This window comes from Python bivittatus, unplaced genomic scaffold, assembly GCF_059951505.1.
Source record: "Python bivittatus isolate LINGU-HERP-01145 unplaced genomic scaffold, Pbiv_v1 ctg000680_np1212, whole genome shotgun sequence".
NCBI lineage: Eukaryota > Metazoa > Chordata > Lepidosauria > Squamata > Pythonidae > Python > Python bivittatus.
The window spans coordinates 6,605,935-6,666,882 of record NW_028277095.1 but is presented as its reverse complement, the minus strand read 5'-3'; the positions used below and the strand labels follow the sequence as shown (position 1 = coordinate 6,666,882).

Genomic DNA, 60,948 nt, shown 5'->3' with positions numbered 1-60,948 from the left:
TTTCTTTTCCTTGTATAATCTATTATTAAACCTCTTGTATAAGCCTTCATTGTATCCCAAAGATTATGTAATGATGTATCCTCTTTTTTATTTTCATTAAAAAAGAAGGTAAGTTCTTTCTCTATTTTTTGTTTGAAATCTTTTTCTTTTAATATCCTATTATTTAAAGTCCATCTAAGTCTCTTCTGTTGTCCTTTCCAGATAACTACCATTGGATTGTGGTCAGCCCAAGTACTTGTTTGTATTTCAATTTCTCGAATGTTAGCAAATAAGTCCGCTGACATCCATATCATGTCAATTCTAGACCAAGATGTATGTCTGTCTGAATAAAAAGTATATTGTTTATTTGCCGGATTTCTTTCTCTCCATGCATCTTTCAAGTCTATTTCTTCTATCATTCGAAGGAAGGATTTTGGCAATGTCTTCCTAGTTCTCTTTGTCAATTTCTGTGTTTTATAGTCCAATTGATCATTCATTATTCCATTAAAATCTCCCATCATACAGATGTTAACATAGTCCAATTCAGCTATTTTCACATGTAATTTCCTATAAAATTCTTCTTGATTGTCATTGGGAGCATAAATTGCAATTAAAAGAATTTTAACATTATTATCTATTATTTCAACCATCAAGATCCTTCCATCATCATCCGCATAGATTTGTTCTGCTGGCATTGTATCTCTAATATATAGGACCACTCCTCTTTTTTTACATTGTGTCAAGGAAGTAAATAATTTACCCAGTTTTTTTTGCTGCAACAAATATTCGTGTTGTTTTTTGATATGTACTTCTTGCAGACAAATTATATCAAACTTTAACTTCTCTAATTTATGAAATACTTTCCTTCTTTTAGTAGCCAGATTAAGTCCATTTATATTGATCGTAATCAATTTTCTTTCCTCCATGTTAGGCTTTATACGAGGGTTTAATTGCTCTAGTAGATCTTACTTCTCGTTGTTCTCTGGGAACGCCATCTCCCCCACTTTCTTCTTTTTCTTTTCCAGTTGCTGCTGCACCTTCTTCTTGAAACTCAATTAACGATTCTTCCTTTTGTGTGTCTTCTTCTTTTCCTTTAAAGAATTCTGAATAGAATAGCTCTGCTTTTTGAACTGTATCAACTCTTTGTCTTTGTTCCTGCCAAGTGAACTGAAGACCTTCTGGAATCAACCATCTGTAGTTTACTCCTCTTCTAAGTAGCTCTTTAGTCAGGAATGAATATTGCCTTCTTATGTCTCTTACTTTTCTTGGCACCTGCTTCAGGACTACGATTTCTTTATCTTTGTACTTTAGTGTTTTCTCTCTTGCCACCTAGAGTATCTGTGCCTTAATAGTTTTTTTAGTAAATCTTATGTGTACTTCTCTTGGTAGTTTATTTCTCATTGCATATCTCGTATAGACACGAAAGATTTCATCCATCCCATCTGACATCTTCTCTGTGGTTATCTCCAATGCTTCTGCCAGTATTTCTGTCATTATTTCCGCAAGGTTTTCACCTTTTCCTTCCTCTATGTTTTGAAATCTCAAATAGTATTCTGATTTATCAATTTCCCATCCTAGCAAGTCACTCCTGGCTTTTTCGACTTCACTCAGTCGAGTATCGATATCTCCAATTTTCTTATCTCTTTGTATTTCTTCATCTTCGATTTTCTTGAATCTCTCCTCATATTTTATCATCATCTGTTGTATACTTTCCTCTGTCTTTTCAATTCTATGCTCAATATTCTCCGTCCTCTTTCCAATCTTCTGAATTTCTTGCATAATTGCCTGTAATGTCACTTCCTTCTCTTTTTCATATTGTATCATTGTCTGAATTGAACGTTGTCTCCCAGGAGGTGAAGAGGAAGCTACTGACGCTGATGGGTTTGGGGCTGTTATTTTCTTGCTCATCTTGATGCTTAAAGCTGCAGAAAAAAGAAAAGAGGGAGAGAACAAGGCAAGAACCACAGATACTATTCCACAAAATGAGAATGAAAAACAATAGAAAGGAAGTAAAAAAAACAACCTGGAAATAAAAGGGAATGAAAAAGGAAAAACCTTCAGGCACTTGTCCGCCTTAATCCAATAGTATGCAGTTAAAAAAAATTAAAGGAAGAGGAAAAGAAAGCTAAATTTCTTTTCTTTTAAAAAAAAAAAAAAAGAAAACCAGCTGAAGAGAAGGTAGAGAGGAAGAAAGGAGCAAAAAAAAAAAAAAAGAAAAAAAAAAAGAAAGAAAACCAAGGCTCTAGCAAGAAGTACGCTACTGCCACTAAATGTCCAAGGCTCTTGTGACTAAATCAGGCTTTCCACCTTAAACATTTTCAGAATCCACTCTCCGCTGTCTTGTTTATAGTTATTCAGGTGGCACCTATATAAACAGTTTGTCATGCACTTCGCTATCTTTTTAAGAGTCCTTGAGTATGAGTAAAACAAGTCACAGTAGAAAAAACAAAATATATATATATATCCAAGCCTCTAGGTGGCAGTGCTACTTTCTTTCATTAGCTTTCGCTTCGCTTTTCCTCTTTCCCAGACGGGGAGAGAGGAGAGAAAAAGAAAGAGAAAAGAAGAGAAAAAGAAATATGCTTCTTAAAACACTAAAAAAAAATCTTAGTCCTAATGCTTGAAATCAGAGATTATTGAGTATCAAACAGAAAAGCCAGTCCAGTTGAGTTTAAAAATGAAATAAACCACGCTCTGCCAGATTCAAGTCCATAAAAAGGGAAAGTTAAATAACTAAAAAAAATTTTCCCAAAGGCTTAATCTCGCCGCTTAGTCCCACTTTTCTTCACTTTTAAAAATTCACTTTGGATTACTTAGGGTGTTCTCTAAGCAAAATTGAATAATAAAGGTCCATCTCACCCGGTTGACACACTTTCTTCTTCCGTTTGGAGCTGTCCCGGCTTTTGCAGTCTCAATGGCTGCCGCTCCGTCGCTGGTTTCAGGGACTTCTCCTGGATCAACCAGAGATTTTGCGATATCCCTGGGATCAACAGGACGTGCCCTATCTAGTCGCCGTCTCTACGGGACGGCTTAGGTCCTTCGGGACCGTCCAGCATCGGAGATATCAGCTGCGATCTTGGGAGCTCCAGATCGCACACCGTACCGCCGCGACGCCAGCTCCGCCTCTCCCCCCATCTAGTTAGATTTCCAGACCCTTACGGTTGTTCCTGACCGGTCAATGCCATTTTAGTTCTCCGAATGTTGCTCAACTACATCATCCCTTAAGCGCATCAGTTTTATAGTTCTTAAGTTTGGGCTTCTGAGGTTTTCAGCTGCTGTCTCAGAATTTGTTTGCTTGTGGTTTCTGAATTGGTCAATGACTGTAATAAAGTCTACTCACTCAACTCACATTGTGATCGTTCAGTGAAATGGTGCCATCTTGCAGGACCCAGGAGATGTGCCTTCTTGCCCCCGTGCCTGCCCTGTGGGTCAGCCTCCCCCTGAGATCAGTATGACCCCAACCCAATTAGCCTTCCGGAAAACTCTGGCTTTTCCCGCAGGCGTGGGGCCCAGTTGTTAGCAGAGCCCCATATAGGTGGATCTGTGATTGGGGGTAGCGTGTGAAATGCCTTGGCTCATCCATTTCATATTTATTATGTTTCTCACTACTTGTATTTATGTTGTTTTTATTGTTTTGTACTGTGAGAGTCATTTGCTTAAGATGGGTGGCCATATACATTTCCAAAATCAAATCACATCAAACCCATTCGTTCCTAATCAAACTCCAGGCCTGCTTCCAGCTGTCGGCATCAAACCTTACAGCAATAAATGGCTTATCATCAATGGGTTCTGTTCCACAGAGTTCAGCAAGGGGTTCTACTAGGCTGAGGTTGAGCCCACGCCACGTTGGTTGCAGCGTGACTGTTTAGCAGGACGACAGACAAGTTACTGCTTGTGTCAAAGGAGAGGAAGGTGGGAGGGAAAGTCCATTAGAGATCATCGGAGTGGAAGCACAGGCAGGGAAGCCAGACCATCAGAGAGGGGCTGAGGGTTGAGGTCATAGACAAGACTGGATGGCTGTATCCACCCTATCTCCCAGGGCGGCTGATAGGAAGAGGAATGTAGGGTTCAGCCCAAGAACAGCAACGAAGCAATCCAGTACAGTTCAGTTTCTTTATTAGCTGGCACCTAACAGACAAAATCTCGCCAGACTAAACCTACACTAAAGCAACTAGTGGATATACCCCGTGAGACTCTAGGAGGGGCCAGCCTCATCCTCTTCGTCTTCCCGCACTCTTTCGGTGGGCTGAGGAGGCACTTGCCCTGGAATGTCTCTCCCCCCTCCTGACAACCTTGAACTTCCATTCCAGAATCTTCCCCGCTCATGCCATCCATTACAAGGAAGGAGCGTTAAGCATGGCACCTTGAGTCCTACAGAGAGAGAGAGAGAGAGAGAGAAAGGAAGGAAGGAAGGAAGGAAGGAAGGAAGGAAGGAAGGAAGGAAGGAAGGAAGGAAGGAAGGAAGGAAGGAAGGAAAGTGTGCTGGGAAATGTAGGGTTGAAGGTAAAGCATAGCTGACTTTGCAACAGTTCTGTCTCCCAGGAAAAATAATTTGATGTTGAAAAAGTCACTCGCAGCTTTTTAACAGTACTTTCTCAATCTGGTAAAAAGGTTATTTTTGAAGTGTATTTCAGAGGAAAGGAGAATTGAAAATAATTTATCCTGAATGGGTCCTGGTTTTTTTATACATATCTAGTGACAAGAGGAGAGCCAATTTGCTGCAGTGGTTAAGGCATCAGGCTAGAAACCAGGAGATCATGAGTTCTAGTTTCAATTTAGGCACAATTTGAGTTGGCTGACCTTGGGCCAGTCCCTCCCTCTCAGTCCTGGGTAGAAGGAGGCAGGAGCAAACGACTTCTAAAAATGCTGCCTAGAAAACTGTAGGGACTGGTCCATGTAGGTCACCAGAAGTCAACACTTGACTCAAAGGCACCCCGATCCCCCCAAAAACGCTGACAAAATAGCTACAGGGTGTGTGTGAATGTCCTTAGCAACCACATAGCTAGATTTTTCTCCATGACAATCTGTCCCCAACCTGGTCCTTCAGGTCTTCCATTAATGCACCCATCACCACCATAACTGAGTCCATCCACCTTGCTGCTGGTCATCCTCTTCTTCTCTTTCCTTCCGCCTTTCCTAGCATCACAGCCTTCTCCAGAGACCTGGCTCTTCACATATAGTGTACCTAGACAGAGATGCTCCTGAAATCACTAGAAGTTGAGCAAAACTCAACAGAGTCTGGATCCATGATTGAAATCTGCAAATGTCCTGAAATAGTTGCTGTTCTGTTGTAGGACCAGCCCTACCACTGGGTAAAATAAGGACAAATCATGGATGCTGAGAAAGTTAAGGCTGTGTGCAATAGCTTGTGTTTACTAAGCTCTTCTACTGCCTTCAAGCAGGTTGGGAGATCACACTGGAAGATGCTGTCCCATCACCAATGTTGGAACAACTTTGCCCGCTAGTCAAGTTAGAATGGGAGACATGGTGGCACTGCCACCTTGTTCTTGGAACTAGGCAACAATATGCCTTATGCCAGCTCTCTCTCCCTCCTTCTCTCATGCTTATCTGAATTCTAATCATGCTGGAAATAATAACTCTATTCCTTTTAAGATGTCATGTTTTGTCCCCTGTGCAATGGCACTGTTACATTTGAAATGTTGTTTCTGAAATATTTGGGGGTGGGGGTGGCAGGAGAAGAAAGAATAAACCTACTGGTTTAAAAATATGCCTTCATGTTCCTCTGCAACATAAAAGGTTTGCTACAGGAAGGAATATTATCATTAAAGTTGTGTCTCGTGACATTTGATGCAGAACCTGTTCAGTTTTGCAGAGAGAAATGACATTATTGGAGAATTCTGTCTCGTCTTGTCCACACAACAGTCTGCTAACCAGCTTATTGCTGTGACGGTTTAATTTACGCTGTCTTGGGAAGCTTCTTGTAGCAAAGGTTGCTTGAAAGGTTGATCTAGGTGTGAAAAACATCTACAACAGGAAATGGAATTTCAATATACATCTTTAATAAGTGATAGACCAAAGGCAAGGAATAATTTTCTAATAATAATTCAGAATACTAAATAAATAATTTAAAATAATAATAATAATAATAATAATAATAATAATAATAATAATAATTATTATTATTATTATTTTCTAATCATAGGGAGACCTTTGAACAAATAAACCATGCTAAATTTTGAGGAAATACATCAGAGAACAGTAAACCTTTATTTCAGAACTAAGATAATTGCAGATTGCTTTTCCAACCTTTTTCGCATATGATTTTGCCACCATCTAGATGAAATTTCGAGCTTTTCAGGGCATGAAATGATTTGCTGAGGTCCAGGAACTAGCTCTGAATATTTATCAAAGTGACAGAATGCAAAGAACAAATCAGGCTCTACTGTAGATTTAATCTGTGAGGAGATTTTCCCCATTGCATACATCCTGTCAATCCTGTTTTAGCTTTGGTAGTCCTTGAGAGCAATTTGCATAACTCCAGTTTGCAAAAAAGCCCATAATTCTGGCCACAGAGAAAAAAAAAATCCTGCCTTGGGAAATTGAAGGAAAAACAGATTTCAGATTAAGGAGATGGAAAGAATGCAGAGAAGAGTGACAGAGATGGTGAGGGGCCTGGAGGCTAAGTCCTACAAAAAACTGTGTATGTTTTACCTGAAGAAGAGAAGGCTAAGGTAGTCTTCCAATACAGGGCCGATGATGTAGACTGATTCTCCAGAGCTCCCAAGGACAAGAACCAGTGTGTGGAAGCTTTACAAAGCGAGATCCCAGCTCAAAAAGAGGATTTTCCTGACTGTGAGAACTATCAAGCAGTGGAACAGTTTGACTCTTGGAGTTATGGATGCTCCATCACTGGCAGTCTTCAAGAAAAAACTGGACAGCCACTTGTCTGTTGTGGTCTGAGGATTCCTACCCTGAGGTTGGACTAGAAGACCTTCAAGTTCCCTTTGAACCCTGGAATTCTGTGTTGTTGTCAAGTTGAAGGTGGAATTTGGAAAAAAAAAATACAACCATCTATGTTATGTGGTGATATAGAGCATTTAAATCATATTAAACATATAGACTTGTGTTACGTGGCATGGCTTTAGTAATGGAATGCACTCTCAGCGTTTGTGGTACATGTTGATAACATCAGGATGGATGCTATAGTACATGTGAAAAGTAACTGAAAGGTCAATTTAATAGCTTATCAAAGCATTCCAGAGGAAAGGGTACTTGGGTAATTGTTTTACCCATTTTATCTTTCTGTTATCTGTTTCCTGTGTTATTGCTAATACATATATAATGTGGAAAATGGGCTTGCTTGGGGCTCTGCTGGCAGGAAGCCCAGTGACTCGCTATAGGTATTTCCAACAAAGTATACTGTGTTGTTTGTATCTCCAAATGCTTTGGTTTCTCTTTAGGTGAGTGTTTTCCTCATAACAGTTAGCTGTATTGGCGGGATCCAGAGGAGAAATGGAATCTTCCAAAGTTCTCCAGAACATTCTGTTCCCAGAAAACTAGGTTTTGCACATACAATAAAAATAGCACTTCTTGCACATTTATGCTTATTTTGCATTCTTTTCTTCATGAAGTTCATGAAGGTGAAAAACTTCAACATTTGAAGTTCATAGGAAAAAAAAAAAAGGATGGGAGAACTCCATTTGCCAGCTAAAACTTTGCTAGGAAGTGTGTTGAGTTTTCCAGAAGAACAACAAGGGTATGGTAGATGTGGAAGACAGGGTGGTGCAGGGAAATCTCATCAGCTTGCTTTCTGAGAAGTGGGTGTTTTTTTTATTAGCTATTGCCACCTTGGTAACCATTCAGGGACAAAAGTCATGACCAGTCTTCAGGAACTGATACTTTTCATCAAAAGAAAGAAAGAAGCGTTAGATCTTCTCAACGCAAACTTCATTCCTTTTCTACCAGTGTAAGAAGGCTTGTACAAAGGAGTGAAGCTTATTGTCATATGTCAACATGATGCTTTCAACACTTATTCCCCATTGACATCCCCTATGGGTGCCTATACCATAATATGCTTGAGAAACTAAATGTAAGCCATAGGTCCCAAGCTATTGTCCACCTCTCAGTTTGTAACTGTTCTCTCCTTTCCTTATGCCCATGTTTCGCAAGTCCAAAATCTAGGTTTAAGGAAAGAATGTCTCTATATCTGTGGAATAGATTAAGGATGCTAGAGAATTAACAGAATATATTTAGACTTTGGGTGGGGGAAGAAGCTCTCAGAGTCTAAGAAACAATGCACACTTTGTTTGATGAGTCCCCTTCTATTACTGAAACTATCTATTTGCTATTTCCAATTTTGCTCATTGTTGCACCATCAATGTTGGGTTGGTGATTCTAAATCCACAAGACTATTCCATGTAGCAGCAAGGATCTTCTTACCTACCTCTTAAAAGTTATGATGAGCTTCTCTTCGAGATGTTGTGCACAGGATTACTGTGATGGAATGGTATGGTGAAGGCTGCACTCAGGGAGATAAGCATTTCCTTAGCCCGCAGAATGAGTGTGGGAAGGTGAAGAGGATGAGGCTGGCACCACCCTAAGGAATTTGCAGTTTGCTTGCTGGCTTGGGAAGTTTAGATTCAGTCTGGTGAGATTCTGTCTTGTAGGTAGAAGCTAATAAATGCAGTAGAATTGTAACTCTCGTGGAGTTCTTTGGGCTGAACCTGACAATTACAGGCTGAATCCCACATCTTTGTCAGTACAACTGGCCTTTTCCACTCTAACTGGTTTGCAAGGAAGCCAAGATCTACAACCAGAAGGGAACATCACCTACAAAATATTCAGAAACTTGAAACATTTTCTTATGAAAGCCCATGGTATGAATGTCATTGATGTAAGGTTTACCCCGTTCAGCTCCGAAGAAAACTCTCGTGACACGAGGGTTCAGCAAAAAGTTTACTAAAGCATAACATAGGTAGGTACAGATAAAGCCAGGGTTGGCTTGGCATAGCTTACATGGTATTTTATAGTTTCCCCATTCCCGCGTTTTGCCCGTTGCTTAGTTACAGATTACCCGCAGTAATCCCCCCTCGCCCAAATGGCAGATTCAGTCCGGTTCTTTTGTCTTCTTGATTGCTGTCTATTGGTTGTGTGGTTATTGTCTTTGTTGGGTTTTCCTGTTGTGCGTAAAGCCGGGAGTTCTCAATCGTGCACTGATCGCTGCACTTCTGAGTCGCTGAGCTTCCCTTTGTCTGCAGCGCTCGAGGGAAGCTGGCGCTGATATAAAGTATCCGCTTGCGGTTTGAGTTAAGCACTGCCACCTGTCAGCAATCAGCTCGCGGTTTTAATTTCCCCTTTCCACTGCTAGCGCCCAGGCAGTGAAATTGACTAGGCAAAACTGAGCAGCTGCGCAGCGGCATTCACCGTGCTGCGCCGGCTGAATCTGACAATTGAGATGTCAAATCCTCTCTTGATTTTATTTTAATTTATTATTGTTTTCTTTTGTTCCTTTCACTATTGTTTTATTGGTAATTTCCCCTTTATTCTGTTTTATTTTTAGGCAAACATTTTAAAATGCCAGGACATTTTGAGCCAATCAGGTTTACTGATGTCAGTCCCTAACATTGATCATATATTTAACATGGGACGGAAGGATCATCAATCCTGTAGTACTTGTAGGTGCATGTTTCTGGGTCTTCCTTAGTGATACATCCTTGCATGACGCTGATGCCACCATACCTAAGGAATAAACATAACACTATTTTAGAAAGGAGAAGTTCAAAAAAAGTAGAATTGCAACATGTTTTGTGACAGCAACATCAAAAATTGGATGTTTGAAAACATGGGAGAATTGTTCGGAAATAAACTGAAAAACGGAAATGATCAGATAAATATTTTTCCCCCTAATCTAAAGGAGGTTGGCTGTCAGTTGATTTACTGTTGGTATCTGATGCCACCAAGAAGAAATTCTAACCAGTAATTTATAAAAAAAGATACCCGGGGGTTGAAGAGAAGGACATGCAGCTGACTGTATGCATCGATAGTGATCATGTATAGATGTTTAAATCAAATAACCAATCGAATAATTTAAAGGTTGACCACCGCCCCAAATATATAATTATAATTTTGTAATTCTAAAATGTTAAAAATAAGGCAACTGATGACGTCTAATTTCTTAGCAACAGCAAGAACAGGAAAATACCTCAGTTACATAGAAACAGGAGAAGCTGGCAAGCAGCTCAGTAAACTTAGTGGGACAGATGAAGCAAAGATCACAGAATCCTTAATTTGGGGATGAGTAACATCCCTGTACTAAATGTTAGAAAGCCTATGGTCAATGAATATCCCAACCGTTTTGGTAGAAATCCATATACACTTATGCTTCATGGCCTTGCTATGTCTAAGAAGTTGGCTTCTGAGGACCTCACTTCCATGGACATTCTTATTTGCTTCACTTCCTTGCTCTGCTCTCCAAATTTGGAAAGAGCAGGGCCCAGGACCAAATCAGCCACAATCCTTACAAAAAGACAAGAAATCCACCAGCATTTCCAATATTTTATCTACCTGGAGCAGCAGACCATCTCTTTCCACCCACAGGAGCATTGCATGCAATTCTCTGAATTCCACGTTGACCCCACGGGATGAACACTTCTATCAGAAAAGTCAGTGCACTCCATCACTTTTTTCCCTATGGGAGCAAATTTTGGTCAGTAGTGTCAGTATGTCAGTTCTGAAATGGGGGTGATATGAGGGAAACCTGGAACTTAGTTCAGGGCAAAGAGCAGGAAGTAGGCTCACCAGAGACTAGGGATGAAATTCCAGATGTGTACTACCCATCAAACTGGTGAGAGGAGATTTAGCCATGGAAAACCTAAGCTATGGTCACTGCATGTGTTGCTGATTTGCTTCTGGTCCAGTTCAAAGTGCTGGTTATTACCATTCAAGCTCCACATAGCTTGGTTTCCACATGTTGGGACCATCTCTCTCAACAAGATTTGGCTGCTCCAATCATTCTTGTAGGGATAGTTTCTAGGAATCCGGCACCCCATGTGAAGTGAAGGAGATGGGGGTCCAGTGACAGGTCTTTTGGGTCACTATCCCCTCACTTCAGAATGCCTTGCCTCCTAAAGTAATACCCAAGCCCTAGAGAATTCTGAATCTTCTTCTGCAAGGGGTCTAGGAGCTAATGGGATGGGGGCGGCCAGGTAATTAATTAGCTAGTGGCTTTGGCTTCCAATGTGCTGTGAATTTTGCATTTTTGTTGTATGTAAATCACCTTGAATCTATAGAAGTACACAATGTCTAAAATGTTGCAATAAACAAACAAATGTACAGATTGCCAGCTTGGGGAAGGTTATGATACAAAGTGATGAAAAGCCTTTGGATTAGATGAACTGGCTGAAAAAATTCATCTTAAAGCAGAAAATACGGAATTTTCTTGCCTCATCCTTCTTTATTGGTAAACCATCTGGATTTCCTGCAAGCTATCACAGCACTAGGACCAATGTTTCCTAAGAGCAGATGTTGGTTTGTGTTAAGTGGAGATGTTCAGGACTAAATTTAGACCTTTGCTTGAAAAGGATGCATTGCATCCCTGAGTCGTATCTCCTTTTCTAAAAGATATGTCTGGAACGGAGTTCTATCAAATCAAATCGTGGATCCTTCAGCCCTGATCACAGCCTCCAGATGTCTCCTCATCATAAGAGAAAGACAAGGGCCAATTTCATGACGGCTTCCACTTCACTCAGAAATGGGCTGAAGAGTCTCCATCTTCACTTCCGAGGAATCTGATAAACAATTTCTCATTGTATAATGCTTTTTTGTACATTATTTTCACAACTATAGTATATGCATGCTTATATAAAGAATATTGTTTTGTTTCATGGGCAAATTGCCCTGCAAAATTTTTAAAAAGTGTAAATTTCAAAAAGTAGTAAATTTAAGTTCAAGAAGGAAAAAAATAAATATTCATTTCAAAATGAAAAGTAATTACCCCTTCATCCCTATTTTTTCCAACATCTACACCAGGGGTGTCCAACCTTTTGGCTTCTCTGGGCCATATTGGAAGAAGAACTGTCTTGGGCCACACATTAAATACACAAACACTAACAAAAGCTGATGAGCAAAAAAAAGTTCTGTGCATAATTTTCATGATATCCGCCACCACAGATAAGCAAAAAGTCCTCACATAATAATCCTAATTATGCGGTGCCCCATTTGGAGAGCCTTTTAAAATCATCGAGCAGATCCCAAGTTTGCGATCAGGAATATAGAAAATGAACATATCTAAGTAATAAAACTTCACTGATTTTTTTTTTGATATTTTTTATTATAAAAGTAAAAGAAAAGAGGGCAACATAAAACGAGTGGGATATTTGACATTGTATTTGAGAAACTAATGCATCAGTATCTGGTTCAATGGAAGGAGTTGCAATTCTCAGTGAGTTCCCAAAGTGCTCATCAGGTATTTTGGTTCTAATTTCACTCTTAGTGTGCTTCATTCTTGAAAATAGTTGCTCACAAAGGTAGGTGCTACCAAAAAACGATGAAATGAATAAGGCATGATTGTGAAGTGAGGGATATTTGTTTCTGGGAAGATAGGACCTATAAAAGTCCAGTAAAGAGACATGATCAAATGTTTCTTTAAGCTGAATGTCAGATTGCAGCTCTATGCATTCCATCTGAAAATTGGCAGGTAACATATTTATGTCAACTGAAAATGGAGTCGCAAATATATCAAAATATTGATTATTTTCCCGGAAATCTTGAAATCTGTTTTCAAATTCTTGTATCAAATCGAAAAACAAGGCTGCATATTTTTCGCTGTTCACAGGACTGTGTTTAGCCAATGTGTCGAAATGCATAAAATTGTTTGCCTTAATTTGAGCTTGCCATAATTTCAGTTTCATTTGGAACGCTGTTATGGTTTGAAACATTGTATTGATAAGTTGGTTTTCACCTTGAAGACACATGTTTAACTCATTTAAATGAGTGGTTAAATCCACTAAAAATGCTAAATCTGTAAGCCAGTTTTCGTTGTCAAGTTCTGGCCCAAATTTTGTTTTGATACCTAAACAACTTGATAATATGTCGTAAATCATAAAATCTTTCCAACACTTGGCCTTGACTTAGCCACCTTACTTCCAAAAAGTAAATGATGTCGCCATAGTCAGCATCAACCCTTTTAAGAAATTCCTGGAACTGGCGATGATTTAATCCCTTGGCCCTTATGAAATGCATAGTCTTGATGACGATTTGCATGATGTTATCCATTTTTAAAGCATTTGCACGTAAATTTTATTGATGTACTATCCAATAATACTTCGTCAAACGTGAGTTTTGGGTAGCAATTGCACCATCTTCTATTAATTTTACAAGTCCCTCTCTTTTACCTACTATTGCTGGGGCACCATCAGTAACTATACCAGATAAGTTGACAATGGACAAAGAAAATTGCTTTAACATATTTTTTACTGCTTCGTATAAATCTCTTGATTTAGTCGTGTCTTTTAATGGCACTAAAGAAGCCATTTCTTCAGTGACATTATATTCGCCATCAGTACCTCCAATAAAAATAGCAAGTTGAGCCGTATTTGTGGCATCAGTGCTCCCATCCATCGCCAAAGCATAAAATTTAAAATTAGCAGTTCTACTCTCCAAACTTCTTTTGATAGATTTTTCAATTTCTTTAATTCCCCTGGCTATAGTTTGGTGAGACAAACTGATTTTAGAAATATCCCCCTTTTTTTCAGGGCAAATGATATCTGCCATGCTTTCCATACATTGCTTAATAAACTCACCATCAGTAAATGGTTTTGATTTTTTGCTATTAAATACGCTACCACATAACTAGCTTTTACAATAGAGACCGTCTGAGTTGTAACTTAAAAAAAAAAAATTGTTCAGAAGATAGACTTTTTTTCAGTTCCACCATTTTGTCCTTACAACACAATCCTTGATACGCACTGAATTTGGCAGCATGTTTTTGCATATAATGCTTTTTCAAATTATAGTCTTTGAAAACTTGAACAAATTCCCTACAAATTAAGCAGAGGGCCTTACTGTTTGCCTCGACAAAAAAGTAGTCATCTGTCCACTTTTCGTTGAACAATCTTCCTTCATCTGTAATTTTTCTTTTTTGGGGTTCTGTTTTCTTTTGAGATGTTGTAGAAGCCATGCTGGGATTAACAAAATAATAATAGATAAGGGAGTATATTTACTTTTATTATGAAAATTAATTGACAGAAAAATAGAAAGCAAAGTTTGGGTCCTTCCACATCTCGGCTGCTGATACAGCGTGAGGTGGAGGCCCAATTGTACAGGTAAAGCACAGCAGGCGATGCGTGAGGCGCAGCCGAGGTGTAGAAGTACCCTTAATAATCAAATAAGAATGCTTACCTGTCTTCTAAATAACTTTAAATGCCTATCGTTTTCAATGGTAGGTTGAAATATTATTGATAATCATTGCGTTTCACTCGCCAAGTCACCACGAGCACATGTAACGTCTGATAGTGTCAATTCGCCTGTCTGCGCTTGGAAGATAACACACTGGAAGCTGAACACTGCCGTAAAACTGAAGCCACGCGTGCGTACAAATAGCGAGAGTATATGTACATTTATTTTACGTGACATTGTGACATGACGTCATCTACAAAGTTCACGCTCAAGAACCACGCAATCAAGTTACAAAAAAAATTGCAAAAAAATCTCATAATGTTTTAAGTAAGTTTACGATTTTGTGTTGGGCCGCATTCATAGCCATCCTGGGCCGCATGCGGCCCGAGGGCCGTGGGTTGGACACCCCTGATCTACACTGTGCCCCTGCCATTGGCCTTAACAATCATCCTGTCTCTTTAGGAAAGTGAGAAAAGGAATTCAGTGAGATATAGTTGGTTTTATACCATGAGATTGCTGTTGCAGTCAAGCTTTAGTGACAATGACAAAGAAATAGGTTCCCATAGAAATACATATCTAAAGGAGCTTTCTCATTCTGCATACGTAACAGCAAACCATTGTAAACAAAGGTGAGGACTACACACTTATATCATTTGTTCTTTCTGTCTCTCTTAAGAAAATTATTTTGACTTTTGTTGGGTTTAAGGAGACCTTCCCCAGCCTAGCACCTCCATATCTGTGAACTATCATGGTCTTTGCTGTGAATTCTGGGAGTTGAAGTCCACTCCTCTATTACAAACTCACTTTCAGGGAAGGTGTGGTATGATCTGAATGGACAATGAAAAGATATAGGGCCCAGCAACCTTGCTTTTCTAGAAAAAACATTTCAAGAATTTCCCAAGCATCATATAATTCATTTCTCTGATTAATAGGTTGTTCAATAACATTACCATTAACAATTTTGGGGTGAAGTAATTGTCGACCGCAAGATCCATAACACAAGCTGAAGATAGTACAGAACACCGTCAGGCTGAGGAGGAGTTTCTGAAAAGATGGAAAAATTAATCAGTATTGGCAAGAATCATTCATGTTTTCATATCATCATATTTTTATCCTCCCCATCCCATGAACAGCTTATAGAAATTAAGAATCAGCAACACAAATACAGTGTGATCAAAATAGCCCTAAGATGTACCTTTAAAACACTCTCAGCACACTACCACACTGAAGAACTATGTCCGCATTCTATAAACATCTTGCTTGAATGCCTTGGAGGATAGAAAGCATGGCTTCTGTAACAAGCCACAATTACATCCAAATGGCAAATTGTGTGTCATGATGTCATGGCACAAAGCAACCATTATCATGACATCTGGTGCAAGTATGGAATTTCTGTTGTTTGCATCATAATGTTATGGCACAGGTGTCATTGGCATTCCCCATCCCACCCCGTGCCATAACGTTATGATGCAAACAACAGAACTTCCATACTTGCACCAGATGTTTGCACTCTGATGAAGATTCAGGAGATGATTGGGAAAACAACCACCTCCAAATTCCTCAATTATTTGGGAAAAGAACTACCCATAAGAATTATTAAAAGAAATATCCTCCCCGATGAACTGAAAGATAAAATGGCTCTAAATTGAAACTGATCTGGTTCCTGACATTTTGTAGCCTTCTCCTTTCCCTTTCCATAAAATAAGGTGACTCTGTGAGATCTTTGCTTCCAGGGGAGTTGCCTGCCTAGAGCCTGAGAACGGCCTTCACTTGGCATTGGAAAGATCCCAACAGGGTCACCAGTTAATGTTGTTGACAGGGGGTCTCAAAACCACAGTCCTTCCCCTCATGGCTGCCCATCTCCACTCCCTATGAAGAGTCAACAGCAGAAAGGGAGAAGTTGAGCAGGAGAGCCCCCAACCTCTCAATGGCAGGACCAGGACATCACCTGGGTGTGGAGAAGCTCCCCATGCAAACTTCCTATGTTCTGAATGGTTAAGAAAGTGACCTCAACCCTGGATTATTTGGGCCTTCCCAATCTTGGGAAACAGAAGAAATGAGGATGATATCCAAGAAGCTGGAAGTCCCATTCCAAGGAATTCCTTAGTCTGCAAACCAGCAACAAATACTTCAAAGATTCCTAGACAATAAACCTTTTCCCTACCCAACATTTGCACAATCAGTCACTGAGAATTCCTGGCAAATGAGTAACAGCCCTGAGCTCCCAACTGGAACAGCCAACCGCTTCTATGAAGTTGCCAAAAACTCCATGGATCCTCTGACCAGGAGTCAAGACCCATTTAAAGACCTCTTTCCTCTTCAGGGAAGCTTGCCAGGCCTTTCTTGTGGCTTCTTCCCCACCAAATGAGATACTTTTCTTCTCCTAGGATTTGTTTTCAGACTTCAATGTTTAATAGGAGTGTTTGTGCTTTTTATGAAACACAAAACATTTCAGTGCTGTGGGATTTCCTTTAGTTTCTTCTACCACAACCTTTTCTGGTGTTTCTGTGCTTCCCTTTAGCATAACTTCATTTTAAAACTATTAAGATCCTTTATTATAGTGCGTGGAAAGCTTTGGCTGACACGGAGGCATAATTTTGTAAATAAAAACATCTACATTTGCAATGCAAAGGGCTTCACATGTATCGAAGACATCTAAGAATGAACTGAATTTTTAAAAAGCCCAGGTAATAGGATAAAGGGAGATCCTTCTTTCTGGCTAGGACAAAGACATTTCTAAGTAGACATATGCCCTCTTCAGGGGGAATTGAAGTGCTCACATTTGATTCTGCTGGCAGAAAACCCCCCCCTCTCACATTATTATTTAAGTTCTCACAGATCAAAGTTGGGTGTTTTAAAAAGTTTAGTTCAAGATTAACTGGACTGATCAAAGCCAGCAGCAGAACTGACATTTTTCTTGGTTAATTTTCCTGACAGGAAACAGAAGGAAACTTTATGTAAATTGACTAAATTAAAGCATAAAATATAGTTCTTCATCAACAGTTTTATCAAAAAATGAATGGTAAGCAATTGCATAAATAGATCAGAAAGATGCCTTATTGTAGACCCATTGCAACAGCTGAAAAGGAGAGCTGGGTGGTTCAAGGGAATGAGAAATGGTTGTTTTAAGTCAAACTAGGGTGTTTAAACAAAGTGTGGTAAACTGATAATGACCCAGGGTAAACACTGTCATCTTCTCAAAGGGAGTTTGATCCGGGATATTGTAAAATTTCTTTTATTTGTTTCTGCTCCAAGGAGTGCTGTTCTAGGTTACAAGAAAGAACGCAGAGGCCAAGCCTTTTACAGCACTCAGAGACATGGGATATTCAGGAGGAACAGAGAGTATTTATTCCAAATATTTCTCCTACAGGAAAGATTATTCCCATAATCTTGGGAAGAAGTTTTGAGCTGGAAAAAGATGCCAGGTAGAAATTTGGACCAAGAAAATCACTCCTGCTTTAGGGCAGATTAAAAACACAACAAACAAACTACAAACCATTCTACCCTAAAACAACATTAGCTCAATTCACTCAATGTCTGTTTGCAAAAGCTTTTGCATTCTTCCAATGTCAGCCTTACCAGGTAGATCAGACAGGAAACATGTCTAGATGAGCTAATTCTACTTTATTGTAAGGCTACATGAACAGAATCTTGCAAGTCTGAAAGTACAGTTCTCTCCCCATCTTCTTTACACCCTGAGAAATTAGGGAGGTCCTCTTCTGGGCCTCTTGCCCTGCCCACTATCCAGCTATGGGCTATGCTGTCTCTTATCTGACTGTTCCCTAGGCAACATCTCTGGGCCCAGTTTCCCAAGGTCATTCCTGCATACAATTACATCACCCTCCCCTTCAGACTCTTCCCCCCCTTCTGTATTCCCAGGGAAAATTGACTGTGGGCTATGAGAATGAAATGTAGCTGTGTCACTCCCCTTTTCTGCTGGTAACTCTCTGAGATCACATGAGGAGTCCCATAAATCAGCATCTTAAATATTTCTGCAACAGAACCTTCTCAGATACTCCGTTGGTTTCCAGATGATGTGAGGAAGACAAATTAATTTTAATATTTCATATGTGCAAGAGGGCCTTTCAAGATTTGGAAGTGAACTGACTTCCTCTATCTGAGATCACATGATTGACCAATTCTCTAGCTCTAAAGACGTGGTCCAAAAAGAGTTGGGCTGTTTCCTGGGCCATTGGGAGGCCCTTGCAAGGAATAAAATGAGCCAATTTGGTAAATAAATCCACTACTACTAGTATGCTAGTATAACCCCACACTGAGGGAAGATCAGTGATAAAACCTAGAGAAACAGTGTCCCAGGGTACAACAGGATCTTTAGCAATTGCAATAACCCAGCCAGCTTTCCAGGATTGGTTTTGCTCTATGATAGACATGACAAGAGGAAACATAATTCTTTATGTCAGCATGGACACAAGGCCACCAAAACTCTCTGAAAAGTCTATATTGGGTTTTAAATATCCCCACCCCCACCCCATGTCCTGCTGTTTTGTTGTCATGGCACAGCTGTAGTACCCCCTCCCTTAGGGGAAGAAGAACATAGAAATGATCATTGTGCAACAGCTGCCCTCCCTCCACTGTGAAAGGTGTAACAATACCATGGTGGGCTCCCTGGGAGCCATCTATCTAGGCCTTGGCATACACATCCTGCTGTTGCTATGCCCTAATCTGATCAAATATATCAGCAGCCTGTCTTCCTGCTCCCAGCTTTTTGTGTTGATCTGATTTACAGTGCAACTCAAAGTTGCATGGCTGGAGCATTGTTGCAGGGTGTGTGTGTGTGTGTTTGTGCCATGATAGAATAGACTGTACCTTTGCTGGATCCATCTGTATGCTTTCTGTGGAGATTCTGTAGCCCAAATAATCTAATTGAGGCAGGTCAAATGCACACTTTTCTCGTTTGGCAAAGAGCTTGTTGTCCTGTAATTTTTGCAATACATTTTTGACATGGTTGACCTGCAAGGAGAGATCTTCAGAACAAACTAATATGTCATCTAAGTACACCACCACATACTTGTCTAAAATGTCTGAAAATATGTCATTCATGAATCTAGAAAAAACAGCTCCACAGTTAACCAGGCCAAAAGGCATCACTGTGTATTCAAACTTGCCATATCTTGTATTGAAGGCTGTTAAATACTTATGCTCTTCTTTCATTCTGATTACGTTGTAAGCACTTCTTAAGTCTTGTAAAGATGCATGCCTTTTGTAGCTGGTCTAGTAGTTGTGAGATAAGTGGGAGTGGATAATGGTCTCTAATTGTCACTCTGTTCCAGTCTTTGTAGTCATGAATGGTATGCATGAGGGCTCCATCCTTTCCCTTCAGAGTGGCTCCTGCTTCTCCCTCTTGTTTTTTGGGGGACAAAAAACATGGGTGCCGATGCTGGTGAGTTGGAAGGGTAAATGAATCCTTTTTTGATGTTGACATCCAAATATTCCTTGAGAATGGCTAACTCGTAGATATTGGTAGGTAGATATGGGATACTGTCTCTTTGTTGGAATTTGGGTTCCTGGCTTCAAATTGGTGGTGCAATCACATGCTTGGGGGGAAGGGAACATGGCTGCCTCTTCCTCCCCAAACACATCTGCAAAGTCTGCACATTTTTCTGGCAGTGCCGACCCTCCCTTGTTCTGCATTGGGGGGGAGGGGTAATCTTGCACTGCTTGTAAGTGATGTTGCTGGCATTTATGGGAGGGGAATGAGAGTGTCTGGATCATGCAGCTGAAGCCATTCTATTCCCAAGAAGATTGGCACTTGCAAGGAGGCAGTTACATAGAGTGTTATGAACTCTGTGTGATCTTTGATTGTCAACTACAAAGGAGCCATGCGCTGCAGAATCAGCCCTGCTCTTAGTGGCTGTCCATCAATCGTCTGAACTATCACTGGGCTTTCTAGAGCTTGAGTAGGCAACTTTAGTTTCTCTACTGTTTCAATATCTGTGAAATGAGTGGTTGCCCCCGAGTCTACAAGAGCAGAAAGTTCCACCTTCTGCCTGGAATCTAAAGTAACAATAACAGGAGTAATTAAGCATGCTTGCCTGTTGTTGGCTGACTGAGCTCTCCTCAAATGGTGGAGGGCCCCCTTTTGGACCTCCTGGAGTGGGGCCAGAAAATTTCCCTGGTATGCTGCTTTGAAGCAAGCTGGGCACTTGCTGGCTGTGTGCTTTGTTGATTTACAAGTTCCGCATCTCATTGCTGTGTCAGATGCTGGCACTTTTACCAGGCATGATCTGGCCAGGTGTTCAGGGGCCCACAGTGGAAAGACAGTCCCTGTTCCTTTCTTCTTTGCTTCTCTCCTGATGATAGAGCTCTCTTGCCTGCTCTGATTTGCATGGGTTCTCCCGTCCTGAATTCCAAGGAGGCTCTTGGGAGGGGTGGAATGGGGGAAGACAGATTGTAGAATGTCTTCTCCTTCACATTCCTTTCCCTGCCTCAACCCTTCCATTTGGGCATCTATTATTACACAACACTGATACAGCTCTTCCAGGGTATTAGAGATGCCTGGCCTCACGAGCTCATCTCTTAGATCCTCAGCCAGCCCTTCTCTGAACTGGTCAATCAGGGCTAAGTCATTCCACCCTACATTGTCAGCAAGCAATTTAAAGTCTGAAATATACACCCTTATTCTCCTTTGCCCCTTCTTGAGCTTCTGGATCTCTCAACTAGCAGTGACTCTCTGTATGGGACACTCTGTAAGTGTCCTTTGAGTTTACGCATGAAGTCCTGATAGTTGTCCAGCACTAGATCATTCCCTCAATGAATGGTATTGCCCACAGTTGCTGCTTTGTTCAGCAAACTCAGCACAAAAGTTACTTTGGTGCGATCAGTGGGAAACTCCACTGGCTTGCCTGCCATAAACATTTCACTTTGAGCGGTAAATATCCGGAATTGATCCTGACCCCCTCTGAACTTCTCCGGCAAGCTCCCATGGGAATGCAGGAGCATTGGCTGAACCGCCATCTGTTGTGCTGCCATAGGTTGGGGCAAATTCTGTCCAGCTGTTGCATTAGTTGTATTATGGCATTCTGCAAATTGGTCATCTGTACATCCGCTTGCTGCTGGTGTTGCAACAACGCTGCTGCCAGATGCTTGGCGGATAGCACAGTTCTTTGAGGATCAGAGGCCATTCCTAAAATTCCTCTCTTTGGAAGAGAGTAAGAGACTTGCAAGATTGTGTCAGCTGTAAGGTTTACCCCATTTGACTCAGGGAAACTCTCGTGACACGTGTGTTCAACAAAGAAGTTTACTCAAGCATAATGTGTGTAATTACAGACAAAGCCAGGACTGGCTTGGCACATCTTACAGTACAATTTATAGTCCCCCCATTCCCGCGCTTAGCTACATTGCTTGGTTACAAATTACCCACAGTAATCCCCCCCTTCACCGAAATGGCAGATTCAGTTCAGTTCTTTTGTTTCTTGATTGCTTTACCCTGCTAGCATGGTTGTAGTCTTCGTTGGGTCTTTCTGTTGTGCACAAAGCCGGGAGTTCTCAATCACATGCTGATTGCTATGCCCTGAGCTGCTGCTCACTCCTTTGTCTACAGAGCTCGAGGCTAATTGGCATTGACACAAAATATCCACTTGCGGTTTTAGTCAAGCAGTCCCAGCTGGCCCATTAATCAGTTCGCGGTTTCCCACTTCCCCTTTTTCTTTTGTTAGCGCTTGGGTGGTGAAACCGACTCAGTGCGGCTAGGCAAGTCCCTAGCCGTGCCGTGCTGGCTGAATCTGACATCAGCCTTACCAGGTAGACCTGACAGGAAACCCGACCAGATGGGCTAATTCTACTGTATTGTAAAACTACATTCTACATGAACAGAATCTTGCAAGTCTGAAAGTACAATTCTCTCCCCGTCTCCTTTACAGCCTGAGAAACTAGGGAGGGTCTCTTCTGAGCCTCTTGCCCTACCTACCATCTAGTTGCAGGCATGCTGTCTCTTATCTGACCATTCCCTAGACAATGTCTCTGGGTCCAGTCTCCCATATCTTTCTGACATACCATTACATTCAAGTTCTGGACTGGCTTCAACATCACTGGATGGAATCAGATGAAGCATAAATAGGTCAGCATCAGAGTATTAATAAGTATTAATAGTGCCTTTATCTTCCTAACCTCAGCAGTTGCACAGCAGTCAGCTGAAATGAAAAATAAATCTCCTTACCATATTCACTTGTTTTCACTGCAGCGTTGAGTATTAACTGATAGTAACTGTGAGCTCTTTGTTTCCGTCTGTGTACTTATAAGTGGGACGAGAGAATGACCTTGATGGCCAGAACACTGATGTGAAGAAATCCTGTTCTAATGATTACTTGAGATTTGTCCTGGACCAGGTGCTGCCAAACCTATGACCTTTCAGAGCTAACAGGCTGAGATCCTCCAGAGAGATGTCCCCTCCTTGGTTCTCCCTGGGACTCAGGAATTGCAGGCCATTTCCTCAGTAATGACTTCTAGTATCTTCAAGGGTCATCCAATCATCATTTTGTCAAAACAACAAGGAGGCAGGGCTTTCCGTCACTTTGAGTGATGCTAAGAAGACATTCTAGAACACTAGTGGGGAAATAGCCCAGAGATGTTAGTTTTTTCAGAAGGAAGAGTCATGAAGTACTTGGAAGACCATCAAGCTACTTCATCTGATTAAAGGTCCAAGATCCAAGGCTAGAAACCTGGAGACGGTGAGTTCTAGTCCCACTTTAGGCATGAAAAGCTGGCTGGGTGACTTCGGGCCAGTCACTCTCTCTCAGCCCAACTCACCTCACAGGGTTGTTGTTGTGGGGAAAATAGGAGGAAGAAGGAGTATTAGGTATATTCACCACCTTGAGTTACTTATAAAAAATAATAAAGGTGGGTTAAAAAGGTCTTTTAAAAAATGATAGAAATACATGCATCTATGAGATTCAGAGTGATATAGTTGGTGAAGGTGCTGGACTAGGATTAAGGAGACTCGGGTTGTAGCCACCCTGCTGAGTGCTGGAAGTCCCCTGTAGGACTCTGGGTGAGTCTTTCCTTCTCAGCCCCAGTTCCAGAATTGAAGGTGCTGGATTGAAAGTGGGAGACCTAGGGGGACTAAAAGGGGACTAAGAGTGGGGAAACTCTTGGGTTTCTTGGACTCCCCAAGAAAGCTTGGTTTCATCCTTCTTGTAGTGGAGATAGAACAAATTTGTAAGCACATTCATGTGTATGGTTTGGCCACCTCCTTCAGTCATTGCTTTCTGATTAAGCATTATTACTATGGTGAATCTGGTGGAAGCTGAAGTTGAGAGCAGTGTTTCTCAACCTTGGCGACTTGAAGATGTGTGGACTTCAACTCCCAGAATTCCCCAGCCAGCCTGGGGAATCCCCAGGATTTGAAGTCCACACATCTTCAAGTCGCCAAGGCTGAGAAATGCTGGTTTAGAGATGACTGGTGTGGGTCTTCCGGGCTGTGTGGCCGTGTTCTGGAAGAACTTCCAGAACACGGCCACACAGCCCGGAAGACCCACACCAGTCATCGTATGCCGGCCGTGAAAGCCTTCGACAATACGCTGATTTAGAGACTTTAGTGTGTTGTTCAACTATATCTCCCAAATTTGGAACTTGTCTGCTTCCAAAGCATTTTGGACACCTCATGCCTAGAAAATTGCCAAAAAAGGTGCTTATACAAACCTGGAAGGACACACACGTCCTCGAGTCTAAAGTCTAACTGAACAAAAGCAGTCAGGTTTCAGCTTTTAACTCTTTATTGACGGAAAGGAATGATCTGACAACACAGTATATGGTCAGAGTTTAATTTGTTGCTTATATATTGAACTTGTAGGAATTTATATAAATATAATTTACTATTTTTGTGCTTTAGACAAGGAAAACATGTTTTTCCTTCTTTCTTTCCCTCTATTTTTATTTTACCCAGTTTACATATTTGTGCTTTCTAGCTAGTTTGTTCTCTGTCAGTGTTTATATGTACAGTAGTTTGAATTGTTAGAATTATGTTCACAACTTTAGTATTTTCCCCTGTGTTTATATGAAATGTTTAATAAAATTAATAAAATTGTTTGAAAAAAACGCACGCAAACATAACTGAGCATCCTACTGCCAGTTCTTACTTTAGCAATATGTATACTGTAAAAGAAGCATCAGCTAATTCTGGCAAGAGTGATTTTCTTCACACTTTCTAAAATGCCTTCTTTCCTGAATAATCTACTACTCACACCATATGTCTGCTACCTGACTGGCTGTCTTCACACAACTTGCTTATCCAGGTCGGTGGATAAGGCCACATTTAACTGAGTTAGTGTTAGTACAAACTACAGTAGCTGTGGATGATTATAACAAAATATAGTTACTATTTATTGAAATATTTATGTAGAATTTTCACTGAACAAATATCTGTGAACAGAACTCCTGGTTTTGTTGCTGGTTTCTAGTTTTCTTTTCTTTTTTGGATATTGCTTATTTTTTCATTTCTTTTTTATTGTGTTCAGTTTATGATTCAGTTTATGATTCAAGGTATTGTGCAAATCCAGAAAATGGATTAATTCAGAAACCAGGCTAAGCACGTTGCATGAATATAGAATAGTTAAGCTATTCTGGAATCCTCTTCTTCTAAAGTCAAGTTGTGATTGATGGTGTGCCATCAAGTTGGTGTCAACTTTTAATGTCCACATAGATAGATTTTCTCCAGGATGATCTGTCTTCAGCCTGGTCCTTCAGGTCTTCCAATGGTGCACCCATCACCCCTGGAGTGTTCTGATTCTATGTGCACGAGGTGTATTATCATATCATCCGGAATGAGGTTCCCCCTGAGATCTGGATGGAGACCCCCTGCTGGTATTTCAGAGAGCCTTGAAGACCTGGATCTTCACCTAGGCCCTTGGCAAGAGCGATGGAAGCCCTTTTCTGGGTAATGTGGGTTTGCTTTGGTTATTGACCAGTTTGTGCCATCTTTAATTTTTGTTCTTTATTTTTATCATTGCAATATTTTATTGTTCTGTGTTTTTATTTGCAAACTGTCTGGAGTCACTGGGAGTTGGGTGATGTAATTTTTTTAAAAATTAATTAATTAATTAACCAAAGCGATTGTTTAAACCCTCCGGCTTAGCTGCCATTCTGCTTACTTGTGGGGCTGATATTTCTCACCAGAAGGAAAGCACAATAGCAGAAATGGGTCTGGCTTTGGTCTCTGAAGTCTGGTATCTGTGATGCCTTGCACCCTTCCTGTTACCATGAAGGCTACCCAGGATCAGGAAAGGAAAGGGTAGATGGAGATGACCAAGGAAGCTGGGTCTCATGAGGATTCACACAGCACCAAAGATGTACAAAACATACCAAGATTAACTCCCCAAATTTGGAAAGATGGTTCGACGTGTTTGACTGACTCTCTTCCATTTTCATTTTCAACCATTCTGTGAGGTGGTGGAGATGGTGAGTTTTGAAATATCACATTTTCAGTTTCTACTGTGCTTTGGTTCTGTTCTGGTCCCTGACCGTAATAAGGTTCATTGTTGTTGAAAGATGGTTAGGCCCATCCTCCCCTGCTTTACAATTTTACACCCCCTGTTTGGCATTCTTTAAAATTCTCCGTGAATCTGCTAACACAGTGGCAGAGGCACAGCATTTGGAAGAAGCTCTAAATAGGTGTTGTTGGGGAAAAATCTGCAGGAAGGGAACTTCTGTTCCATCCCATTTGGAACTTACAAGTGTCCTCTCCCTTCTTAAGGTGATGTTCATTTTATCTACACAAGCAGGACACTGTAACGGGAAGAAGGAATAAGCTTGAGGAACTGGAGGAACATCCGCTGCTAAGACAAGGGTCAGATAAAAGAAACCTGAGCCCGGAGAAGAAGTATAATCCAAGTAAGCATCTCAGACATGACCCTCCCTAGTTCTCACAAAGATAAAGGCAGGGAGGGGGAGGCACATTCAGACTAGTAAGATTTTGTTAGTGTAACCTTATAATAAAGGTATTAGTGTGCATGATTTTGATTCCTAGTCTGGTGTACCTTGAAGGGCTAACAAGGTACTCTGTGGTAGCCCGCGCTTTCTGGAATATTCTGCTCCCGGAGGTGAGATTGGCCCCCTCACTCCTGGCCTTCCAGAGGGCTTTGAAGACCTGGTTCTGCCACTTGGCCTGGAGTGGGGAAGGAATACTTCAAGCGTGGGGATGGCTAGCCCCATAGAGATCTGCTGTCTTCAGCCCCAGATCCTTCATCTTCTTGGACTCTCCTTCTCTTTTTGAGTAATGTTTTTAAATTTTTATGTTTTATGTATTTATATGTATTTATGGTTTTAATGTTTTGTGTGAACTGCCCAGAGTCCCCCATTGGGGGGAGATGGGCGGGGAGAAATTTAATAAATAAACAAATAAACAAACAAATAAATAAATAAAAGACACTAGAGTACTTCAGTCTCCAAACATTTTTTGCAAAGCCAAGTCAAGCAGACATGGACATGTTCAGTAATATCCCGTGGGCAAAACCCAGATGCAGCCTCCTGTCTTCCCATCACCAGATTTGCATTAATCTTGTCTACAGTCCCTGACTAATTCAGTCATAAACCATCCTTAGCAGTTCCGGGGTTAAAAGACTATTTCCCCCCTTAAGCTGAAGCAATTTCAACATGTATAAAATTTGATATTCCTGGAAATGTTTGTCTTGTGGTTACATGAAATGAGGCAAGGCCCAAAGTCTGCTCATCTGGAACTGCAGCCAATTTTAACAAACAAAACATAGTTCTGTGTTCTGAACTGAATTTTGCTGAAAAACGCAGTTTGGTTCTTTTATTGAAGATCCCTTCTCTGGCAACCAAAGTTTATGTAACATCAGTAGTCTCTTCCAGGAAGATCCACAGGATCTATTTCCCCAAGATGTACTGGTTAACCTCAACTGAAGACTGTAGCATAGGGCTTGGTGAAACCAAGTTGATAGAACTTGTCTGGGTGAAATTGATGTAATGGATTAATACACTTCAGGCTGTGGCTGAATGAAACAAAGATTGATCCTGACTGACCATCAGTAAGAATAAAAGCAGGAAAGGAACATGGGAGGTAAAAATCCAACTTTGGAGTCCTTGGGGTTCTCTGAGCTTTGGTTCTTTTCTTGCAAGCGTTTCATTACACAGCTAAGTAACATCTTCAGTGCTAGAATGGGATGGGGTTTGCTCTCTGTTTATATACTGAGTATATTCACAAAGTATATATCAAAAATTTATCAAAAAGTGCCTGACCACTCAACCTACTACAACACAACCAACACAAGCTATGAAAAGGATCACACTGCCATACATCAGAAATGTCTCAGAAACCACCAACAGACTATGACAACCACATGGCATCTCTGTAGCACACAAACCAACAAAATCACTCCAAAATATCTTAAGTAAACCAAAAGACCCAGTAGCACAAGAATAAAAAACAGGAGTCATCTACAACATACAGTGTAAGGACTGTAACAAACACGATGTAGGACAGACAGGCAGAAGACTGGCAGCGCGCATCCACGAGCACCAACTAGCAGTCAGAAGACATGATGAAAACTCCTTAAACTCACAACACGTGGACAGACTTAACCATAGTTTTAACTGGGAAATTGTCAGCATTTTAGACCAAGCTAAATCCAAAAATGGAAGAGAATTCTTGGAAGCTTGGTATTCAGACAAGGCAGCAATTAACATAAAGATAAACAGCATCTACATACTATTCAGAAGAAACAAAAGACCAGAAGATTGCCTCACCAGCAATCATCACCCAAATAAACAAAGGTTACCACCAGGCATGCACTCAAGCAGTGAACAATACCCTAATAAGGAACTACCAGAGGAACAAAACAAAAAAACCCCACCCCCACCAGCATTGGCTAGGCAGGCCACAGCACATAAACAGAGCAAACCCATTCCATTCTAGCACTGAAGATGTTACCTAGCTAGGTAATGAAACGTTTGCAAGAAAAGAACCAAGCTCAGAAAACCCCAAGGACTCCACATTTCAACTCTGAGCTCCACATATTTGCCTCTATAAGTCCAACTTTGCCAACCTGGTCTTGACATAGAAGCTAAGCAGCATAAGGCTTGGAGGGGATATTATGAGGAAATCCGAGATTGTAGGAATCCCTGAAAAAACACAACAGGAATTCATTTCTGTATTGTCAAGAAAAGCTTGGGAGTTGGGGTTTCAGTCTGGGAAGATTCTTGCTAGAGGTTGTAGCTAATAAACATTGCTGGACTGAATTTACATGGTCTTTTGGAGTTCCTTGGGCTAGGCCTGACATCAATCTTCCCAGACTGAAACCCCAGCTCCCAAGCAATGCCAGCCACAACACTATGAATTCCTCAGGGAGGTGCCAGCCTCATCCTCTTATCTCTCCCCCGCGACTCAGGAGATGAAAGAAAATGTTTTTCTCCCCGAGTCTGGCCTTCATGATTCCATTCCATCACAGCCTCTCTAGTAACAACAACCGTCTGGTTACCCTGCTCTGTATCCTGTACCTTAGAACCAACATCTTGTGACACCTAGATTTGGACCGGCTGATGACCAACGCCTCCTGTTTTGACCCTGGACTGTATTTGACGACTCTCCTTCTGTTTTGTTGAATCCTGTTTTAAGGCAACCATTATAGACTTTGGGACTTGCTGGGAAAGTGTTGTTTACAAGTGCTGTTTAAAGTAAAAAGCAAGCAGACTCCTCTGTGTGTGTGTGTGTGTGTGTGTGCTAACCAGGATCAGGACAGCTTGTACTGCGGAATAACTCCTCACCCCTGGAAATCTGATTAGCTTCCACATAGTTGGCTTTCTCTAGGTCAGTGTTTCTCAACCTTGGCAACCTGAAGATGTGTGGGCTTCAACTCCCAGAATTCCCCAGCCAGCCATGCTGGCTGGGGAATTCTGGGAGTTGAAGCCCACACATCTTCAAGCTGCCAAGGTTGAGAAACACTGGTTTAGGTCATCCAAACAGAATTATTCTGGAGAGCTTTGGGGATTTGGAGTGTTACCCCTCATTTTAAGGACTCGGTTTCATAGACCCTTGCAAAGGCAGAGAATGGAAAAGTTAGTAACAACCATTTCAACAACATCAGTCATCCCTGGACTTTTTTGCCCATCTCTTTGTGCAGCCTCTCTGAGGACATGGACATAGAGCAAAGAGATCACTTTTGGCCTTGCCGTGACTGGACAGTCAGATTGCTAAAGTTGTTGGACAAGTCTTGAAACACGTAACAACTGCCAGCTATCCTGGGCACATCTGCATGGGAGGCTGTTGAAAGAATAGCACTCTACAAAGCCACTAGTTTTCCAAAATGCAGTTGCAGCATTATCACTGCTGTAAACATACTGCTGGTCTTCTTCTTCTTCTCCTTCCTTCCACCTTTCCCAGTATTAGACCCTTCTCCAGAGAGCTGAGTCTTTGCATAATGTGTTCGAAGTAGGATCAGTCAAGACCTCGGGAGACTGGGCGAAGAGACACTGCCTAGGGAATGGCAGTTGGATCGGATGAGGGACAGCACAGCCCACATGATGTACCTGCCCCGTGTCAAGATGGCAGTGCTTGTTTAAAATGCTGGCCGCATTATCGTATTCTTCAGATCTGTGTTGTACAATTGTGCTGTGCTGACGTCATCTTTATTTGGGCTGCTCACCGTGCCAACGCAGTTATCATCACTGGATCAGCACAACTGAATTGTGTTCTTGTCTCTACAGGAAAAGAATATTGAAGGTTTCTTATGGAGGTTTGTTCTGTAATCTGAATAGATTGATGAACCAAACTCTAGTCCTCAAGTTTATCTGTTGTTCCAATCTCCTATGTTAATTGTTTTATTGGGTTTTTTAATATATTTTTTTATTGCTGACGGTTGTAATTTGGTCGCAATGGGTGATTTGCTGGAAGCATCCCTGATCATTCAGAAAAATTCAAATAAACATTGCCTTAAAGAAAATAATATTTTATAGAATTCCCCTCAATCGCCAGTGTTAAGGTTTCAGTATAAAATGTAATATTTTCTTCATCCCTTTCTACTTCAACTGTGATCCCAAAGCTGTTTTAGCGGCATTTGTCACATTTTCGAGAAACAGCAGGAATAAAGCAGGTAAGAAATCTGTTTTTATCTCTTTCCCCAAAATGATATTCTTTGATTTATCATTTTCATACTTAAATCTAACTAAGCTGTGGAGTGCTTTGTTGTTGTTGTTCAGTCGTTAAGTCGTGTCCGACTCTTCGTGACCCCATGAACCATATTGCGCCAGGCCTTCCGGTCCTTCACTGCCTCCCTGAGTTGGCTCAGTTTCATGCTCATTGCTTCAGTGATGCTATCTAACCATCTCATCCTCTGCCGTCCTCTTCTCCTTTTGCCTTCAATCTTTCCCAGCATCAGGGTCTTCTCCAAAGAGATCTCTCTTCGCATTAGGTGACCAAAGTATCTGAGCTTAAGCTTCATTATCGATCCTTCCAATGAGCAATCAGGGTTGATTTCCTTTAAGACTGACTGGTTTGACCTCCGAGCAGTCCAGGGGACTCTCAAGAGTCTTCTCCAGCACCACAGTTCAAAGGCATCAATTCTTCGGCGCTCAGCCTTCTTTATGGTCCAGCTCTCACAGCCATACATTACTACTGGAAAAACCATAGCTTTGACTATGTGGATCTTTGTCGGAAAGGTGATGTCTCTGCTTTTTAATATGCTATCTAGGCTTGCCATAGCTTTCCTCCCAAGGAGCAAGCGTCTTTTAATTTCATGGCTGCAGTCTCCGTCTGCGGTGATCTTGGAGCCCAAATAAATGAAGTCTGTTACTGCTTCCATTTCTACCCCTTCTATTTGCCAGGAATTGATGGGTCCAGATGCCATGATCTTAGTTTTTTTAATGTTGAGTTTCAAGCCAGCTTTCGCACTCTCCTCTTTCACCCTCATCAAGAGGCTCTTTAGTTCTTCTTCACTTTCTGCCATTAGGGTGGTATCGTCTGCATATACGAGGTTGTTGATGATTCTCCCTGCAATCTTAATTCCGGCTTGTGATTCTTCCAGCCTGGCATTTCTCATGATGTACTCTGCATATAGGTTAAATAAGCAGGGTGACAGTATACAGCCTTGTCGTACACCTTTCCCTATTTTGAACCAATCGGTTGTTCCATGACCGGTTCTAACTGTTGCTTCTTGGCCCGCATACAGATTTCTCAGGAGACAGGTAAGATGGTCTGGTACCCCTATCTCTTTAAGAATTTGCCACAGTTTGTTGTGAACCACACAATCAAAGGCTTTTGCATAGTCAATGAAGCAGAAGTAGATGTTTTTCTGGAACTCTCATGCTTTCTCCATGATCCAGCGAATGTTGGCGATTTGATCTCTAGTTCTTCTGCCTCTTTGAAACCCAGCTTGTACATCCGGTAGTTCTCGGTTCACATACTGCTGAAGCCGAGCTTGTAGGATTTTGAGCATAACCTTGCTAGCATGTGAAATGAGTGCAATTGTGCGATAGTTTGAGTATTCTTTGGCATTGCCCTTCTTTGGAATTGGAATGTAAACTGACCTTTTCCAATCCCGTGGCCACTGTTGCGTTTTCCAAACTTGCTGGCATCTTGAGTGCAGCACTTTAACAGCATCATCTTTTAGTATTTTAAATAACTCAGCTGGAATACTGTCATCTCCACTAGCTTTGTTGTTAGCAATGCTTCCTAAGGCCCACTTGACTTCACTCTCTAGGATGTCTGGCTCAAGGTCAGTGACCACACCAGCATGGACACCGGGGACATTAAGATCTTTCTTGTATAGTTCTTCTGTGTATTCTTGCCACCTCTTCTTAATCTCTTCTGCTTCTGTTAGGTCCCTGCCTTTTTTGTCCTTTATCATGCCCATCTTTGCACTAAACGTTCCTTTGATATCTCCAATTTTCTTGTAGAGATCTCTAGTCTTCCCCATTCTATTGTTTTCCTCGATTTCTTTGCATTGTTCATTTAAGAAGGCCTTTTTATCTCTCCTTGCTATTCTCTGGAAATCTCCATTCAGTTGCTTATATCTTTCCCTTTCACCCTTGCTTTTCGCATTCCTTCTTTCCACAGCTATTTGTAAAGCCTCATCAGACAGCCATTTTGCTTTCTTGCATTTCTTTTTCCTTGGGATGATTTTAGTTGCTGCCTCCTGTACAATGTTACGGACCTCCGTCCATAGTTCTTCAGGCACTCTGTCTACCAAATCTAATCCTCTAAATCTATTCATCACCTTCACTGTGTACTCACAAGGAATATGATCTAAGTCATACCTGAGTGGTCTAGTGGTTTTCCCTACATTCTTCAATTTAAGCCTAAACTTTGCAGTAAGAAGCTCATGATCTGAGCCACAGTCAGCTCCTGGTCTTGTTTTTGCTGTCTGTATAGAGCTTCTCCATCTTTGGCTGCAAAGTATATAATCAATCTGGTTTCGGTATTGACCATCTGGTGATGTCCATGTGTAGAGTCGTCTCTTGTGTTGTTGGAAAAGAGTGTTTGCTATGACTAGCTTGTTCTCTTGACAGAACTCTATTAGCCTTTGCCCTGCTTCATTTTGTGCTCCAAGGCCAAACTTGCCTATTATTCTGATTACTCCTTGACTTTCTAATTTAGCATTCCAATCCCCTATGATGAAAAGGACATCTTTTTTTGGTGCTAGTTCTAGAAGGTGTTGTAGGTCTTCATAGAAGCGGTCAACTTCAGCTTCTTCGGCATCAGTGGTTGGGGCATAGACTTGGATGACTGTGATATTGAATGGTTTGCCTTGGATACGCACTGAGATCATTCTGTCGTTTTTGAGGTTGTACCCCATTACTGCCTTCCCACTCTCTTATTGACTTTGAGCGCAACTCCATTTCTTCTAAGGGTTTCTTGCCCACAGTAGTAGATATAATGGTCACCTGAATTAAATTCACCCATTCCCGTCCATTTCAATTCGCTGATTCCCAAGATGTCAATGTTCAATCTTGTCATCTCATGTTTGACCACATCCAGCTTGCCTTGGCTCATAGATCTTACATTCCAGGTACCTATACAATATTGTTCTTTACAGCATCGGACCTTCTTTTCGCTTCCAGATACATCCACAGCTGAACGTCCTTTCGGCTTTGGCCCAGCCGCTTCACTCTTTCTGGAGCTACTTGGAATTGCCCTCTGCTCTTCCCCAGTAGCATATTGGACACCTTCCGACCTGAGGGTCTCATCTTCCGGCGTCATATCTTTTAGCCTTTTAACATTGTCCATGGGGTTTTCTTGGCAAGGATCCTGGAGTGGGTTGCCATTTCCTTCTCCAGTGGACCACATTTTGTCAGAACTCTCTGTCATGACCTGTCCGTCTTGGGTGGCCCTGCACAGTATAGCTCATGGCTTCACTGAGTTACGCAAGCCCCTTCGCCACGACAAGGCAGTGATCCATGAAGGGGGTGGAGTGCTTAGCACAAACCAATAAAGATCATTTGGCAAATATCAAATCCATAGGCTGCTGTAATTTTCTTTTATTATTGTCTGTATGAAAAAAGGGAGTATCTTTGGTTTTAGCCCTTAGAAAACTGCCTTATGCTTTGTTAATCCAGTGATTTCTCTCAAGCAGCGTTATTGGCATTGACACTGATCAACAACAGTGGTTGTATATATAATGAATAATGTATTTTTTTGTCCAGTGTATGAGTTGCTGCCTCCATTGTCCCAGCAACTTTAGACAATAAGTAACATATTAAAATAATAAAATGAGTAGCAAATAGGGTCATGTTGGGGACTGTGTTGCTTTGCCTATGGGTATTATTATTATTGCTGTTTTCCCATTGTTTTTATTGTGAGCCTCCTAGACTTATTGTATAAAAGCTAGGTAACCATAAAAATCAATCAATCAATCAATCAATCAATCAATCAATCAGCAGTCAAGAAGAAAAACCTATACAAACTGCTTTTACTATGGCGGGGATGAAAATGCCAAGAACATCACGGGTAATATCTAAGAAATTAGACATTCTATTAATATCTATTCTAAGAAACTAAGATGAAACAATGCAGGTAACGGAGCTAACCAGGTGGGCCAATCAGAAACAGGGACATAAACAACTCTGATCAAGAGAGGTCAGGCAGGCTGCCCCACGTGGAAAGCTGGCAAACCCCATTCTCTGGGGTCAGATTCTTGATGATGTTACCTAGTTTGGTAATGAAACGTTTGCAAGAAGAAAACCAAACTCAGGCACGCCAAGATCCCAGTATTTCAACCCTGAGCTGCATATGTACTCAATGGTTTTCCCCGTGACACTCTCTGGAAGTGAAAGTTAGACTTTGAAGAAGCGCGGGCATTGCCATTTTTGAACTTTGGTATTGGAGAAAAGTCCTGAGAATACCATAAAGAGCTAAGAAAACAAACAAATGGATCATCAAGCAAATCAACCCAGAGTTTTTTCTCGAGCCAAAATGATCAGGCTCAAATTATCCTACTATGGACACATGATGCGAAGACCCAGCTCTCTGGGGAAGGCTCTAATGCTACATGGTCACTAAGCCACTGACTTGTTGGGACACAATCATGATCCACAATTCAGTCATTGGGCCTCCTGAAAAAATAAATCAGAGACATTTTGGCACTTTTCTAAACAAGAACAGGGTTGGGAGCATTAGATAGGGATTAAGATGTTGGACTTGTACAGGGGAGACCCAGCTTCCAACATGCAATCAGGACACCGTCATCCAGCATGTGGTAGGTAATACATGCAGGATAGAGATTGATAGTGGGACAGCAGACATTATGCTGGTCACGTTTTCTGCCCAAAAAGGAAAGTAGGGAGGACTAGAGAAAGTCTGCTTGATTTCTAGCTGCCACAATCTACTAACGTGAATAGCTTGACTCTGTTGCAGTCACGCAACATCCTTGACCTGGGTAGTGAATGAATCCTTTTCGTGATTTTGTTCAACATCCTATGAGCAAAACGTTATGGTTAATACTAATCATGCCAAAAAGAGAGATGAATGTGGCATCTGGTTTGCACTGAGCTGATTTTTTAATATCTGCTTTTGGAAAGCTAGCAGTGTGTATCTTGGGCAGTATCTGTTTATTAAACTTTGTTCAAAAGCCATTCTTTGACTTCAAACAACATTTTCTCACTCCCTTGAACTGCCCATCTCTCGCCTTTCAGCGATTGCAATGGGTCTGCAATAATGCATCTTTGAGATCTATTTGTGCCATTGCTTACAATCAGTTGCCTCCGAAGATGCCAGCCATGATTTTCAGTGAAACATCAGGAAATCTGTCGTCTAAGCCACGGTCTCTAAACCCTGAAGCTCAACACTGCCCAACAGATACCAGCTGGTTTTGTCCATGTGAGTTATTGAGTGTCCCTAATTTTAATACCTCAAGGGGAAACTGGTCTTGGTAGAAGTGTCAGCCCTCTCAGGTAGACCAGACAGGAGGGACAAGAAGAAGAGCGAATTCTCCTTTCTTGTAGCAGAATCTGGCAAGTCTGAAAGTACAGATCTCCCACCATCACTTTTTACAGCCTGATCAGTTAGGGTGGGTCCCTTCTGAATCTCTTTCTCTGCCTGTTACGCAACTGCAGGCTCCCCCCCCCCCCCCGCCCTTTACCTGATCATTCCCTAGACAGTATCTCTTCCCCCGTCTCCCAAGGTCATTCCCACATACCATGACAAGAAGCCAAAGGACTTCATTAATTTGGATTACGCTAATTGACCCTCTTGGACTCCTTCCCTCTTAAGCCATGCTGTTCTCTCATTGCCAGAACCGAAGTTTGCATTGTCCTTGAAAAAACATATTCCTGTTGAATCACAAGACAAAACTTGCATCCCAGGAAGAAAGATAGGCCCAATGGCTGGAAGGCTGATGCCAGGAGGGAACCAAATTGACCTTTAGGTGAAACAACCCCAAGAACAAAACTCTTACCTGCTTTGAGGCCAAGATAAGAGTCTGCAGACAGAAATTTCAGAAGTTACTCCTCACGCTCACTCTTAAAGCTGAGTCACACGGACTGTCCCACTGGAGTCTCCTTTGCTAGGAATGATGCAGAAAGGGCCTTGAGTTACCTTGGACTGGTTTATGGCTTAAAAAAAAATGCAAGCACCAAGATTTAAACAGAGGTAGTCACTATTAGAAAAAAATCTACAGGGATTATGTTTGCGAGAACCTCCTCCTCCTCCTTGTGCCTCTACTCACTTGATTACCTATGTCTCATCAGTACTCCTTCATTTTAAGTTCTTTATTGGGAAGGAACGCGTATAGGGAGACCTATTTAGTTTCTTCTTTCTTTTCATTGTTTGTTATCTTGTTAGTAAACAGCAAAATTGTAGCATATGTGGCACAAGTTTGCTGAATTGATTTAAAACCACTATCAATTAAATGCACTAGACCGGTTATCAAAATGGCTGTGGCGTCAAATTGAAACTACAATTTTTTAAAAATCCATTTATATTTTATTAAATTAATCAATTTTTAAAAATTTATGAAGTTATATTAATATGGGCTGTGCATATTTTGAGAATGATTTGGATATGATGCTTTCGAACATGTGGCACCTCTCTAAAGGAGATGCATCTAACCCTAATTTAACTCACACCCTGAAAAAAGGACCAGCTCCTTTAATGAGTCAGCTCCTTAAACCAGCCACATCTTCAGTGAGACTTATCAAACCAGCTATCTCTTTTTTCAGGCACAAAAGCATGAAAAAGGATGCATCTACTTTAAACAGGTGCCACGCTCTGGCATGTTCTAAAGCACCTCCTGTGAAGAATGTCTGAAGTGTTAGTAGATACATATATATATATATATATATATATATATAGAGAGAGAGAGAGAGAGAGAGAGAGAGAGAGAGAGAGAGAGAGAGAGAAAGAGATGGATGATAGATATTATTTAATATAACTTGGTCAGATTTAATGCAGTAGGAAAAGATTTAAATATGTGCTGAGTTAATAAACTGTTGTTAAATTAGATCTAATCATGTTTTGGTCCTGTTCTTTGTTGCATTGGCTAACCTTAAGTTAGTTTAGAATTTCTGTCCCCATTAGAACCATTAAATATAGAAGGCATCAGAATGCATTTCAGCTAGAATTACATAGATTTATCTATTCTAAGTTCCAATACAACTGTCCTTTTAGTTCACATCACAGTTCCAGTACAATTGCCCCAAAATATCCACAGTCAATCACCGTGCTTTCTCAGTGGGTTTAATAGGGAGAGATCAGCATTTTAAGAAATGTGTCTTACAGTCCTCCTATTTTAAGGGAGATGTATGGTTAACTACTGTAGCTTAAGCTGAAAGATTTTTAAAAATCTTTTCATATATATGTGTGTGTTTTCATATATATGTGTGTGTGTTACTTAATAAAAAAGCAGTGATATTTAAAAATACCAAAAATTTCAATAGTTTTTTAGATTACATTCTTTTCAACAACAAATAATATTTTAGAAATGACCTCATTGCATTTATGTTGTTGGAGATGCAGTGAAATTAACACTTTATTTAAACATGTTCCATTTTTGTAAAAAGCAAAGACATGCATTAACTTTGACATTTAATATTTTCAGAGGTTTTCTTTATCACGTGGCAGTTGAGCTTTGGACAAATAAAATGGAGTTACAATCAAATGGAGTTTGATGGAGAAATAAAATGGAGTTACAATCACTTCTGGTTCAGCATCAGAAACAGATCTGGCTCCAACTATTCAGTGATTTGCAGAATTTATTAATATAGATCAGCTATGGATGATTGTAATGAATCATGGCTTCGATTTATTGATACACGTATCTCTGTAAATATATGTATAGTATGTTTTCATTTCTTTTTTTCAGTTTTTCCCCACCTCTTGCAATTTTATTTTTTCTCCATGCATTAGTGTATGGTTGGAGGAAGCCACAATTCCCATCTGGCTTACTCACAGTTTAAAAACTAGAAAAACTGATGCTCACATCTGTCTGGCTATACAAGTCCTTTGCCCTGAAAGGCCTTGTCTTAATTCTTAATGTTTAAATCTATTTCACAAATAATGCATTGGAGAAATTAGGTGGATGATTTCCCTACTTTTCTCTGGCAAAAGAAGACAGTTTGAAACAGTTTGTCAAAAAATAACATCCTCTAAATGATGTCAGGAGTAGCCCCTCTACTGAAAAAGCCACTAGGAGGAAATAATTCTTGGGAATCAGTGGACAGGTGAGTAACCAGAGAAATGCAGACCCTGAGGAGAGACATGGACCATGAAAAGAAGGATGGTATATTCACAAACAAGTTGCTTGGGGAACCTATCTGATATTCACCCCTCCCTCCCTCCCTCCCTCCCTCCCTTCCTTCTCATACACACATACAGACACACAGTCTCCCATTTCTTCTTCTACACTTTGTGGTTTTTGTGACCTACAATAACCACAGAGGGCTGGGTTCAGAGAAAAGGACAATTCATGTCCACTGTTTGCCTTCCCAGAATCATCTAGTTAACCATCATGAGCCCAAAAGGCTGGACTAGCTAGACTTTGATCTGATCCAACCAGATTCTCTTTTGGCCTTTCCAGGGCCCTTTTCAGTCCTTTGCTTCCATCCAACACCTGGACATAGAAAAGAATCCATGAGATCAAACCCTGGCAAAATTCCATTTAAACATCTTATAGAGACATCAAGGACCTAGCAAACCAGTGATGGCTCTCTCTGAACCTGGGTCTCCCTAGTCTTAGCCCAACATTTTAACCACTGCACTCTGCTGTTCTTCATGAGATGTCTCTTTAGCAAATGCAATCATCCTTGTCGACTAACCCTCCTTCTAGGTAAAAATATGAATACATAGGAACTGAAGAACTTTGTTGTGTCATCTCCAGTTCCAGTATTACCATGTTCAGAGCATCTCTTTTGAGTTTCTGAAGGTGGTGCCATTAAAAACCAATATCAAGTTGTTATTACATAAAAAGAAAAGACCAGAAAAAGAATAAGATGCTTGTGTGAGAGATTTATTCAGGTTCCTTCACATGTAAGAGATTTATTCAGGTTCCTTTATGTAAAGAGATGAGAGTCCAAGCTTAGGGACCGTGGCTGGTGTGGGTCTTCCGGGCTGTGTGGCCGTGTTCTTGAAGTTTTGTTTCCTAACGTTTCGCCAGCACCTGTGACCGGCATCTTCAGAGTGCAGGAGCACAGACAGGAGCAGTTCTCTGTCCCCCCCTCCCCCCCCTCAGATCTCTATAAATACCCACAGAAGGGTCACATCACCCTGGGCACAGAGAGAACTGCTCCTGTCTGTGCTCCTGCACTCTGAAGATGCCGGTCACAGGTGCTGGCGAAACGTTAGGAAACAAAACTTCAAGAACACGGCCACACAGCCCGGAAGACCCACACCAGCCATCGTATGCCGGCCGTGAAAGCCTTCGACAATACATTAGGGACAGTGCTTTGATGGATCATCAAGTTGATAGAGTTCATATTCACATGTTTTTTGATTTACCACCGCTGTGCATCCTACTCTTACTGCAATACCACCGTATCTTAAAACAAACAAACAGACAATGAATGAGGATGTAGAGAAGGAAGAAGAAAAGGTTATGGCCAGTCCTTTGCATGGAGAAATCTCAAGGTTGAGACACCCAGAGAACTAATTTGGATGCCCCTGTGTTTGGCCGCAAAAAGCATCATGAGCTTGTTGCAGACGTGCAAATATGCCCAGCGGGATGGACAAAGCAACAGCGCGGGGGTTCCCCAGGACTGAGCAGGCAGGAGAAAGGAAGGGAAGCAGGGGACAAATCCTGCTCCTTCCCAACCCCAGTTCCTCCATTCCCTACTTCACCCAACAATCCTGGCTCTCCACAGAATGCTTCTTCCTCAACATTGGAAAGATAAACGTGGCTGAACTTCTCACGCGTTCCTCAGCAAGAGAGGAACAGATCACATATTGACCTAGATTAACTATGGATGATTAACATGACATACAGTTATCATTCACTGAAATACTTATGTAGAAGGTTTCATATACATATACAGAAACTCAATAAATGCTTCTGGCTTAACTGAAGAGAAAGCACGTGCAAATTAATGGATCGAGTGGCTGCCTGGAACCTTTTCCTGCCTGTGCCAGCACTGCATCCCATCTCCGTGGCACCCACATCTCAAACAATGAGCTGCACTCCAGGTGGATCCAACAAGATGGCTTCTCCCATCATATCGATCGACGCAGGTATTTGGCCTCACTGCTTTACCTAAGAGAAAAGGCTCCAGTTGAACCTGCAGCTGCACCCAAATACCAAGCCATACTGAGAAACCAGCTCCTACAGTTGGAGGCTGCTAGGAGAAATCTACTGTTGGACAAATGTGACAAAGATATAAATATCTGCACTGGCTGCATACCATTTAATTTTACTTATTTATTAATTAGTAAGGACCTGTGATTACCAAAGGACTTCCGTATTAATGCAGAAGGTATTTTCTCACCCAGTGAGGACACTTTTGATGGAATCCTGAAATTAAGCAAGCAACATTTGTCCTGGCATTCCGAGACCTTTGCAAGCCATTAAAATAATTATTTGCTCAGATGAATAAGGAGAGTGGTTACCATCTTTAAGCTCGACTTTAAAGGGATCCAGCATGTAGGCTCCTTGACATGTAGCCAGCATGAAAGAGAGGACCATCAGGCTGAAGAAAACTCTCTGAGAAAGGAGCATTAAAAAAAAAAATGACCCGAGAACTTAGTAGTTGTTTGAGAAACGAACTGTTCAACCTGTTTCTACCATTCACTTTGATCATATGCTGAAGTTCTTCATGAATGTATTGTCGAAGGCTTTCACGGCCGGCATACGATGGCTGGTGTGGGTCTTCCGGGCTGTATGGCCGTGGTCCTGAAGTCTTGTTTCCCAACATTTCGCCAGCACCTGTGACCGGCATCTTCAGAGTGCAGGAGCACAGACAGGAGCAGTTCTCTCTGTGCCCAGGGTGAAGTGACCCTTCTGTGGGTATTTATAGAGATCTGGGTGTGTGTGTGTGGGGGGGGGGTTGGGTTGCTGAGTGGCTGCTAGTTTTGGAGTCAGCATCTGTGTGTATTTTCCTGGGGATTAGGCGGGGTTTTTTTCTTCTACTGAATTGTTAACGAGGGGCTGCTGGGGGTGATTAGCAAGTTCATTGTGTGAACTGTTCACATGTCCTGGTGGTTGAGCTGAGTTCGTTGACCTTTTGCAGGCTGTATTTTTCAGGATTCTTCATGAATGTTGAGAAAAAGTTCTCTAGATGAAGTTTACAATCTTGTGAATGTGTGCTTTTGGATCTCATTTGCCCAATGGGGTCAACCTGGCGCATCCCCCCCACCTTTCTGTGCCATGAGCACACAATTACTTAGATTTTGGATTTGGGGGGGGGGGACCTTCAAGGCAATGTTAACTCCTGGGGACTACCTGGACAAGTCTCTGCTGTTTTCCTGTCAAGATCTTGCTTCCTAGGGCTGACAGAGCATGACTGGCCCAAAGTCACCCAGCTGCCTTTGTGCCTAAAGCAGGACTAGAAGTCACTGTCTCCGGGTCTCTAGTCTGATGCCTTAACCATGACACAAAACTTGCTCTCATGAACTCTACATCAAGGCAACGTTATCTGGAGAATTCTTTCAAACCTGTATCATAAAAAATTAATAGTTTCAAAAAATGATTTTTATAGACCTCTGTGTAACAAATTACCCGAGGGAAGAAGAATAAGAATAATGAGCACAACCATTAAAAGCAAGTGATGGCAGCAAATTTGAAAGGCAGGATTATATGGCTAGAAGTGTTATTTGCTTTGCTCCTATACTCTCTGCCAAAAAGCTAATAAAGTATCATTCATGCCCTAGAAATAAGAGATACAGCAGATCTTAATTTTGTAATAAATCATAGACAAGATTTTAATTTGTTGAACTCTGAAAAGGAAAAACCAAACATTGCTTTAGACTCAGTTTGCAAAGCCAGATAGAAGGAGAAACTGCAGTCCCACTTTAAAGGCCTAGATCACTTGCAAACCTATTCTCCTAAGGAAACAAAACCAGGAACACTGGCCTGACAACACTTCAGAGAGAGAATAAACCTGAAGCACCAGTCTGAACGTTTCAGAGACAATGAGGCATTCCACCATCGGAAAAAGGAACTCTAAATCATAATGTAAGTAATAAAAGTTACAGAGAAGGTCTCCAAGCCTTACTTCACTAGGAAAGATCTCTTGTGTTGGAAGTAAAGTATAGGAAATCAACTTAACAGTTAAGGATGCATTGAATGTGTCAGATTTGCAATCCAGGCTGCTTTAGGTAAACTGTGTGATACAGAAAGGGTGTGAAGTCAAGTTTAAAAACCATCACTGATATGTGACCCAAAATGAAGAATTACTTATGAATGACACCCCCCAGGAAAATGGACTGTTTGAATCACATTGTGCAGGAAAAAGGCAGAATAGCAAAACAAGACAGTCAAAAAGGGGATTTAAGCTTACGAGACAAAAGAAGGGGCATAAGATTCGAGAATTTAGCCAAAGGCTTGAAGAATCCTGCAAAGCCCTGCAGGGCTCAGTCAAGTGGTGCTCCTGCCGTTCAAGAGCAAAAGACATCCGAGTCAGAGTTCTTGAGAAGGAAGAAAGATCCTACTCTCTAGGACTGGTTCACAGGAACATCTGTGGCCAATGCAAACATCTGCACAATGTCTGGAAACAGATAATTATGGAATCTTCTTGCTGCTCTGGGCCAATAACCACCTGGAGGAAGTCATCTCGGTGTTCCTGGAATGGGGGTATCTTGTCTCAGCAAAGACCAAGAGTGGTAGCAAAGCAGCTGTTTGCACCCTTAACAGAAAGGTCTCTTACCAGAGACAGATAGGAGAGGACGCAGCCCCCCTCAAGCAGCGCCAGAGCGCAGAGAGCCAGCGTGCAGGGCCAACACAGGCTGAAGGCACCCAAGGATGATTCTGGCTTGTGAGATGCTGGGAAATACTGTAGTATGACCCCTTCATGGATCACTGCCTTGTCGTGGCGAAGGGGCTTGCGTAACTCAGTGAAGCCATGAGCTATACAGTGCAGGGCCACCCAAGACGGACAGGTCATGACAGAGAGTTCTGACAAAATGTGGTCCACTGGAGAAGGAAACGGCAACCCACTCCAGGATCCTTGCCAAGAAAACCCCATGGACAATGTTAAAAGGCTAAAAGATATGACGCCGGAAGATGAGCCCCTCAGGTCGGAAGGTATCCAATATGCTACTGGGGAAGAGCGGAGGGCATTTCCAAGTAGCTCCAGAAAGAGTGAAGCGGCTGGGCCAAAGCCGAAAGGACGTTCAGCTGTGGATGTATCTGGAAGCGAAAAGAAGGTCCGATGCTGTAAAGAACAATATTGTATAGGTACCTGGAACATAAGAGCTATGAACCAAGGCAAGCTGGATGTGGTCAAACATGAGATGACAAGATTGAACGTCGACATCTTGGGAATCAGCGAATTGAAATGGATGGGAATGGGTGAATTTAATTCAGGTGACCATTATATCTACTACTGTGGGCAAGAAACCCTTAGAAGAAATGGAGTTGCGCTCAAAGTCATTAAGAGAGTGGGAAAGGCAGTAATGGGGTACAACCTCAAAAATGACAGAATGATCTCAGTGCGTATCCAAGGCAAACCATTCAATATCACAGTCATCCAAGTCTATGCCCCAACCACTGATGCCGAAGAAGCTGAAGTTGACCGCTTCTATGAAGACCTACAACACCTTCTAGAACTAGCACCAAAAAAAGATGTCCTTTTCATCATAGGGGATTGGAATGCTAAAGTAGGAAGTCAAGGAGTAATCGGAATAACAGGCAGGTTTGGCCTTGGAGTACAAAATGAAGCAGGGCAAAGACTAATAGAGTTCTGTCAAGAGAACAAGCTAGTCATAGCAAACACTCTTTTCCAACAACACAAGAGACGACTCTACACATGGACATCACCAGATGGTCAATACCGAAACCAGATTGATTACATACTTTGCAGCCAAAGATGGAGAAGCTCTATACAGACAACAAAAACAAGACCAGGAGCTGACTGTGGCTCAGATCATGAGCTTCTTACTGCAAAGTTTAGGCTTAAATTGAAGAATGTAGGGAAAACCACTAGACCACTCAGGTATGACTTAGATCATATTCCTTGTGAGTACACAGTGAAGGTGATGAATAGATTTAGAGGATTAGATTTGGTAGACAGAGTGCCTGAAGAACTATGGACGGAGGTCCGTAACATTGTACAGGAGGCAGCAACTAAAATCATCCCAAGGAAAAAGAAATGCAAGAAAGCAAAATGGCTGTCTGATGAGGCTTTACAAATAGCTGTGGAAAGAAGGAATGCGAAAAGCAAGGGTGAAAGGGAAAGATATAAGCAACTGAATGCAGATTTCCAGAGAATAGCAAGGAGAGATAAGAAGGCCTTCTTAAATGAACAATGCAAAGAAATCGAGGAAAACAATAGAATGGGGAAGACTAGAGATCTCTTCAAGAAAATTGGAGATAAGATGGGCATGATAAAGGACAAAAAAGGCAGGGACCTAACAGAAGCAGAAGAGATTAAGAAGAGGTGGCAAGAATACACAGAAGAACTATACAAGAAAGATCTTAATGTCCCTGATGTCCATGCTGGTGTGGTCACTGACCTTGAGCCAGACATCCTAGAGAGTGAAGTCAAGTGGGCCTTAGGAAGCATTACTAACAACAAAGCTAGTGGAGATGACAGTATTCCAGCTGAGTTATTTAAAATACTAAAAGATGATGCTGTTAAAGTGCTGCACTCAATATGCCAGCAAGTTTGGAAAACGCAACAGTGGCCACGGGATTGGAAAAGGTCAGTTTACATTCCAATTCCAAAGAAGGGCAATGCCAAAGAATACTCAAACTATCGCACAATTGCACTCATTTCACATGCTAGCAAGGTTATGCTCAAAATCCTACAAGCTCGGCTTCAGCAGTACGTGAACCGAGAACTACCGGATGTACAAGCTGGGTTTCAAAGAGGCAGAGGAACTAGAGATCAAATCGCCAACATTCGCTGGATCATGGAGAAAGTACAAGAGTTCCAGAAAAACATCTACTTCTGCTTCATTGACTATGCAAAAGCCTTTGATTGTGAGGTTCACAACAAACTGTGGCAAATTCTTAAAGAGATAGGGGTACCAGACCACCTTACCTGTCTCCTGAGAAATCTGTATGCGGGCCAAGAAGCAACAGTCAGAACCGGTCATGGAACAACCGATTGGTTCAAAATAGGGAAAGGTTTACGACAAGGCTGTATACTGTCACCCTGCTTATTTAACCTATATGCAGAGTACATCATGAGAAATGTCAGGCTGGAAGAATCACAAGCCGGAATTAAGGTTGCAGGGAGAATCATCAACAACCTCAGATATGCGGACGATACCACCCTCATGGCAGAAAGTGAAGAAGAACTAAAGAGCCTCTTGATGAGGGTGAAAGAGGAGAGTGCGAAAGCTGGCTTGAAACTCAACATTAAAAAAACTAAGGTCATGGCATCTGGACCCATCAATTCCTGGCAAATAGAAGGGGTAGAAATGGAAGCAGTAACAGACTTCATTTATTTGGGCTCCAAGATCACCGCAGACAGAGACTGCAGCCATGAAATTAAAAGACGCTTGCTCCTTGGGAGGAAAGCTATGGCAAGCCTAGATAGCATATTAAAAAGCAGAGACGTCACCTTGCTGACAAAGATCCGCATAGTCAAAGCTATGGTTTTTCCAGTAGTAATGTATGGCTGTGAGAGCTGGACCATAAAGAAGGCTGAGCGCCGAAGAATTGATGCCTTTGAACTGTGGTGCTGGAGAAGACTCTTGAGAGTCCCCTGGACTGCTCGGAGGTCAAACCAGTCAGTCTTAAAGGAAATCAACCCTGATTGCTCATTGGAAGGATCGATAATGAAGCTCAAGCTCAGATACTTTGGTCACCTAATGCGAAGAGAGATCTCTTTGGAGAAGACCCTGATGCTGGGAAAGATTGAAGGCAAAAGGAGAAGAGGACGGCAGAGGATGAGATGGTTAGATAGCATCACTGAAGCAATGAGCATGAAACTGAGCAAACTCAGGGAGTCGGTGAAGGACAGGAAGGCCTGGCGCAATATGGTTCATGGGGTCACGAAGAGTCGGACACGACTTAACGACTAAACAACAACAACAACAACAACAACAACAACTGTAGTATGAGGAAGTCCCACTTCCAAGAGTAGGATAGCCAATTGCCAGAGGGTCTACGATCTTGAGGACTCCAGATGGGCAGGGCCAATCTGGGTGAAGGTGGGGAGAAGGCTGCAATTCTGACTGCTTGAACCTGTCACATTCTGCTGGAGATTTTGTATCTGGGCATAGTTTGGGTTTCTTCTTACCATGTTGCTCTGAGGTTGATGAAATACTTTATCACCTCTACAAAACACACACCAGCTATTTATCAAGCAAATATTTTGCCTCGGGCTGTGGCTATTCTGGCACAACTTTCACCCAGAAATGGAAAAAAGCGCATAAGAGGTGGTCTGTGTACATGGCCATCTTTTGTATAAATGGTATAAATCAGACAGCATTTCTTTCTGACCTCAGAGAGAAGTGCGACTCTTTGCCGTTCCTCCCTACAAGAGTTTCCTGGATATTCCCCAAAGCCAAGATGGTAAGTAAAATTTGTTGCTCTCCCTTTGCAACAAGAGCTTGATCAGACTTGGACCTAACAAGGGGATGGCTGGAGGAATGAGATGGACACTTTGGGACAATTTCTCTCTCTCAACTGAACCACCTTATAGGGTTGTGGCTGTGGGGAAAATAATAGGAGGATCATTCTGTACATTATTTAGATAAATGAAGGTAGAAATACATAAATACATGAAGATCAAATGCCATCAGAGGTTCTTTGGAACCCCAGAAGGGGGATAGTACAAAAGGAACTAGTAGCAAAAGCAATGAATAGCATGTTGGGGTGTGTGGGATGAGTGCAAAATCCCGACTTTGTTGGTGTGACTTTTGGGCAAGGGCTCAAGCGGATATTGTTTATTTTGTAGCTATTTAGTAGGAGATCTGAATACTGAAAAGATAGTAAACTTAACCTTGAGGACTTTTTCCAAAGTTCGTGAACAAGACCAGCACATTATCAAAGAGAACATTAGAAAGACTTTGAACAGCCAGTTTCTCAGACAACTAGTACGTTCTCTGGTGGCTTATTTTTTCTTATATTCCTTTCTCAGAGAGTCTTCTTCAGCTTGATCATCTTCTCTTTCATACTGGCTACATGTCAAGGAGCTTGCATGTTGGATCCCTTTAAAGTCAAGTTTGAAGATGGTAACCAAGCTCCTTATTCATCTGAGCAAATAATTATTTTCTGGCTTGCAAAAGTCTCGGAATGCCAGGACAAATGTTGCTTGCTTAATTTCTACAACCCAGGTTTCCATCAAAAGCCTCCTATCTAGGCCAGAAAAGACCTTCTGTATTAATACAGAAGTCCTTGATAATCAGGTGTCCTTACAAATCTAATAATTAAGAAAATTAAATTTGTATTGTATGCAGCAAGTGCAGATAATTAATAACCTTGTCACGTTTGTCCAACAGTAGATTTCTCATAGCAGCTTTCAAATTAGGAAGTGCTTTCTCAGTACAGTTTGGTGATTTGGGTGCAGCTGCAGGTTCAACTGGAGTCTTTTCTCTTAGGTAAAGTGGTGAAGCCAAACACATGCGTTGATCCCTTTGATCGGACAAGGCATCTCCTTGGGTCCACCTGGAATACAGCTCATTGTTTGAGATGCGAGTGCCACAGAGACGGGATGTCGTGCTGCACCAGGTAAGAAAAGGTTCCAGGCAGGCACTGGTTATGTTAATTTGCACATGTTTTCTCTTAAGTTAAGCCAGATATGTTTATTGAGAAAGCACATATTCATGGACCCAGATACCTAGATAAACCTTCTATGAAGGTTTTTCAGTAGATGGTAATTATATTTCATGATAATCATCCATGGCTAATGTATGTTAGCATGTGATCTATTTCTCTCTGGCGTGGGAACTTTTGAGAGGTTCAGCCATATGTTTATCTTTCCAAGTATGAGGAAGAAGCATTATGTGGAGACCCAGGATTGTTGGGTGAAATAGGGAATAGAGGATCTGCGGTTGGGAGGGAGCAGGATTTGTCCCCTGCTTTCCTTCCTTTCTCTTGCCTGCTCAGTACTGAGGAATACATGTGTTGTGGTTTTGTCCCTCCTGCTGGGCATATTTGCATGTCTGCAACAAGCTCATTATGCTTATACAATGAAACATAGGGGCATCCAAAATCAATTCTCTGGGCATGTCAATCTTGAGATTTCTCCATGCATAGGAGGATTTCCAAGACCTGGGTTTTGGAATCAAGCAAAGCCTTGGGTGAATCAACCTTTGTCCCTGGATGTTTCAATAGTTCTGTTCAAGTTCCAGAGTGGCAGATGATATTAGGGGTCTTTAGAAGATCTCAAGTCCAATTAAGGTGAACTTTGACCACAACCTCTTCTTCTTCCTCCTTCTCCCCCTCCCCCCCCCTTTTTTTCCTTTAAAGACCTGCTGGTATTGAAGGAAGAGCAGGATGCAAAGGAGTGGTAAATCCAGAAACATGTGAATATGAATTCTATCAGCTTGATGACCCATCAAAGCCTTGTCCCTAAGCTTGGATTCTCATCTCTTCACATAGAAGAACCTGAATAAATCTCTCTCATAAGCATCTTAGTCTTTTTCTGGTCTTTTCTTTTTATGAAATAACAACTTGATATTGCTTTTTAATGGCACCATCTTCAGAAACTCAAAAGACATGCTCTGAACATGGCAATACTGGAGATCACACAACAAGGTTCTTCAGTTCATATGTATTCATGTTTTTATCTAGAAGGAGGGTTACTAGACAAGGATGATTGCATTTGCTAAAGAGACATCTCATGAAGAACAGCAGAGTGCAGTGGTATAAATGTTCGGCTAAGACTAGGGAGACCCAGGTTCAGAGAGAGCCATCGCTGGTTTGGTAGGTCCTTGGTGTCTCTATAAGATGTTCAAATGGTTTGGAATTTGTAAAGGTTGGATCTCATGGGTTCTTTTGTATATGTGGGTCTTGGATGGAAGCAAAAGCCTGAGGTGGGGTCTCTGGAAGGGCCATAAGAGAATCAGGTTGGATCAGACCAAAGTCCAGCCTGTCCAGCCTTTTGGGCTCATGACAGTTAGCAAGGTTGTTCTGGGAAGGCAAACAGCAGACACGAATGTGTTTTCTGTTTTATGAATCCAGCCCTCTGTGTTTGTTTAGGGCAGAAAAGCCACAAAATGTAGAAGAAATGCGAGGCTCTGTATATGTGTACTTGAACATGTATGTGTATGTGTATGAGAGGGAGGGAGGGAAGGAAGGAGGGGTAACTGAACTCCTATGTCATAGAGAAAGAATGTACAACTGAAAATGTTAAATGTCAACGTTAATACATGTAACTGCTCTTTACCAAAATGGAACAATATATGTAAATAAAGCGTTAATTTCACTGCATCTCCAACAACATAAATGCCATGAGGTCATGTCTAAACTATTCTTTCTTGTTGACAAGAATATAATCTAGGATTTCCGGTGGTGGATCATGGCAGCTTAACCGATTCCTCTGGTTGGGATTCAACGCAGTAGCTGTGGGGCTTAGGGCAGGATCCCCGTAGCCTGCAGAATTCTCCGGATGTACAGGAGTATCCATGAAATCAACCCAGATGCTCTCCGGACAGCCGTTTCTTGCGAGGAGACCCCGGAGCAGACGTCTTTGTGATCGACTTGTGGTGAGTGGCTTGGAGACGGGCCTTCTCCACCTTGTTCGAGGCTGTGGCGTAGCCGAAATTTAGGACACTAAAGCCGACCTCCCTGTTTCTAAAACACATTTGAAACGTTCTATTACTCTTTCAGATGAAGAGAGGTTTTTTTCAGCAACAGATAAGAGTATCTTCTAGGTGCTTTTCATAGTTTCAACACTTACTTAATTAAAAAAAACTGGTTTGGACTTTGGGATCTATATATTGAGCAAAGATTCAAAGGGCTGAATTATTGGGTGTTTTTATGAAACAAGTGAATTCTCTTTTGGGACTTTAAAAAGTTAATCTTGTTGAATCTGTACTAGTGAGATTGAAGCTTGAGATTGCTGGTTCAAGATGTCTGTGGGAAAGCTGCTTTTTTAAAAAACTTTGCTATGATGTTGATTGGAGGAGCTTTGTAAACAAGGGTACTCTGAGACCTTGCTTTTTACCCATTTTTTTCCCCCTTGTCTCCAAGGCTTGTTATGGCCGCAGTTCAGCAAACAGAATTGAAAGAGACACTTACACATTTACTGGAAGATTTCACTACCAGAATTTTACAATTGATAAAAACTAAATTTGAAGCCTTTGAGAAAAAATTAGACAGATTTGATAGTGATATTGATTTGGAAACAAAATTGGATATTGAAAATAAGAATATTGACAATGTTACGCGGTGTGAAGTAAGGCCATCTTCAGAACTGGAAACTGGAATGAGAGACGTGGCTTTGGATGGACAGCGGGATGATTTAGTTTATTTTGAGCCTGGAGATCATGAGTTCTCTATAAAGCCCACATTTACAACAGAAATCTTTTTCAACAATATCCAGACCATAAAGCAGAAGAGTGTTTTGGAGATTTTTCTCTTTTAGATGCGCAGGAAGGATTTATTAAACCTTTGAAGGCATCTTTGATAGGAAAAAAGGACAAAGTGACCAGAAATTGCTACCTGAGATTTCACTTGAAGCAAACATTAAACGCCAAGCTCCCTGGAAAGAAAAAAAAGGCATTTGAAGTGGACTGATGGGATCAAGGTTAAAATGTAGAAGTTATGACTTTGGATTGGTAATACTGGAATTTATTCTTGGATTGGGGTGGTATGATAATGTTTATGGATTTTACTATTATAGAAAATAAATAGACGTAGGTGTTTAATAACAATAGATTAATTGATACTTCAAATGTTGGTAAGAGCCTTGGGATAATACGTGTGTATACATTTCTTTAACTTTGTTTCTATGTAGATCTTACTTTTGGGATTTTTGCTTGCAACTGAAAGAAATGAAATTTTGACTTTGAGATTTGATATTTAGAATCGTTTTTGTTATAGAAATATGGTTCTGTACTGATACTACTAGAGTGAGAGGTTAATGTATTTTCTTACTTATAACTGTACTGAAGAAAGTCAGAAGTTGTTCTTTTCTTATTTTCCATTTCTTTTTCCTCTCCCCCCTTTTCTTCTTTTCTTTCTTCACCACATTTCTTTATCTATTTCTTTCTTTTCTACTTTTCTTTTGATGTCTTTGTATATTTTATTCTTCTTTGAAACTTAATAAAATTCTTATTAAAAAGACAAACATATAATCTAAAAATCTATTAAAACGTCTTTTTTATTGTTAAGTAAACATAAGAAAATAAGAAAATAGATGGTAGATAGATAGATGATAGATAGATGTGAGAAACCTTTCCACCTAACCTACGCTAGTTAACCATACATCTGCACTAAAACAGGAAAACCGGAAGGGGCATTCCTTAGGCCAAAGGTGCCTCCTGTTCATTCCACTGAGAAAGCAGTATGATTGACTGTGGATATTTTTCAGCAATTGTACTGGAAATGCATTTCCAACACATTTAATTGATTGTGTTTTCAAATCAATTCAGCAATCTTGTGCTACATGTGCTACAATTTTGCTGTTTACTAACAAAATAACAAACAATGGAAAGAAAGAAGAAACTAAATAGGTTTCTCTATACGCATTCCTTCCCTATAAAGAACTCAACATGAATGAGAAGAGGGCTGTAAAGCTATAAGGACTTTAGACAAAACCCATTCCACAGTGTGTGCAATTGAGGAAGAACCTCAAGAATGCTGCAGCTTCTTGGTGTACTTTCAATGTGACGCCACGGCCTTTTTGATAACACGTCCAGTGCATTTAATTGATTCTGGTTTTAAATCAATTCAGCAATCTTGTGCCATGTGTGCTACAGTTTTGCTGTTTACGAACAAGTTAACAAACAATGGAAAGGAAGAAGAAACTAAATAGGTCTCCCTATACACATTCCTTCCCTATAAAGAACTGAACATGAAGGAGTATTGATAAGAAATATGTAATCAAGTGAGTTGAGGCACAAGGAATAGGAGGAGGCTCTTGCAAACATAACCCTGGTAGATCTATTTTGTAATAGTGACTACCTCTGTTGTAAATCTAGGTGCTTGCATTTTATTTTTTAGCCATAAATAAATTCAGAGTAACTCAAGGCCCTTTCTGCATCATTCCTAGCAAAGGAGACTCCAGTGGGACGGTGCGTGTGACTCAGCTTTAAGAGTGAGCGTGAGGAGAAACTTCTGAAATTTCTGTCTGCAGACTCTTATCTTGGCCTCAAAGCAGGTAAGAGTTTTGTTCTTGGGGTTGTTTCACCTAAAGGTCAATTTGGTTCCCTCCTGGCATCAGCCTTCCAGCCATTGGGCCTATCTTTCTTCCTGGGATGCAAGTTTTGTCTTGTGATTGAACAGGGATATGTTTTTTCAAGGACAATGCAAACTTCGGTTCTGGCAATGAGAGAACAGCATGGCTTAAGAGGGAAGGAGTCCAAGAGGAGCAATCAGCGTAATCAAAGACATTTTATTTCTTTATTTCTTTATTTAATTTTTTTAATTACAAAAAGAGGAGAAACAAGGCACATAAAAAGTGCTTAACAAAAAAAATGAAAGAAATACAACCAAAAGAAAAGCAAGTGTTAATCTCATTATAACAATAAGCAATTAGAATTCTCCATATGCTTATCTAATGCAAATATTATTCAAGCGCAGATATATTTCTAATGGATTTATAGGACTATCATTGTTTTAACCTACTGTATTTTGTATAAACGAGTCCCATATTTCATGATACTTGTCCATGTAAGAGTTGCCGCATTCATCGCTGAATAGAGACTCCGTGAGACGCAGGCTGGTACGAAAGCAATTTACTCAGGTGTAATGCATGTGGTTACAGACAAAGCCAGGGTTGGGTTGGCACAAGTTACATAGCATTTGATAGTCTCCCCGTTTCCCGCGCTTTGCGAGTCCCGCCTGCTGACCGCCCCTGCCCGCCTTTGCCCATCCTTGGCTCACCCCTCGCCCTCGGCTCTCCCCGCCCCAGGCTGATGGCAGGTTCAGCCAAGGTCCTTTGGTTTTGGCTGCCTTGCTTGCATGGCAGGTCCTGTGAGGCTGACTCCCAATTGCTCTTGACGGGCGGTTGAGCGCGGCTTGAGCTGCAGAGTTCTTTCTCCTCACTGTTGGCTGCTTGACCGCAGTGGTTGGGGGAAGTCCCGTTTGTTACAAGGTAGGTGATTCCTGCCGCGGGTTGATTACCGCCACCTGTCGGCAGTTTACTTGCAGTTAGCGCTTCCTCTTTCGATCGCCTGCGCCTCAGGCAAGGAAACTGATTAGGCGCGTTTGAAATTAGCTAGGTGGAATGGCGGCTAGCTTGCATGGCATGTGCCGTGCCAGGCTGAACCTGACAGTCCGTACAAAGCCTATGTCTCTCGGGAATCCGCTCGTAAGCAGCGACTGCAATCAGGTCTTCAATCCACAGAATAAATGGGGCCGTACATTTCCTTTTCCAATCCTGCAATATCAGTCTTTCAGCCATAGTAAGTGCACGGGGAATCCATTTCCATTGTCCAGATGTCAAGTTCCATGCACCAGCCATATAGTGCAAAAGAATATTATCCTCTGAAAATGTTATTGTCGCAAAATCTTATTTATATAACCCACTCCTTTCTCCCAAAACTTAGTACGTAAAGGACATTGTAAAAACATGTGCTTTAAAGAGCCATTGTCCTTATTACATCTCCAACAAAATGCTCTTTTGGACAATCCTTTTCTATACAAACGTAATGGAGTCTAAATATTATTTTTTGTTGCATAAGTCATAGTCTGAGGTCCACTGACATTCTTGCTGTACAGGTTAAGACCCTCTCCCATTGTCTAGCCAATAGAGAAACCGTGGAGTCCTTGGGGTTCTCTGAGCTTGGTTCTTTTCTTGCAAAGCTTTCATGACCTGGCCAGGTAACATCTTCAGTGCCCGAATGGAATGGGGTTTGCTCTCTGTTTATCTGCTGGGGCCTGCTTTGCCAGTGCTGGTGAGGGTGGGGGTTCTGTTTTGCTCTTCTGGTAGTTGATTGATTAGCATCTGTTGACTGCTTGATTGTGTGCCTGGTGGTGACCTTTGCTTCTCTGGGTGATGATTGCTGGAGATGATTGCTGGTGATTGAATGCTGGTGAGGCGATCTTCTGGTTTTTTGTCTGTTTTGAACAGTATGTAGATGCTGTTAATCTCTATGTGTCTGTTAATTGCTGCCTTGTCTGAATACCAGGCTTCCAAGAATTCTCTTGCATATTTGGATTTGGCTTGGTCTAAAATGCTGACAGTTTCCCAGTTAAAACTATGGTTGAGTCCGTCCATGTGTTGTGCGATTAAGGAATTTTCATCATGTCTTCTGACTGCTAGTTGGTGCTCATGGATGTGTTCTGCTAGTCTTCTGCCAGTTTGTCCTACGTAGTGTTTGCTACAGTCCTTACACTGTAATATATATAATATAGAATATACAGAATATTCTATATTCTATATATTCTATATTCAATATAGAAACCACTAATTCTTTATTCCACTCATCCCTTAATATCTGCATATCAAATTGATTAATTGTTAACAAATATCTATACAAACTAATAGTGGGTATTTTACTTATAAAGGATTTAACTAGCTGTTCTAATCTCTCAGGTGTCTCAGAGGCTGAAAATGCTGCTGGTCCAAACAATGTTGTTAACAAATGTTGTGAGTGTAAATATTGCCTTTGGGTTAACTCTGATAGATGATATTTATCTCTTAACACAGAATATGTTAAAAATTCATCTTCACCATCTCTCAGTTAGTCCAAAGTCAACATCTCTGCTTTCATCCAGTTTTTCTATATCACCATCTTTTTCCCAATGTTTAAAGTCAGGTTTCCCCATAAAGTCAATTTAGCATGAGAAAAAGGGTCAACATTTTTTTAATTCGACATTACGTTCTATAGACTTCTAACCGGTGAAATTCTTTCCAGAGATACTAGGGTTTTAGTATATTCAGACCGTAATACTGTCCATCCAACCAAAAGTCCTATGTATGTACAGTATATTCTGAAGTTGTCCAAATTGGAAAATTAACACCAACTGTTGGCTTCCAGTATTTAATACTTGAAAACAGGTAAACATGATGATGTAGCTCCAGATTCGGAAGACTAAATCCTCCCTCATTAACTGGTAACTGCATTTTCTGTAAAGATATTCTTGGAATTGAAGAACCCCATAGAAACTTGTTAAACAAAGAATTTATTTTCTGAAAATATTTTCCAGATGTAAAAACTGGGATTCTTCTCAGAATATAAATTAATCTGGGAATAATATTCCTTTTGAGAGCATTCACCTTTCCTCAAAGAGTGAAGTTTCTTGACTCCCATCTATCGATAACTGAAGAAACCTCTTTATATATTTTATTTATGTTACATGTTACTGAGTTATATCTTTTGGTATACACATCCCTAAATATTTCATAGATTTGGCACAAATATGGAATTACTATTCCTTAAATGAATGGGTAACCAAATTTTCACCTATTGGCATCAGTTCCAATTTGGACCAGTTAATAGAGTATCCTGCTATTTTACTAAAGGCATCTGTCTTTTGCATCAACACTGGAATAGTAGTGTGATGTTGGGGTTAGACTTCCTGTCTGGGATGCTGCGGTAAGTGCACGTCTCTCGACTCTCTCTCATTACACACTATTTTGTTTTTAACAAGCGATTGGAATGGCAACTAGACCTAAGAGTTCAACAGCTGTCTTCATTTCAACTATGCCACTATCTGCCGAGCCAGGCTAAACGGCAGAGGGGGATTCTTCTGCTATTTGATCCTGGTTCAGGCACAACTCTTGAAGTCAATCCAACAAGATCTGGAAAAGCTTATACGATTTAAAATTGATGTAAAAAAGTGGGGGGGCTTGCTATGAGGATTGTTTAAATGCCCAAGAGACTATCACTCAAGCCAGTCATAATATTTTGGACAAAGGAATTACTTGCCTGGAGTCACAATGGCATAGGAATGTGTGATTGGTGTTGAAAACCCTCCAAGCCAATCAACCCTGGCTAAAGTTATGGAAGACTTTTTCAGAAAGCTCCTTTCTTTGGGAACAGACTTTCCAGATGCGACTGACCATGTGATTAAAATTTCTTTAATGAGAAGGAAGACTGGAACTAGTTCCAATGTGATAATTGTGCAATTCCACCATGTTATCACAAGAGATGAGATTTTACATATATTTCGCCAGGAATCAGTAAAGTCTCCTTTGAAGTAAGGCGCTAGTCAAAAATCAATTTGTCCTGATTTTACTAAAGAGCTCTCAGAAAAGATAAAGATGTTTATACGAGCTCGAAGTTTTGCCAGTTCAATACAACTTTAATATTTCATGCGTTTTCCTGCTATATTCTGCGTTAATCATCCAGATCAGATTCACAAATTTAAGATTATTGGATATTGTAATTTTAATTGATTTAAACTATTTTGTAAACTGCCCAGAATCATTTCAATGAGATGGGCTGTGACAAATTTTATACATAAAAAAATTCCCCTCTCACCCTATGGGTGGTACATGTCTTCCTCAATCTTGGGTCCTCTACCAGAGGCCTGGGAGTTTGAGGGTTCTGCGCAGTATCTGAGCTGTTCCTAGCACTGCACTCTTCTGGACAGAGAGCTCTGATGTTGTTCCTGGGATCTGTTGGAGCCACTCTCCCAGTTTAGGAGTCACGGCCCCAAGTGCTCCTACCACCACTGGGACCACTTTGACCTTGACTTTCCATATCCTCTCTATTTCCTCCTTCAGGCCCTGTTACATCTCCAGCTTCTCATGTTCCTTCTTCCTGATGTTGCTATCACTTGGCACTGCTACATCTATCACTACTGCTATCTTCTGGACTTTGTCTACTACCACAATGTCTGGTTGATTGGCCAGTACCTGCCTGTCCATCTGGATCTGGAAGTCCCACAGGATCTTAGCCCTGTTATTCTCCACAACCTTCTGTGGAATCTCCCATCTGGACTTGGGGGAGGTCTAGCCCATACACTATGCAGATGTTCCTGTACACAATGCCAACTACTTGGTTGTGCCATTCAGTGTATGCTGTTCCTGCCTGCATCTTACACCCTGCCACTATCTGTTGGACTATCTCCGAGGCCTCTTTGCACAATCTGCACCTTGGGTCCTGTCTATTGTGGTAGACCCCTGCTTCTGTGTATCTGGTGCTTAGCACCTGTTCTTGTGCTGCTATGATTAGTGCCTCAGTGCTGTCTTTTAGTCCAGCCCTTTCCAGCCACTGATAGGATATCCCAATGTCAGCCATCTCAGCTATCTGTCAATGGTATATCCCATGCAGGGGCTTGTCTTGCCATTGTATTTCCTCCACTTGAACTTCCTCCCATGTCTGCTGCTGCCTCAGGCATTCTCTCAGCAGCTCATCTTTGGGTGCCATCTTAGTGATGTACTCCTGGATGCTCCAGGTTTCATCCAGGACAGTGGCTTTGACACTCATCAGACCCCACCCGCCCTCCTTGCGGCTGGTGTACAATCTCTGGGTGTTGGACTTGGGGTGGAAACCTCCATACACTGTGAGGAGCTTCTGGGTCTTCACATCGGCAGCCTCCATGTCTTCCTTTGGCCAGCTCACTACACCGGCAGGGTATCTGATGACTGGCAGGGCGTACATGTTGATGGCATGGATCTTGTTCTTCCCATTGGGCTGGCTCTTCAGGACCTGTCTTATCCTTTGGTGGTACTTGGATGTTGCTGTCTTTCTTGCCTCCTCCTCATGGCTCCCATGTGATTATGGGACACCAAGGTATTTATAGCTGGCCTCTATGTCTCCTATGTGGCCCACTGGTAATTCCACTCCATCGGTCTTAACTACCTTCCCTCTCTTTACTATCATCCTGCCACACTTCTCCAGTCTGAATGACATCCCAATGTCCTCACTATAGATCCGTGTCAGGTGGATCAGTGAGTCGATGTCTCGTTCACTCTAATCATACAGCTTGATGTCATCCAGGTGGCTGATGGTGATTCCACTCTTGAACTTTTACCCATATCCAGACCTTGTGATTATCTGGCTGAGGGGGTTTAACCCTATGCAGAATGGCAGTGGGGACAGTGCATCACCTTGGTATATGCCGCACTTGATGGCCACTTGTGCGAACTGTCTTGAGTTGACTTCCAATGTTGTCTTCCACAGTCCCATTGAGTTCTTGAGGAAGGTCCTTAGTGTCCTCTTGACTTTGTATAGCGCCAGGCATTCACAGATCCATGTGTGTGGCATTGAGTCATAAGCTTTCCTGTAGTCAATCCAGGCTGTGCTCATGTTGGTCTGCCTAGACCTTGAGTCTCGGGCAACTGCTCTATCTATGAGTAACTGGTGTTTTGAGCCTCTGGTGTTGTTCCCAATGCCCTTCTGAGCTGTGCTCATGTACTGGCCCATATGGTCTTGTAGCTTGGCAGCTAGGATGCCTGATAGAACTTTCCATGTTGTGGGGAGGCAGGTTATTGGCCGGTAGTTGGACAGAGCTGTTCCCTTGTGAGGGTCTTTCATGATCAGCACTGTCCTTCCTTGGGTTAGCCAGTCTGGGTGGGAGCCTGCTGCTAGCAGTTGGTTCATCTGTGCTGCTAGGCGTTCATGCACTGCTGTTAGTTTCTTTAGCCAGTAGATGTGGATCATGTCCGGGCCAGGTGCTGTCCAGCTTTTCATGTTCTTGACCCGCTGTTGGATGTCTGCTACTGTGATGGTGACTGGTTCTTGTTCTGGGAGGTTGCTGTGGTCTGCTTTCAGGTCACTTTGCACTGGTGTTGTGTGTTCTTTGGAGAACAGGGCATTTATCTTCTTGGCCTCTGCTTCTCTAGTGTATCTTCTCAGCCTGGCAGCCAGTGCTGTGAGCCTTTGTTTAGCAGTCTCTAGGGCTTCAGATGGAGTCAGGCCCATGCATTTGTTCAGTAGCCGAGTCTTATCCTTAATCTCCACACGCTTCTGTAGTTCCACCAGCTGACTGACTTCTCTCCAAGTTGCCTTGATCTTAGCCTCCAATCTCAGTTTCCAGGGTGGGTATGTACTGCTGTTCTTCTTGATTGTGTAGCCAAGCATTTCCAGGATTAAGTGGCTGTAGCATATACCAATTCATTGGTTTCAGTTATGGTGGTAGTAGGGATTGTCTGGAGGGCTCTGTTGGCATCTTCTAGCATACTATCTGATGGTACTTCTCCATTGAGCCTTGGTAATTGGACTCGAGGGTTGACTGTAGCTAGTTTATCCATGATTGTATGCCTCATATCAGCTGCTGTGCTCTGTAACGGAAGGGGTGGCAGTGACATTCCAGCTTCAGGTGTTGGCTGCAGATCTGCTTGTTCTTCCAGGTCTGCTTGAGTCTGGGTTGCAATGTGGAGTTGGTCTATCTCAAGTTGTGAGAGCAGCTTCCTCTTCACTATGTTGAAGCGCTGGGTAACTAGTTGTTTCTCAGTTAGTGTGGATGTAGGCCTTCTGTCTATCCATAGTTCCCTCATACGTTTCATATATCCCCTCTCATTAGGTCTGCTGGTTCCCCAACATCTGACACAGACCTTGTTAATCCGGGCGACGTCCGAGCCGGCATGACTCTCTTAGTTCGTGTCACTCTCATATTTGAGGTAGGCAGGTGAAGCATTAGGGGGTCTTTGCCCAAGGACCCCTACTGGTAAGGTAGGTACCAGCTGGGATTTGAACCCCGGTCTCCTGCATCAAAGGCAGTGTTCTAACCACTATGCTATCCAGTCGCTTACGTGTACACACACACACACACACACACACACAGTGGTACCTCTACTTACGAACGCCCCTACTTACGAAATTTTTGAGATACGACCAGCTCCGGCCCCAAAAATTTACCTCTACTTACGAACTCACCTTGACTTACAAACCGGATCTGCGGCCATTTTCCCTGCTGCCACGCGGTCGCGGCTTCCTGTGGGCGAGATCGCGGTAGCAAGGAGACGTTCGGTGAGGCTTGTGGTGTGTTTTGTGGCATTTTGGAAGGTTTTGGAAGGTTTTTGGTGTCAGCATGGCTCCAAAGAAAATGCAGAGCAGGCTTGGCAAGAATAAGGCTTTGAAGAAAAAGTGACGATCGAACTTAAGAAGGACATTATAGAAAAGCATGATCGTGGTATTCGTGTGACTGATCTGGCCTCGGAGTACAAGATGGCGAAGTCGACCATCTCGACTATTTTGAAGAATAAAGATGCCATCAGAGGAGCTGATGTGGCAAAAGGAGTGACAATCTTAACGAGGAAGAGGACACAAGTGGTGGAAGAGGTGGAAAAGCTGTTGTTGGTGTGGCTGAATGAGAAACAGCTGGCAGGTGATAGCGTGAGTGAAGCTATCATCTGTGAAAAAGCCAGGAAGCTGCACAGTGATTTACTGTGGGAAAACCCCTCTACCAGCGCAGCAAGTGAGGAATTTAAAGCCAGCAGAGGCTGGTTTGAGAAATTCCGAAAGAGAAGTGGCATCCACAGTGTGGCAAGACATGGTGAGGCTTCCAGTTCTGACAAGGCTGCTGCAGAAGCCTACAAGAAAGAATTTGAGGACTT

The 60,948-nt window shown here is 41.7% G+C and overlaps 1 protein-coding gene and 1 long non-coding RNA gene across 3 annotated transcripts; both read right to left on the bottom strand.

The window, feature by feature from the left end:
• Positions 1–8,882: 8,882 nt before the first annotated feature.
• On the bottom strand, positions 8,883–22,614 carry LOC103053103 (small serum protein 5-like). 2 transcript variants are annotated; one of them, XM_025176835.2, is made up of 5 exons: positions 22,511–22,614; positions 19,162–19,269; positions 15,285–15,378; positions 10,504–10,627; positions 8,883–9,678 (listed from the first exon to the last, which is right to left on the bottom strand). In XM_025176835.2, the coding sequence occupies exons 1-5, from the start codon at positions 22,511–22,513 to the stop codon at positions 9,576–9,578; spliced, it is 432 nt and encodes a 143-aa protein (XP_025032603.1). In that variant the 5' UTR covers positions 22,514–22,614; the 3' UTR covers positions 8,883–9,575. The 2 variants fall into 2 exon arrangements, with proteins under 2 accessions (XP_025032603.1, XP_025032602.1); XM_025176834.2 differs by having other exon boundaries at positions 19,162–19,305; positions 22,511–22,611.
• On the bottom strand, positions 13,194–15,275 carry LOC148214411 (uncharacterized). The gene is made up of 2 exons (XR_015798136.1): positions 14,338–15,275; positions 13,194–14,117 (listed from the first exon to the last, which is right to left on the bottom strand). It is a non-coding gene; the product is annotated as an uncharacterized LOC148214411 (long non-coding RNA).
• Positions 22,615–60,948: the final 38,334 nt, after the last annotated feature.

Excerpts from the sequence above, each read along its gene's own strand:
- LOC103053103 (XM_025176834.2), bottom strand. Across the intron at positions 10,628-15,284 it reads TCACCCCAAAATTGTTAATG|GGAAAAAAGTGATGGAGTGC; the intron begins GTAATGTTATTG and ends TTGCTCCCATAG. Across the intron at positions 9,679-10,503 it reads GAGATGGTCTGCTGCTCCAG|GTATGGTGGCATCAGCGTCA; the intron begins GTAGATAAAATA and ends TTTATTCCTTAG.